This window comes from Myxocyprinus asiaticus, chromosome 22, assembly GCF_019703515.2.
Source record: "Myxocyprinus asiaticus isolate MX2 ecotype Aquarium Trade chromosome 22, UBuf_Myxa_2, whole genome shotgun sequence".
Classification (NCBI taxonomy): Eukaryota; Metazoa; Chordata; class Actinopteri; order Cypriniformes; family Catostomidae; genus Myxocyprinus; species Myxocyprinus asiaticus.
The window spans coordinates 36,732,656-36,795,155 of record NC_059365.1 but is presented as its reverse complement, the minus strand read 5'-3'; the positions used below and the strand labels follow the sequence as shown (position 1 = coordinate 36,795,155).

The window sequence follows — 62,500 nt, the reverse complement described above, 5'->3', positions numbered from 1 at the left end:
CAAAGTTTTGAAAATGCCAGTCAGTACTGTTCAATCACTTATTAAGAAGTGGAAAATTTGGGGATCTCTTGATACCAAGCCAAGGTCAAGTAGACCAAGGAAGATTTCAGTCACACCTGCCAGAAGAATTGTTTGGGACACAAAGAAAAACCCACAGGTAACCTCATCAAAAATACAGGCTGCTCTGGAAAAAGACAGTGTGGTTGTTTCAAGGAGCACAATACGATACTTGAACAAAAATAAGCTGCATAGTTGAGTTGCCAGAAAGAAGCCTTTACTGTGCCAATACCACAATATGCCCGACAACACCTTGACACGCCTCAAAGCTTCTGTCACACTGTAATTTGGAGTGACGAGACCAAAATAGAGCTTTATGGTCACAACCATAAGCGCTATGTTTGGAGAGGGGTCAACGAGGCCTATAGTGAAAAGAATACCATCCCCACTGTGAAGCATGGTGGTGGCTCACTGATGTTTTGGGGGTGTGTGAGCTCTTAAGGCACGGGGAATCTTGTGAAAATTGATGGCAAGATGAATGCAGCATGTTATCAGAAAATACTGGCAGACAATTTGCATTCTTCTGCACGAAAGCTGTGCATGGGACTCTCTTGGACTTTCCAGCACAACAATGACCCTAAGCACAAGGTCAAGTTGACCCTCCAGAGGTTACAGCAGAAAAAGGTGAAGGTTCTGGGTGGCCATCACAGTCTTCTGACCTTAATATCATCGAGCCACTCTGGGGAGATCTCAAACGTGCGGTTCATGCAAGACGACCAAAGACTTTGCATGACCTGGAGGCATTTTGCCAAGACGAATGGGCAGCTATACCACCTGCAAGAATTTGGGGCCTCATAGACAACTATTACAAAAGACTGCATGCTGACATTGATGCTAAAGGGGGCAATACACAGTATTAAGAACTAAGGGTATGCAGATTTTTGAACAGGGGTCATTTAATTTTTTTGTTTGTTGCCATGTTTTGTTTTATGATTGTGCCATTCTGTTATAACCTACAGTTGAATATGAACACCATAAGGAATAAAATAAATATGTTTTGCTTGCTCACTCATGTTTTCTTTAAAAATGGTGTATATATATATATTACCAGTTCTCCATGGGTATGCAAACTTTTGAGCACAACTGTATAATGCAACATGGTTTGAAATCAAATCAAGGATTTAAAGTTGCTCACTTGTGCACGTCCAGTGATCGTAGAAATCTCCTGACCGCAACTACTTCACATGGCTTGGATCCTTCACACGGACAGACCGTCACATAACATTCATAAGTCAGAGACACACAGAGTACACACGTTTTCATGCAGGCTGATACAATGCACACTTCATCAGATCTAATAGCTGGATTCGCCAAGTTTGCAAGGTTCGCAGAATTAAATGTTTATTAGATATTCAAAGACTTGTTTCAATGGTATAACTGTGTATTTGCTGAATGACGAAGCAATGCCGTTATTTGTATTTTCATGGGTAAAAATGTGCAGAAGCATGACAGAACAACCACATAATTCAGTGATGCAAAGAACAAAAAATTTTGTGCATGTTCCGCAAATCCTGAATCCTTGCTAAGAATCTCCTCACCCTTTAAACCGTGATTGCTAGATCGCTCATCGAAGGCACTTCGACTCTGCTACTGCTGTCTGCTGCCCTGTCCCACTGCTTACATCATCAGTCAAGACAGCCCAGGGGCGTTCTTAATTTGCATGTCCACTAAATGTTTAGCTCAAGATTTATATTTAACATTTATATTTAAGTTTTATATTTAAGATGTATATTAGATTTAACATTTGGATTTAGATTTAGGATTTGTTAATCCGTCAATCAGCAAACAAACAAAGACAATCCATCTTTGTGAACGTCTGCAGTTAATCCAGGATGAACTTCAAAGACATTAGTCATTAATCTTACAGTTCATACAAAATCTTTGTTTAAACACTGACCCTTAACACTTACTGTACTTAGTTTGCAAATTTTAAACCATGACCTGCACTGCACATAAATAACTAATATTGGCATTATATTCATGCTGGTTAGCCAGAGGTGGACTGGCCCCCACAGTGAGCCTGGTTTCTCCCAAGGTTATTTTTCTCCATTAACCAACATCTTATGGAGTTTTGTGTTCCTTGCCACAGTCGCCTTCGGCTTGCTCACTGGGGGTCAAAATACAATTATTATTTAATTATTTAACTGTTATACACAATTTACAATCATGTTTAATCAAACTACGCAATGATGACTGTAAGACTTTATATGTATTACAGTTTTATTTTTTGTTAATGCATGATTTTCTGTAAAGCTGTTTTGAAACTGTGTGTTGTGAAAAGCGCTATACAAATAAAAATGACCTGACTTGACTTAATCATTTACATTTAAGATTTATGTTTATATTTAACATTTATTTACAACATTTTTATTTGAGCTTTACATTTAGATTTAATATTTACATTTAGATTTCATTTCACATTTAGATTTAAATTGAAGATTTTATGTATTTGTTATACAATAAAGAAAAAAGAAAAAAAACATGAACGCTTATTTACATAAATCTGGCCAAAGCAGATTTTTATCTTAAATCTGACAAAATGTAACCAGTTTTTGTAACACGTTTTATTTTACAAACGGCACCCCATACTGTTTTCCTTTCCATTTAACAGTAAAATGTAATCAAGCCATTTGACAAAATATCAGTTCCAGACTGAGACTTAGCATTAGCTCATATACATGAAAGCAGAGATGATTTAGCAGAGATGGGCCACTTCTATTAAAATGAAAGGGAGAAACTGGAATGCTCAACCAAGGAGCTCTGAGCGCCCAATGGTCAAAGGCTGTAGAAGGAAGTCCCATCTTACAGTAAAAAGAGCCAATCACCTTTTAGATACAGACATAATCTGTCAATCAACTTTAGAACATGCATGCGTATTAGCTATACAAGCCTGGAAAATTGTGTTTTTTACCATAATTTGAGGTAAAGAATCACAATTTATGATTCCAGTATTGTCAGATTTTATTATTGATTTGAAACATGTTCAATATTTTAACGTAATCTTGACCAACTGTTTTTTGAGATTTTGATCTTTCTCCATTCAAGTAGATGGGAGCTGCACTGGCATGACTGGAAATAGCCTCCCGAGAGCGTTCCAAAGATGGCTGACAGTGGACTGTCTTGCTAGAAAGACTTGGACAAAGGTGAGCACACAGTACCATGGAGATCAAAACTGACAACCAGAAGACACTCTCAATTATTTTAATTAACAGTTTTTATCAAAACATGTAGTTGTAGTGCTTAGTATAAAGTATAAAAACAGTATTTGAATATCATTTGGTGTGAAATTTACAATGGATAATATATCTGCTCCTCAGATGCATAATATAGAATGTTACCACAGGAAAGGGCAACCAATTTACAGCTCTACATTGCATTTTCCTGTGACATTGATTCAGTTTAATCCTGTACTTGGCCAGCAAAACAGGTCAGACGTTGAAGATCAATCTAGTGGCTAGCTCCCCTGGCCTTGCGTTGCTGTGACGCCCGCCGTCGATTAATAAGTTTAGTGCTGGCACGCAGTTTGCGTATGCGCAGTTGGCGCAGTCGGAGCTGCAGGTCTTTGGGGATTTTGCCGCCCTTGGCCAGGATCTCTCGCAAACGCTGTTTTGGCGTCTTGGTGAGAGTGAAATCACAGATGGTGGGGTAATGCTCGTACTCGACCCTGCAGCTTCGAGTAACAGGGTAATATCCCTCCGCAGTCACTGTGACATCATAGTCACCTGGGTTTAACAGACGCCAATAGTCCCCATCAAAAGCTGAAATAAGACAATTTGCTTTAATGCATTTGGCAGATGCTTTCTGGGGGAATATTGGGAATATTAAAGTGATGAACAAATGGTAGCATAATGTATACCTCAAACAGACAAGAAGTTTCAGAAACTTTTTTATTTCAAAGTTATTTAGCATCTGCCTGTAAGCACTTGAATACTTCAGTAATTCTGAATGGCATTACCTGATCTGATATGGTGGTCGATATCGTCCACTTTAATGATGGCATCAGCAATGCCAGCTTCAGTGTCTTTGTCCCTAATCACTCCTTTGATTCCTCTGTGTACCTGTCATATGCACAGATTTGTATTGCATTTTTGACACATTCAAGTATGTTAAAACAGCCAACAAGTACACGTTCAGTGGTTGCTGCCATGTTGCACATTGTGTATTTGTTGTACCTGCTCCATGTAGATTAGGAGAGATTCTTTATTGTTCTCCCACTCTCTAGGCAGCTCAATAGCATGAGGGAACTTATCACAGGACAACTCCACTGTCACCTCGAAACAGTTGGTGTGCAAGTAGCTGAAGTCATTCATACCTACAGTACAGATGAAAAAACAGGCCACATGATGTAGCATTAAACACAGAATGATGGTAATGTTATGAAAATATGTAAGTAATGACAGAGTAGTTATGATAGAAATGTCTAACATTTGCCATAAAACTATATGGGAGTTTGCATAATTGGACAGATTTGTGGATTTCTACTATATTCTAAAACGTATACCTCCAAATTAAGAAATTACTGTCACTTGTGTTATGAAATTTGATTGTTTAGAGGTATGCCTTATGTAGCTCTCAAGCAGTTGTCGTTGTAACTCCTTAAAGGGATAGTACACCCAAAAATGAAAATTCTCTCATCAACCCAGATTTTTTCAGATGCGTCTCAGTCCAGACGCTCTGGCTGCTCAAATCAGATTTCAAATGTTCTTTTGCGTCACTCTTAAAGCGACACAAAACGATGAAGTCAAAAATCGGTGACGGAAATGCCGGAAGTATTCATAAGCCGGCCATGACTGCAGCACGGAACATCACAATATTTACCAGTCTGCTCCGTCGCTGAGTTTTTCATGTGCGACGGAGGAGTTCTGCACTGCGACTGGACAGAGCGCTTATTTGGAGAGCGAGATGATGCACCTCCATTTTTCCCGCATCCGTTTTGAAAAGCATCATCACGTGGGTACGCCTACGTCATTACCAAAGCAACCCATGCAGATAGATGGTTATGTCTGAAGGCGCAAATCTGATTTGATCACCTGCAATTAATAATGCGGACAGTTTGCCTGAAAAGATCTGATTTGAGAAAAATCAGATTTGCCTGCAGTCTGAACATAGCATAAGTCATTTTAACTATAAATCTCCACTTTCTTCTTTTGTTTTTGGTGATTCACATTCTTCGTGCATATTGTCACCCACTGAAAGGAGAATTTATAATAAAAAAGACTTAAATATTGATCTGTTTCTCTTCCACACCTAACATTTCGCTTCTGAAGATACGGATTTAACTATTGGAGTTGTATAGATTAATTTTTATGCTGTCTTTAGGTGTTTTTTGTAGCTCCAAAATTTTGGTACCAATTACCTTGCATTGTGAGCACCTACAAAGCTGAAATATTCTACTAAAATCATTGTTTGTGTACAGCAGAAGAAAGAAAGTCATACACATCTGGGATGGCATGAGGGTGAGTATATGAAGACAAAATTTTCATTTTTGGGTGAACTACCCCTTTAAAGACATAAATTATTTTAAATATTTCTTTATTTTGCCCTTTTGTAAAGTCCAAAGCAGCCAATGAATTATATTGAAATATCCAAGTTATTTAAAATAATATGTTTGATGTCAGAAGCCTCAAGAACAGTTGTATTTACTGCCTGGTACTGTGTGCCAGCTCGCTCCATTGATGATGTTATTGTAACGAAGGAAGTCCTCATTGTGACAGGGCCTTCGGTCTGGGTTGGACATCACGTGATTTGTGCTGGCATAAACAGTGGCCAGCCAACGGAAGAAGCTCTCATCTGGAGTGGGAGTGTGCTCTTTAGGGGCCCAGTCTTTAGTCATGTCAAATGGGTATGTGACCACCAGCTCTCCTCCATGGAGGTTAGCACTGAGAACAAACGGGAAGGTCTGCATCCAGCTGATGACTGCTCTTGTTTCTGAAGCCACCTTCAACATAAAGACAATAATTTAGGGCTATAAATCAATTAAATTTTTTAATCTAAATAATAACATGATGTGCCGATTAATCGAATTAATTGCAATAAATCGCATATAATCAGCCTTTTCTGACACGAATCATCAATGCGGCTTTACTATTGCTGTAACAAAGTCGATAGCCACAGTCTGTCAACTGATTAATATTGTGGAGGATGAGAGTTTAAGAGATTAAATGCCCATTGCAATGAATATGCAACCAATGGGGAGACTAGTTCTTTCAATTAGTCAAACTCCCACTTAGACTTTGGGAAGCGTTTAATGTTACTTGATTTGGTGCTATTTTACTGCATTTCTATCTTTATACTGTGGTATGCTTTGATTTGAAAATGTTAATAAAGTGTTATATTGTTACATATTGTTTTATTTTGTACTCATACTTCAGACACCTGCTTTGGAGCGTCTTACTAGTTTTCAGCATCTCTAGTCAAAAGTATTGTGTTTTTAGGACGCTGTGTCAAGTTAAACGTAGTTTGAAATGTAAAAAAAAAAAGTCTTGAGATTCCTGCATTCTGTTGTGTTCGGTCCATCTGTCTTTGAGCGTAAAAAAGCGTCCTCTGTGGAAAGCTGTGCTGCCTGTTCTTGTTGGTTTGATGCATGGAGCTATAAAATACCTGGAGAGCTATCCATTAGCGTCCCCATTCATCTCTATGCTGTGCTCAGCTAGCTCAGATTTCCCAGGAAGCTTGCGAAATGGAGGCTGCCATCTTGGCACTCAGTTCTGGGATTGGGTGTCACGCGACTGATCACTCGTTAATGGGAATAGATAGGGAAAAATATAAATCAATTTCACGATTTTAATAGCCATTCAAAAACAATCTGTCACAAGATGAAGATGTACTATAATGTAATGAAATAATTTAAATGAAATGGTTCTTGGAATGTTTTTTATTTCTTCATAAAACACGGCTACTTTTGAATGGCTTCCTGACCCCCTGGTTTGAAGAGGCATGTTGCCTGTACAGCTGGAGTTGAGCTGACTGCCCCCTACTGCCACAGATTTGCAAAAACATCAAGGTGGTACATAAAGCCAGAATTGTTTAGTTGGTAGGAACATTCCTTATTAAGGTACGATTATTATTAATTGTGTTATTTTACATATAATTAAATGCATCAAATTAACACGTCGAACTGACAGCCCTACAATAATTATATAACAGAATCAATAAAAATCATATCAAGATTACATTTCAAAGAATAAAAAAATCAAGATTACATTTTTGGTCATAGGAAATAAAAAAATAGGCTAAAATTACAGTAATTCGAAGACAGCTGGTACTTTTAAGGTACTTAACTACTGGTCAAACTGACTTTTTTTCTTCTCATGATCTCAAAAAGCTTTTGATCTAAAGTTTTATTCATAAATGCTTGAAATTAGTTTTGTAGACAAATTTAAGTTGAATTTTATGTATGTATGAAATTTTTATATAAGAAAAAATCTGAAATGTCTGAGTTGAACCAGAAGGTTAAGGACAAGCAGCCAACAAGTGTCCAGTATACATGGGAATGCCTTTGAGTGTGCAGAGCTGTAATCTAGGTAGGGTAGAGGGAAGCTATACTTTGAAGAAGCTAAAATATACAGTAAGTGATTTGTTTAAGATTTTTTGGTCACTGCATAATTCCCAAACTTCCATTTGTGTTATTAAGCTTTCATGACTTCACTATAATTCAAAAATTTGTAAAATGAAGTGTTTTCAATCGATTAATCACAGAATGTTTCGTAGTTAATCGCAGATTAATCACTGAAGTGCTGAAATTTGACTCTAAATATACTTCTTTTCCTGTTAAAATACATTTATTTCCTTCTTAGGAAATAACACAAAACAATATGCAACAATGCTTTATTAACATTTTCCAAACAAAGCCTTCCACAGTATAAAGATAGAAATGCACTAAAATAGCTCCAATTCAAGTAACATTAAACGTTTCCCAAAGTCTAAGTGGGAGTTCAACAAATTGAAAGAACTAGTCTCCACATAGGTTGCATACACATTGCAATGGGCATTAAATCTCTTAAACTCTCATCCTCCACAATATTAATCTGCCGGCAGAATGTGGCTTTCCGCTTTGTAACAGCAATCATGAATCCGCGTTCATGATTCGTGTCAGGGCATCAGCGTCAAATGGCGCTTTGAACTCCACATAACAAGCGCTTGCAAACAACATCTCATTCTGTGTTTTGGTAAAAAATACACAAGTCACAAGTTTCATTTAGGCTTGTATTGTACATCATATAGCGTTAAGACATCCTTCCCCATCACTTTATCACTGACACTAAATCACTACTGCGTGTGTGTTTGTGGTGTGTGTGTCAGTGTAATGACTCCGGGAGGACACATTACAAAGGTTCCGGCCTTCACACCAGTGTTTATGCTGTATTAATGGTAAATGCATTTATCATGACTGAGAAAAATTAACGTGTTAAACGGTAATAATGGTAATAATAAAATGGTAATAATAAAAAATGAGTGTGTCCACAACTTTGTATTTCAATCATTGAGACCATGTACAGTATACAATCTTTACTGTCCTTTATTACCCAAGCTTCTTCTGAAGTGTAGTGCTCTGGAATGGGAAAGTAATGGTTGATGAGTTTAGATTTGTCTGTCTCCAGCTCGATGGCATCCCACATCACTGTGTTCAGGTCTGCAAAGTTGTGATTCATGTCAATGCCTTCATAACTATAACGACCCAGTGCCCATCCGGATAGCTCTGAACCCTGTAAGTGAGATGAAGTATGCATCACTGTTTCTTCATTTCTGCACCTCTAGCAACACTATATGAATTTGCACAAATAATGATCAGTTTCCTGAACACTCCCCCCATCTGCCATTGGTTAAAAAACAGATTGGTTAAATCAATGTTGCTGTGTCAAGCCAATTGGGATGTTAAATCAAACAGAAGTTTTTTGATAGTCCCACAGTGTTCACACTTTTCGATAAACAATAAATAGGATTTAGATTGCTTAAATATAAACATTAAGATTTATGCATTTGGTAGATGATTTTATCCAAAGCGACATGCAGTCCAATTTAAGGTTTACAGTTTATCAGAATGTTAGAATAAAACATAAAAGATCAGGTATCTCATAGTTGTTCTGTACATGATGAAAGATGTTTCCAGTAATATGAACAATGACTCTCTGAATATGCATCACTTTCCTTTTCCCTACCTTCTTGTAAGCCATTTCATAGCCATCAGGGTTCATAGAGGGCAGTAGATGAATGCGTGTCTCTTTCACCAGGTGGACTATGCGCTGGTTCCCATTTTTGTACTCCTGGCATATATACTGCATAAGGTTCAGCAACAGTTCCCTCCCGAGCACCTCATTTCCATGCATACCAGCCACATAACGGAACTCTGGCTCACCTGAAGGGGGAGCCAACATGCCAACATGCTGTTAGATTAAATGCTCCACAGAAAACTGCTTTGGTCTGTGCAGCTAGTAGGTGCATTATGGTAGGTGGACAGATGTAGGGCTCTGTTTTGAAAAGTACCTCCATGCTTTGCCCAGATGCCTCTCCTCCACCTCCCCTATGGAGAGTATGCTAATAGAGTGATCTGAAATCTGGCACCCTCTCTCTAGCCACTCTTAGGGATAGATAATAATTCTTATCTGTTGAAATTTTGTTTCAAAGTCCAAATGTCCTTTTTATCAAAGTTTACTGGGCATGACTTGTTTTGAAATGCTAGGTTTTTAATTAGTGCTCTATGGTGGGGAAAACAAAATTGTAAGTGAACTCCAAAAGGGTGTTTTTTATGGAATGGTATACAGAAAATGTTTCTTCTTCCTGAAAGATATCACTGAAATATGTGTCCTGAGATATCTCATCGGTCTTTATGACAGCACTATACTGTGTTAACAGCAAACAAAAATGTAACCGCAGGCCACCAATGTGATCAACCAATCAGAAGACTTTTATGTGCTTTCTGCCTGACAATCATGCACGCTCTCATAGTGTTTTAGCTGAAGCGGATCATTCCGGTTTAATGTAATATTCAGATTCATATCAGTTGGCAGCTGAGGGCACTATTTTGCGACTGTTATGTTTGACAACCATAATAAGACACACTGCTGCTCTTCTGTTTGGTGACGCTCTCAACTCTTTGGAGGGCAGTGTTTTGGGAAAGAGGGGCGTGTCCAATTCAACGGCTCAATCTCGTGGAAGTTCCGAACGGCTAAAATCGCTTACAGCACAACATTTTCCTTTACATAAGTGATCACAATCTACGTATTTCATTTCACTGTGTTATCTTGTGTTAAAGGTGCACTAAGTATTTATTTATTTATTCATTTATTTTTGTTTCGCTGTGACCGATACAACAATGGTCTTGGACTTTATAGCTTCAGTTCCAAAATCTACCGACCACGTTTTCAATGGATAATGCACACTTTCAGTTTTATAATAATATTAATAATAAGCATTTATTTAAATTAAGCAAACCTGTTTCCTTATTTGCTATCACTACATTACATATATGGCAATCTATTGTCCATCAGCTACCCTTTGCACTAGGTCGGTATCGGTATAATAAAAAAATTTATATAATCATAAAATCTCTAAAGATCTCAACACATTCACCATGGAAAAAGTGCCACACTTTTACTTTTCATTGTATAGGGTCTCATCTGAAGTTTTACAAATTCTGCAGAATTTTCTATCAAAACAAGAAACATGCAACTGAGATGCATCTGTGCATATCTGACCATGCTTGGCTCATTTATTTCTACAAATATTGATTCGGCTTGAAACTTACACCCTCTTTGTCAGCCAAGGGGAGCAGAAGTTGCATCTGTTTTGATGCCAAACTAAATGTCTTAAGGTTCAGGTTCACTGCTTCATGGTTAATCTCCCCCCACCCCACCCCATCTGGCTAACAGATGAACCATTCAGTCTCAGCAATCTGGCTCTCGTTAGCACCACTGAGAATATATCATCCATTCCTTCCAAAGAGGAGGACTTTCCAGAGAATTGAAGGAACTAACTGAACTTTGACCCCTCCATTCAGACCACAGCAAAGATTTGACATTGATAAATGTAGACTGGAACAGTGTTGGGGAGTAACTAACAAAAATTTGTGATGCTACTAACTTAACTACATTTTTCAGTGGCATGACATCAGCTTAGCTCTTTTCAAAACAGTGTAGCTTTTCCTGAAAAAAGCTACTTTTTCCAATGGGCAGCTGTGTAGTGCGACAACAAATAATTTGTGACAAAATGCAAAAAAAAAAACACTGTATGTTGCATTCAGCTTTACAGACAAGCGAGTCAATCAAACTTAAACTGTACCAGTAATCTCTCTCAAATGAAGCGTTCACTATTTCAAGACCCTACGTTTTAAATGTATAAATATAAATTGTGTATTATGGTTTATGTTATATTTAGTGTAAATTTATCTGTTCAAGTTGAATGGTGAACCCAGTATAATTAGCGGCGGAAGTGCAGCATCATTCAAAAACAGAAGTTCTGTGTTACCGATGTCATTGCAAAAATGCACTATTCACAGTCAGCCATTATTAATTTATTCTCTGAGTGAAAGTGTCCAATTACAAGGGGATTACTGAGATAAAGCGAGTAACATTCAGGTGGTAAATTATAAATTATACTTATAAATGTGCATCCAGCACCATATGTAGAATACATTTCTGTAAAGACTGATATGAATTTAGAGTACATCTCATGTGAGTGTACATCATTTTATACATATTTTTCAAATGACTATTTCTTTGTTTCTACTCAGATGTAAAAGTGAAAGTGGACATTTATAATAAAAACCACTTAAATATTGATTTGTTTCTCACCCACACCTATCATATTGCTTTTGAAGATATGGATTTAGCCACTGGAGTCATATGGATTTTTTATGATTGTTTTATTGTGCTTTTTGGACCTTCGGATTTCTGGTCACCATTCACTTGCATTGAATGGAAATACAGAGGTGAAATATTCTTCTAAAAATCTTTGTTTGTGTTCAGTAGAAGAAAGAAAGTCAGACACATCTGGGATGATATGAGGGTGACTAAATGGTGAGAAAATTTTCATTTTTGGGTGAACTCATCAACTAATAGTGTAGCCTGAAGTTTAACAAGATCACACAGAAAATCAAATGTTGCTTAAGAAAGTTAATGTACCCTAAAATCGACACCATTCTGCTGAATAACTGACAAGCGACATCCCCCATCAGATATTTTTGCATCATTTAAAGGTGCTGTAAGCGATTTTTTTCATGGAAAGGTATGCAACAAATGTTCCTTCTTCCTGAAAGATATTAATGAAATAAGAGTCATGAGATATCTCACCGGTCTCTGTGACAGCTCTAGACTCTGTAAACAGCAAACAAAAATGTGTCTGCGGGCCGCAGACAATGACGCTTTCGACCTGTCAATCATTTTGCGCGTTTTCATAGTATTGTAGTTGCAGCAAATTTTTGAGGCATAATGCCATTTTTATGCCATTTTGTGTTCAGAATAGTTGAGGGCACTATTTTGCTGCTGTTGTTTTTAACAACCATTTCTGCTCTCAATAAAGCTTTTGGTATCTTTGGAGTTCAGGGTTTTGGAAAGAGGGGGCATGGCTAATCCAACGGCTCAGTCTCGTGGAATTAGAACGGATGAAATCGCTAACAGCACCTTTAAGCCATGATCATCTTTACCTTTGATACTTACAAAAATCGAGAGTTCATGGCAAATTTGTCACAAATTTGCATTTTCACATGCAAATGAGCTTTGCGGCAAACTGTCCATTGATGCCAAAGGTTTGCTGCAGGACAGGTTCACCACTACCAGTGAAGAGCTGCAAACTTCTGGCAAACATTTGCAGTGAATCACAAAATCATTTGCATGTGAAAGAAATGAGTGGCAAAGGTAGTGGGTTGCGCAAGCAACCTCTGAGACACGGGTTCTGGTCCCATGGAAACCATAAAGTAATCGCATTCACATAAACAATGGTAAGTGTGATTGTGAGGTTGCATTTTTCACTCGATTAGGTTTAGGGCTGGGTTTTGGGTAAGGGAGTAGTTCATAAAATATGCATTCCAGTTGACCGTATTTTGGACAACAAAATTGGTAAACTCCAAAAGGGGAGGTGCTTTTTTTTTATTTTTATGGAATGGTGCAGAAAATGTTCCATCTCCCTGAAAGATATCACTGAAATAAGTGTCCTGAGATATCTCACTAAGTATAATTAGTGGTGTAGGTGCAGCATCAGGCAAAAACAGAAATTCTGTGTAATCGATGTCATTGCAAAAATGCACTATTCACAGTCACCCATTATTAATTTATCAGATTTTCCTATGGGTTTTTATAATGGGGTTTTTGAACTTATGTGTAAAATAAGGTCTGAAGTAAACATAACTTGACGATTCATGAACTTTATTTTATTTACTTTTATGAGTTTATGTTACTCATAAATTTAAAAACCCCATTATAAAACCCATAGGAAAATCTCAAGGGAACCCATGGCAATTAGACTTCCCGGCTGCCTACAAATTGACATCATGGCTGAACAGCTCTTGAGCAAACTTTAAGAATATTAAAATAATAAAACTTCAATATATTTAATTTGTATTCATTTAATTTAGTTAAAGATTACTCAATTGCGTTTGATGGAAATTTGTTATACAAAATTTTTTTTTTTTTTAGTGTAGCTTGCCATGCTACAGTGCTACAAAGTAGCTTTTCCAACAAAAGTCTGATTTGCATGAAGCGTACAACCAAAAAAAATAAAATTATGCATTTATCAGACAGGCCAGTAAATACTGAGGATATCTCTTTTGCTTTCGCCTTTTGGTCAGTTTTGTAAATTATGTGTCTTGTAACACTAGAGCACATAAATGCATTATAATTCATTTGAAATGACTGTGTTCTCATTTAATAAACGCATGCAAGTGAGATTAAGTGATCTATTTCCTGAGAAGCCATTACTCGAGTGTTGTATATTGGCATTTTTCCACTGTGCCCGGAGATAAATTTTCTCTTAAAAAGATCCACCAAATGCTTTGATCCACTTGTGAAAAGCTTTGATTTTAAAACACCGGGTGAGGTTATTTCTTCCCACTTTCATTTCTCTAGACGTGTTTATCTGAGGTCTGCCGCCACAGTTTTCTGCGATGGCATCTCTGGCTCCAGCCTGCATTATGAGTGCTGGCAAGAGATAGCTGGCAACCTATCTCACTGCAAAACCAATACCTGCATCACTGGCCAATGCAAACACAAGAGGTGCCCAGTGTAAACAGACAGCACAAATGAGAGAGGGAGAGTAGATTTTTTGGTCTATATTCTAACTCACTATAAAACAAAACACCGATAACACCAGAGATTAATAGATCACCCTGGTGCTTATGTTGTAAAAGTATTGTTTGATGACATTAATCTCCTATAACTTTAGTGGATCAGTGCCATTGGCCTCAAATTCTCTTGCAAAACAAAAGTTTACTGTTACGTTGGTACCGAAAAGGGGGTATAATTTCAATGGATTTTGAAAGCAGGCTAAAGAAACAGACTCTGCTCAGACTCACCCAGCTCGTGTTTTCCTGGATTGTCTGAAATTTCCATCACATACAGTTTAAGGCCTATGTAACTTTTTCCAATGCTGTAAATGCGGGTGATATCTGGGCACATCTCATTCACAGACTTCATGAGCTGAAAGAAAGGAAGAAAAGGTTTGCATTCATCTCACGCATTCAACAAAGCATTCATTGCCCCATTGATATGTCTTCCAAAACAAATGATAATTCAGGGTTCCCACTCTTTTCAAAGCACAATTTTCCAGGACATTTTTTGTGCCCAATGGGTGTAATATTGAAGCAAAAACACACAGGAGGTCATGATGCTGTGGTTATTGGATGGTTATTTTTTTATTCCATATTCAACAGTTTACTTAAATTGTATTATCAAAATGATGTCTAATCAAATTCATTAATTAAAACTTTAATTAAACAAAAATAGTAAATTAATAATTATATATATATATATATATATATATATATATATATATATATATATATATATATTTTTTTTTTTTTTTACATAACATTGCATTCTTTTTTTTATCAAATGAAGTGCTTTTATACAAAATACAAAACACTGGAGATTGTTTTGGTCAAATGAAGTCCTGCACAACAGAACGTCACAGATGTGAGATATTGCTTTAACACAACATATTATTATTATTTAAATATAGTAAATATTGCTATACAGTAGTAATATATTTTTGTCTTTTTTCTTCTCCATTTCACGTGTCCGCTTACATTGAGATTTTGCTTTGGTGTTTATGTATTAAAAATTAATTTACATCCTGAGGTAAGCGGTAAAGGCTACATCACCACACTACCACATTGAGGTGTGAGTTTATTTTAAAACAAATCAGCGGTCCAACCATCTCCATTGTCTAAATTTTACAATTTAAATGTTTTTGTAGATAACAACAGCAGTGTTGGAATGAATTTAAAAACATAATTTGCATGATATCAATACTTAAGCTATTTTGTCGGAGCAAAGTTGAGGTAACAGCAGAAAAGCAGAGAATGTACATGATAGGGCTTCATTCATGACAGTCAACCATTGATGTTGTTTCACAATGCACAGTGACAAAACATTTTTGTATTTGACAACTATCCCAAGTCCCGATTATTACCATGTTTTTGTTTTTTTTACATTAAACAAAAACATTGTTAGCGACACATTCAAACAGTTTTATTATACTAAAATAATTTCCAGGTCAAATCATTTTCCAGGAAATTTAGTTCTTTTTCTCACTTTCCATGACTGGAAAAATTCATTGCAAAATTCCAGGTTTTCCAGGACACTCGGGAACCCTGTAATTCCTCTTTAAAACAGACCCAGGATGCAGGAATGAAGAATATACTGAAACATTCCTGCATTTATCTTTCTGTGTGGTTTTTGTTAACTGCCCGCAGGAGTGTGTTAATGTAGACACTGTTGCGTAACAGCGGTCAAACTGACCACAAGTGAAGTGCAAGGCAGTGCTCACATACTGGTGTGACAAAACCTGGAAAAGTGTTTATTTCCATGGCTTTCAGATCTGACTTTTTCTGTCAGTCTGCTGTGGATTGCACTGGCTAGTGAGCAGCCGCTCTCCTTAAAGAGCAATTATCAATAGAAAATACTTGGTTAACATGAAATCAAAATTGACCCCACGTTGTAAAAAGCGGATTTGTGCAGCTGTTACCTTATGGACAGGGTTCCCATTATTTTCAAGGCACAATTTTTCAGGACATTTCCAAGAAATTTTATGCACCCAACGGGTTTAATATTTAAACAAAAACACATGAGAGGTCATGATGTTTATTGTGATTATTGGATAGTTATTTTTTTCTGAATTCTAAATTTGACAATTAAATTTGATCAAAATGGTGTCTAATCAAATCAATTCATCAAACCTAAAAAAATAACTATTTCAATTAATTTCATTTTTCAACATAACTTTGCATTATATTTATCAAATCGAGTGCTTTTTTACAAAACTCTCACAGCACAATCCGAAACAACACTGAGGAGATTTTTGTCAAATAAAGAGATCACAGATGTGATATTGCTTTAAAACATTATTATTATTATATATAAATATAAAAAACATTACATTACTATACAGTAGCAGTATACAGTATTTCTGTCTTTTTTCCCCATTTCACGTGTACATTTAAATAAAGCTTTTATTTTGGCGTTTCTGTGCATTTTTGATTGTAGTTTCTCACCTCTGGATAAGCAGTTCACTACATGACCCAGTGTGATTATTAAATCCTAAAAAGCTGTGATTTAATCAAATAAATATCTAGTCCATGCACTTTAGAGTGATCTGCTCTCTGTCATGCACTACACAAACACAGAGCATGCGTGGTGATCATGATGAGGTTTTTTTCATTTTTAAGCTCGCAGCCCATGCAGATTATATATTTATTGAATTAAACTGCAGCTTTTTGCAGTTTAATAATCACAATTGGACATATCATGATTTTAATTTTATTAATTGTACTTTCAAACATTCATTTTCATCTTAAATATGTCAAATTTTGTCAAATTCTGTGTGTCATAGTTTGTGTCATTTTTATGACTGGATTCTGTGTTTCTGTCCATGTTTTTCACATTCTTCAATGAATAATTCATTATATACAGTACTGTGCAAAAGTTTTAGGCACTTGTGAAAAATGCTGCATAGTGAGGATGTTTTCAAAAATAATGACATAAATATTTTTCATTTATCAATTAACATCATCCAAAGTCCAGTAAACATAAAAAAGCTAAATCAATATTTGGTGTGACCACATTTGCCTTCAAAACAGCCCCAATTCTCCTAGGTACACCTGGATACAGTTTTTCTTGGTTGTTGGCAGATAGGATGTTCCAAGCTTCTTGGAGAATTCACCACAGTTCTTCTATATATTTAGGCTGTCTCAATTGCTTCTGTCTCTTTATGTAATCCCAGACTGACTCGATGTTCAGTGGGGGGCTCTGTGGGGCCATGACATCTGTTGCAGGGCTCCCTGTTCTTCTATTCTAATCTTTTCTTTTTGCAAAAGTAATGTTTGGGAGTCTAACATTTATATTTCCTATTGACACACTAAAGCTGAAGATATAAATAACCATCTTAAGACAAATGTTTTTGTGAAACATCTTAAGTGCCTAAAACATGTAACACAGTCAAATAGTTTTACAATGCTAAAATATTTTCCAGGACATGTGATCATTTTCCATGACTTTTCCATGACTGGAAAACTGCATTGAAAAACTCCAGTTTTTCCAGGACGTGTGGGATCCCTGAAGGAGAGTTTTCTAACGAGTTATTTTAGGTACATTTATGTTACCTGACAAAATGTTTTTTGCAGTGCATGTAAGGCGGTGCCAAGCTGTCTGGATTCAGTGAGCACTGCTGACTGAGACAACAAAGGACTTTCGAGAAAATGAACATATGAACCTTCTCACAATTAGCATCTCTTCCTGAGGCACCACACCCCACTGAGCAAAGACTGCAAATTCACTCCCCATAGTTGCTCTCCCCCCTCCTCCTCCTCCTCCTTTTCCCCTTCAGCTCAGAATCACCTCAAACTCACCTAAGAATTGTATGTAACAAAATATCATATCTTTCCCTCGCCCCTATTCCCTCCCCTTGTCTCCCTCCCAGGTCTCGAAAGGCAGTGAAAGGCAAGGCTGGAAGGGTAACGGAAGGTGGGGGGGATGTAGGGGTTCCCCGGCCTGAGGCAAAAGAGGGAGGAGTGTGACGAGGAGGAGGGCGGGGCCGGGCCATGAGTGCGCATGGCCGGCCCCCAATCGGGCTAATCAGCCAAGGAGAGGAATAAAGCGAGCCGGATGTGGCAGTTCGAGAGAGAGAGAAAGCCACACACAGCTGCCATGTGTGTTTATGTTTGTGTCTTTAAGTTTCATTAAACATTATTTTGATAGTTCAGCTGGTTCCCGCCTCCTCCTTGCCCATTTTAAACCCTGTTACAACCTGACTAATAAACTGTTAAACTTGATTCTATTCTGACTTATTCTGAAATTCTTGCCTTTAGTAGATTATGTTAAGTCCTTGTTGACACAAATCTGTGATCAGTGTTAGTATAAACTAACGGCTCAACACTGATAGAGCATCGGGCATGTCTTCTGAGAACTTAGCTTCCTGGCTAACTATGCAGCATTAACTAAGTGTACCTAGACTGTAGGGACCAGATTAATTCAGTGTATGCAGATCTATGGGGAATAAACAAAACTATTATTCAGATAAATGTATGCAGGGAGCAACTTGTCTGAATGGTATTAGTCACTTCTGGATAATTACCCAAAACTGACCAGTTTGTGGAATGATCACGTATAACCCGGCCGGTGCGTAGACTCTAATATCAGGAATCCAAATGAACGAGTGCAATGTAAAAGTATAGAATTAACTAGAATAATCAAGTATCCAAATCTAGAGAAGATCTCAATTGATGATCAATAATAATTGGAATCTCAAACTAAATTCCAATTAATCTAATATAATTGGAGTCAGATTACATTTTTAATGGAGTCAGATTCGGTCTTAACTACATTAAATAGTTATGATGCTATAGCCACATGTACACAAAAAAGACAAACGCGCAGATACCTTCATCACTTCGCTGGATTCCACCATTGGGCCAGCGAGGTGGCCTTTTTACAGTGCATTTACTTTCTTAATGCACATTCATGGTTGTTCAGAGTGCAACAGTGCCCATTTTACCCCAAAAAAATTTCATAGGGATTTCATAAAACCCATCATAAGAATTCTAAGCCATGAAGCAAACCATTCAGCTCTGAGGTGAATCACATTATTACAAACTTAATTTGAAGCAAAAAAGTATTTGAAAATCGGACAGACACTTTTCCCCTTTGTGTTACTCACAAGTGAATGAACTACAGTCCTATAGTGCACTGTGAATGACACAATCAAATTAAAAACGATGGGAAAATATAAAACTTGATTTTAAAATTGATTATAAGTATAGAAACTATCAATTTTAAGTTTAAAATATTATATATTAAAATAAGTAGTTTGAGAGTATAGGCATACCAACTCAATAGCCGTGTTTCCATTACTGGGCAAAATGAGGGTGTGTTAGTGTGTGCCAGGGCCAGTTGCATTTCCACTTTCACTTCCGGGGCTTCATCGTGCATCCTCTGGGCTTTCTTGGGGCCAACGGTAAAGTGCCTTTGGCCCGCCGATTACCCTTGGGCCAAAGAAGGCCAACTGGAGATTAAGGCGGGGTCAATGTCAAAGGCACAGTTTTGATGAATCAGGTCTCACTTTCAAACAAGCAAAGACCAAAATTAGCAAACGAGCGGCAGTTTCAGTCTCCACCATTTTCATTTTAATGGCTAGTTAGTCTCCAGAGTCTGATACCTCAGCTTGAGCTTCCATCTTGCTTGTGAAATGGCCGGGGTGTGTGACCTTTAAAGACAGACGTATCGTGAGTTCTGGGGTTATTCATCAATGGTATATGCTTCTGTTGAAGCCATCAGTCAACCTTATTTAAGCTTCATTGTTTAAAATCATGTTTTATAGCAGAATTCCTGGTAAACAACTACATTACCCGTGATCCAGCAGAGAAAGCTTCACAAATCAGAGAACTGGGTCCAATGACATGACATACTGTGAAGGACGCAACCAAATAGGTCTTCCTTCACCCTCAAACTACTTATATATTTATATAAGTAAATATTGGAATATTTGGCAATAAACATAAAATACATTGTTTCTATATTCATAATCAACAACCTAAAATCAATAGTTTTATATATTCCCTCGATTTTTTTAAATTACATAATTTGCAATGCTTCATGGGATTGTTCTTTGTGCCCTCGAAAAAACATTAAGTACATTCTCTGGTAACTTTTATATTTTTGTCTTTTGATTTTCAAATAGTTTTTACCTCAAAACCAAGTTTGTAATATTGTGATTCACCTCTGAGCTGGTTGCTTTGGTTCATGGCTTAGAATTCTTTTATGGAGGATTTTAGAAAAAGCCTATGCAAAAAATGAATGAGAAAAATACTTCCGGAACCCAGATGGCTGAAAAAGTGGGTGGGCACTGTTGTGCTCTGTTCCCCAGATGGTGGGAATGGGTTTTGGTCTCGCGACTTGAGGCATATGGAGAAAATGAATGGAATTTTGACTTCCAGAACGAGATTGTTGTGCTCTATTGTGCATGTGATTCCAAAGAAAAAAAGGGTTTGTCTTTGTTATCTTTCATTAAAATGTAATAACTTGTTCCACCTCAGAAATTACTTTCTTTTTTGACTGACATCACCACGGCAGTTTAAATTTTGACCATTCTGGTATGTAACACCACTTTGAATGATCCAATCAATTCACAAAGTCCCACTCCACATTTTTTGTATCACTCAAAAATACTGTTTCACTCAAAAATACTTCACATTACAGAAGTAAAATGGGTTGTGAACACAATTTCAGTTGGGTTCCTCAAGTCTAGACTCAGACGCGAGTATGATCTCAACTCCAACTATGTCCATAAATGGATAGTTGCAACCCTGATTTTGACACATTGTTTTTTTCAGGTTAAAAGCTTAAAATATGAATATAATTCTTTACCTGAATGACTTGATCTCAGGAAAATCCTTATGATAGCTATAATTGTAATTGTATTGTCAGTAAGGGTTTTTTAAACTTAAGGGGTTTCTTGGTTTTGAATCAGACTCGACTAAGGTGAACTCGAACCCAACATTACCATTTTATGTTGACTTTTAAGCATCAACAACAAAAACCACAGACTCCAACAAAAACACAGGCTCTATCTTCCTCACCTTCCTCATCTCTTTGTAGTTATGGTGTCTAAAGTCCAGTTTGTCCTTAGTGCCCTCCTCCATTTGCCATGGGTAGATATTGTTTGGATCTTAAATGAAACACAATGTACAGTTAATTAATATTCATTTCCTCATATTTGATGCACAAAAGCATAATGTTACCATTTAGTTATGATGTTCTGTAATTATGATTTGTATAACTTAAATTCAAATTGTGCTTAGTTTTCCTAATATATTTACCTTTGATTTCCATGTTATTAAAAATTTAGACAAGACTTCCAAATATAAGATCAACGTATGTTTTTTTTTTTATATACCTGGCAGCTCACAGCCCATAATCTCAGCTCGCAGGCAGATGGTCCCATTCTTAAACCAGCTCTGAGGGTTAATACGAATGTAGCGTGCCACTGCTGGCTCGGGTATAACCGCCAAGACTGGCGTTTCACTGTCCTGGCTCCCTTCAAACACCTGTTTGCATAAAAGATTACTTCTGGTGAGTGATTCTATTTATACAATCCAAATTACATCTGCCGATTGCAGCTGGCATGGTTGCTCATGCAAGTCTATGCCCAAGAAGGTGGATGCAACAGGCTGGCACAGTGGCGTCCACAGTGGGCAGGCTATTCTTTTCAAAAGAGCCGCTTAACCCTGCCAACTGCTGCCAGCGACTGCCTCCAACCTCTTTTAGTGCAAAGCAACCTGTGCCAGCTGAAAAAGTTGAATGGATTCAATATAATGATGTCACAAAGATACTGAGGCTAGAATCCAACAGTAGCAGTGAATGGTGGAACCAATTGTCTGGAAAATGGGACTTATTTTTGCTGTTTTCTGTTAAATAACAGGAAAACTGTAATTTAGCCTAACTTAAAATGGGTCATATCATGAAAAATAAAATGTTCACTGATTTTTTAAAATAAGAGATCAATGTACTATAAAAACATACTGTAATTTTCAGTAGGGCTGCCCCTAATAGTCAACCAAACGTTAGTTGATGAGAAGAGTCTTGGTAGACCAAGTTTTGATTGGTTGGTTGGTCGCAGAAAATAAAAAACTCCACAGGAAACCGACGAACCGGTATTCCCGCTGGTTGGACGCTAGGTGGTACTATGGGGTAATTTTCATTAAGCAGGGTTAGGGTTAAGCCTACACAGTAAAGCAAGACACCTTGATTTCAAACTTTGAACTTTTTATTTTTTAACTAAATATTCAGATGAAACTGGAAAAAAATTAAGTGCAATTAAAATGTGTGTTTTTCAACTTTTTGAAAAATGGCTTTACAACATTGTGAAGGGTAACATTTCTCTGGCAAAGAACCTACTTCAACTGTGCATTCTCTAAAGGTTGGGTATTTCGTTGTCATCATGAAATATAAATCATGGTTCGAGGTGAACGTGTTTGTATTATTTTATGTTTTAATCACAGATGTAGGCTGCAGAGTTGTGGTCACAATGAAGTGCTCTGTGGAAATAAAGTGAACTGAACTCAAAGCACCTCCTGAGCTGAGATGTCTGAGGTCATTTGCAGCATTCATAGATGATACTGGAGAAGCGATTTATCTACAGGAGTCTGCGGTTGCGTGTAAGTGTGTTTATTTCATTGTTTTACTTTGTTGTAGAGTGGTATTCAATGCTAGACTTGTGCTGTTTGTTTAGCGGCTTGAACTCGCTTTGCTTAAACGTGTGTTGGTGTGTGTGCTATTTTGTTTTGACTTGTCTCAAGGTATTCACTGCTAGATTTAGAGTTGTTTGTCCAGTGTGTGTAAAACCATCATTGTTCTTAGTGTCTATATACAGTGCTTCACTTGTTTTAGAGTATTATTTATTGCTAAAGTGTAGCATAATTGATTTGCGGTGTACTGAATTCGTGTTTTTTTCCCGCGCTGTTCACCCGTAGTTTTAGGTTGCTCACGTGACTTGCTCATTAAGGCGTGTCCTGCTTTTTCACTGTACGGCTCGTTAGCATCGTGTATATATTTGAATGCTGATGCAGAAGCGGAAGTGGTAGCCCTTGTGTAAAGCCCTCCTCGTGTAAAGACCTACTTGTCTAAAGACCAGCGAGTCTACCTGTGCGAGTCCAATGAGCAAGGACACCGACAAGGCGCCACTCACCATAGCACTTAATTATCTTTTAATATGATCTCTTTTCATATTTTCCTTGTACATACTAACATGTCTACTTCACGAAAAACATATGCCTTCAAGCACATCCCTGTTATCTGTTACAGAACGTTTACACGATATAGATGCAAGACAAAATGCAACCCACACAACCTACGGTCACTTTGCACTTCAACACCTGCTCTGCTCTCTTTCTCAGTGGGACTCTGGAACTGCCTGTCAGCTGTGAACAAAGCTGACTTCATTCCAGCCTTCGCCACACAGTCTACCCTCAGCATCCTTGCACTGACAGAAACATGGATACGTCTAGAGGATACAGCAACACCTACTGCTCTCTCCAACAACTTCTTCTCTCACAACCTTCGACACACCGGTAGGGGTGGGGGAACAGGCTTGCTCATTCATAACAACTGGACTTTTTCACCACACTCTTCTCTATGTAACAATACTACTTTTGAATTCCATGCTATTACTACAATGTAACCCACAAAAATACATGTTGTTGTAATTTATCGCCCTCCAGGTCAGAAGGCAAACTTTCTCGAGGAGTTGGATGTCCTGCTGTCCTCCTTCCCGGAGGATGGTAAGCCACTTGTGGTCCTTGGTGATTTCAACAAACACAAAAACAAGCCCCAGGCCACTGAACTGAATGCTCTTCTGGCCTCATGTGACTTGGAAAGACTAAGCACCACAGCAACTCACAGATCGGGCAACCAGCTGGACCTCATTTTTACACGTAACTGTACCAACTCAAATATTCTTGTTACTCCTTTACATGTCTCTGATCACTACTTTGTTCAATTCAACATGACTCTCCCATCTACATTAAAACAGACTCCACCTTTGGTTTCCTTTCACCGTAACCTCCGTTCTCTTTCACCCTCTCGCCTTTCCACTGCTGTCTCTACCTCTCTTCCCACACAAAATGTATTTTCCACCCTTGATGTAAACACTGCCACAGACACACTAAGCTCTACTTTAACAACTTGTCTAGACAACATCTGTCCTCTCTCCTCAAGGCCAGCACGTACTACACCACCCAGCCCCTGGCTCTCTGACGCCCTTCGTGAACATCAGACTGACCTCAGGGCAGCTGAGAGGAGATGGCAGAAATCTAAAGATCCAGTAGATCTAGGTAAGTATCAGTCTCTGCTTGCAACTTTTTCAGATAACGTTAAATCTGCAAAAACTGACCAGAACAAGAACAACAGCACCACAGACACTAGCAGCTTGTTTAGAACATTCAACAAACTTCTCTGCCCTCCTCCTCTACCACCTGACACATCACTGACAGCAGATGATTTCGACACATTTTTTACTAATAAGGTTACAACCATCAGCAATACATTCTCAGCACCTCACCCTGTCAAACACCCGTCTCCTGTATGCAACTCCTCTGTCTCTATGTTCTCTCCTCTGACTGACACTGAGGTCTCTAAACTCCTCCTCTCCAACCACCCCACCACCTGTTCCCTTGACCCCATTCCTTCTCACCTTCTCCAGGCCATCTCTCCATCCATCTTACCTGCACTCACTGACATAATTAACACATCTCTAATTACAGGCACTTTTCCCACTACATTTAAGAGTCACTGAGACAGGCGAAATCTGAATTCAGATCATCCGTCCTGATTCTGCTGGACCTTTCTGCAGCCTTCGACACAGTCAACCATCACATCTTACTCTCCACCCTCTCTTCGATGGGTATCACAGGAACTGTGCTTGACTGGTTTAATTCCTATCTCTCAGGTAGGTCCTTCAAGGTAGCCTGGAGATGTGAGGTGTCCAAGCCACATCAGCTACTTACTGGGGTACCTCAGGGTTCAGTGCTTGGGCCACTTCTCTTCTCTATATACACAACATCACTGGGACCCATCATTCAGGCACATGGTTTCTCTTACCATTGCTACGCTGATGACACGCAACTCTACTTGTCTTTCCAGCCCAACGACACCACAGTGACTGCTCGAATCTCTGCCTGCCTGGCAGACATCTCGGCCTGGATGAAGGAACACCACCTGCAACTTAACCCAGCCAAGACCTAACTCCTTGTCTTTCTAGCCAACCCTGCTGTTGAACACAACATCACCGTGCAGCTGGGCGCAACTACAGTAACGCTTTCCAAAACGGTCAGAAATCTAGGGGTAACCATCGATAACAAACAAAACAGTCACTGGGTGTGTTCCAGCATACCTCAAATCATTTCTGCAGAGCTACGCGCCCACTAGAAGCCTGCGGTAGGCTAAGGAACGTCGCCTTGTTGTACCAACACAAAGAGGCACCAAAACACTTTCCCGGACTTTCGGCTTCATCATACCACATTAGTGGAATGACCTTCCCAACTCCACCCGTGAAGCTGATTCACTTTCTGTCTTCAAAAAAAAAAAAAAAAAAAAACGGCTAAAAACACATCTTTTCCATGAGCACTTAACCAGTCACTAAAAAAAAAAAAAAGAAAAAATCTTTGTTGCACTTTGTTGCATTCTGTTTTGAATGCTATTCTGATGCAAGTGAAACTTTGTAATATGGCACTTTTCGTACCACTGTCCTTAAGATGATTCGCATATGTTTTTCCTCTTTTGTAAGTCGCTTTGGATAAAAGTGTCTGCCAAATGAATAAATGTAAATGTAAATACTGTTCTTGCAAAAAACTTCAGAAGACAGCAACATAGAAAGAGTGAGAACCTTTTACATAAGTGTGTTCCATGAGACTGCATGCCTCCGTACAAACAGCGTGTCATACATGCGCATAGACGGCTTTTCTGTCATCTGTTCTTGAAAATATAATAAAGTGTGTTTCTTCAAGCGTGTGTCTGTGTGTCTATGGGCAAATTATTTGTAATATTAATTTGATAATAATAATAGCCTAATAATAATAATAATAATAATAAATGTATACATTAATGGGAAAACGAGCTAAATATCATCTCGACATGGTCAAAGGCATCAGCTATTTGCGATCACTCTGACCATCGTCGATCCCCGAGATCATCGTCTGTCGGCACAACCCCAATGTGCATTTCTCTCTATAAATTAACAAAATGTTCAGACAGTTTCCTTGCTGGTTTTTCTGACACATTCAGAATCATTACCGCTTCTGCCACTGTCGCTGTGGCTCGCTTCGTGCGTGCGCTTGAAAAATTGATATTTTACAGGCTCATTATTACGGTTTAGTATTTCTCTGTAATGTAGAACAGTGTTAGCAATGTTACATATAACATTCTTTCTCAGCCCTAAAACTCTCTGATGCCCCCCAAAATATATATATATTTATGTAAGTAAATTAATATCATAAACGTGCGACAACTAGTCGACTAATGGCTTAAACTAACGACTACTAGTCGACTAGGAAAATCTTTGGTCGAGGGCTGCCCTAACTTTCAGCAATCAAAACCTCCCCAGTCCAAAAAGACCTTTCACTACTTATTGACATCAGATTAATACGTTACTACACAACTGTTTAATTCTAAGGGTCAGAGAGAGCACAGAAAATGGTAAGAAAAAATGAAATTATGACAGTTGTTGGTGCAAACTTTAACATTATACGTTATGAAAACATTAAATGATTATAAAAATGTATCATATAGCACCTTAAAAGGAATTTTCCGAGTTTAACTGATGGCTTTTGTGGCATAAATGTGGTTTCAGTGTGAGACACTTATAATGGGAGTGAATGACGCCAGTTCATAAACATTAAAATACACACTTTTTCAAAAGTATAGCCATAAGACGTAAACCTTATATGTGTTAACATGATTTAAGTGTGATTAAATTGCTTACTAAACTTATCAGTGTAAAGTTATATGCAATATTACAACTTCGTTGCCATGACAACATAATGTTGGTAAACCATATAAGCAATTTTATCACAATAAAATCGTGTAGTATAGATATTTTATTACACGTAAATCATGTTAACATGTGTAATTTTTACATGTTGTGGCAATAATTTTGAAACAGTGCGTATTTTAATGTTTATTAATTGGCCCCATTCACTTCCATTGTAAGTGCCTTACTGTAATTGCGATTTTTGCTTTTTTTATTCTTTTATGCTCTGAGGGTGTTTTTACAGATTACAATTACGGTATATGTACAATGAAAAACTATTAATAAATGATCAAAAATGGAACCCTTCTGATTTGTATGCAAATTTCAAAACACTTGTTCAGTTTTGGTCATAATGCCTACATGCATTGTAAAGTCCAGCTTCTAAAAACGATACCTATTTTGTGTTGGTCAAGACTGTAATTATTAATATTTTGATAAATAAAGGAGGGACGAGTCTAATTATTTTCTTGTTGGTAATCAACATTATGCCACAAATACTGTCGACTGAGCTTAACATGTACTGAACCCAAAGAGAAAATAGGAGTCCATGTCAGATAAAAGCAGTCAGCAGTATTTATAATACACACACATAAGGAGATTTTTTACATTTAGTGATAAACATTTCAACGTACCGCCTCCTCTGTCCCGTTCATGCATGACTTCCATTTAATGGTGTCATTGCTCACCTGCACCTTGAAGGTTTCTACATAATCCAAGCTACAGAAAAAGAGTGACATTACTTTATTCTGTTAATTTACTGCATTCTCATTATGGTATTATGATATTGCATATTATACAATAAATATTACATATTACCTCCATATGGAACTGCGACCCTGCAGTATGACTGCTGTGAACCGTGTGAGCTTCATAGCATCTATCTGTAGCCACTGGTTCTTGTCTTTGTACTGGGCACACCAAGCTCCATCATAGATATCTCCATCTTCAACACCAGACTTCAAAACCAAACAGCACAAAACAGAGATTCACTTTGGAATGACAAGAACCAAACTTAAATACTCAAAGATACTGTTAATGGACACTTTATATTTATAATGATGCAGAGAGAGGAAGCACAATTCAGAGTAAAACTACAGAAGTTTTAGGCTGTAGTGAGGCCCACCTGTATATTGAGTCGGCCCCTGTGTGGCCCCAGGCCCATGCGCTTGTGAGAAGAAGCCTGAAGCTGCGAGTCTTTAACTTTCAGAGACTCCATACCCAAAGGAGGACATTCTGAGACAGCAAAGACACATGATTTAATCCATCTTAAATCCAACTGAATAAATCTTAATGCAATGGACAGCAGGTGGCAACCCAACACAGTACCACCATTTTTTATCGTACAAAAATTAATTACAATGGTTTCATGCTCGAAGCAGCCAATACTTCAATGAACAAAACAACTGTAACTGTGGTCAGCAATTTGTCCTTTTTCCTGCATTTGACCCTATCAGAACATAGCTGCGACCCATTTTTGGGTCACGACCCACCAGTTAAGTACCATAAAAAAAGGTCTGTTAGTAACCAGTGCATTGAGATGCATCAGTGCCAGATACACATGGAGAGAAAAAGCAAAGAAGAGGGACAGAAAATGAGAGAGAGAGAAAAAAAAAACAGAAACTCACTGACATACAGTACACAAGATTTTAAAGGTAGTGCAGCTGCAGGACAGACAGGAAGCAATTGTATTCAGGAATTCACTTTGGCCTCTTCCTCCTCTACCAGGGTCAACTTTTTGAAGAGCTGTACATACAACACTAACATGTAGTATTGAAAATAGAACTGGGTGTAATATGAACATGGTCTCCTCAGATGCCTTTTGGACCCTCACTAAAACAATGTATGCATGCTTGTCTCCTCTGTTAATTCCCCCTAAATATAATACTCCCAGACCCAGAGTATTAAACCCCCTTCAGGCACAGTCTCAAGGCGATTGAGGGAAATTAGAACTGAGAGAGAAAAACAAACAATAATAATTTCTAACGGAAATTAGAGGAACTCAGTTCAAAAGGACATTTAGCTCATGTTTGAAGTAATATATAGGCAAAGAACACAATCAGTTCTAAGCCAACACAGGAAAAATGGTTTCACTGCTCACAGATTTTGTTGGGCATACATTACTAACATTTATATAATTTTCCAGCAAAAATGTATTATCCTCTCTAAAAAGTGAATTATACTGCCCTCACAAATAGAACTGTCATCCATTTTTTTTTTCAGACTAAGTTTAAGCTAAAGCTTTACGATGCTGGTGATAATTCACCATAACTTTGTCTACAAAACAAAACTGCATATTCAGAAGCAACATTGTTAAATATTTCCATATCTATAATTTACAATTCCATTTTCTTTGTAATGACTGGTGAATACAGTTGATAGAGATAAAGTATAGTATTTAGAGCTGTCAAAATTAACGTGTTAAACATATGCAATTAATTTAAAAATGCGCTCATTTTTCTTAATCACTATTATCACATTTACCAATTTTCACATTAGATTCTGACATTTTATTCAGCTCTGTGTGAGCTCTGAACACTGGTTGGAATACAGCAGAACCTTTGCCCTGTTTTCGGTGGGGTCATTACACTGATGCGCACACCAAAACACACACACAACAGCGATTCTATGTCAATGAGCAAATGATGAAGAAAGAACCTCTTAACCGTAATTTTTTGTACAAAACAAACCCAGATGATACTTGTGATAAGCAACATTCACACGACCCACTGGAGGGGGAAAAATTTGCATTTCCACGGCGTCACGTTCTAAGTAATTCGGATGAAGTATCATTATGTGGACAGTGCCAGCGCTAAAAGCAAAAGTTTTATTGTGGAGATTTAATACCCATTGCAATGAAACCGCAAACTATAGGGACTAGATATTTAAATTAGTTAACATCCCTCTTAGACTTTGGGAAATGTTTAATGTTACCTGAATTGGTGCTATTTTAGTGCATTTCTATCTTTATACTGTGTAGCATTACACATTTTCCTTTGTTTGGAAAATGTTAATAAAGCATTATTGTTACATATTGTTTATTTTCTTTCTAAGAAGGAACTATGCATTTTGACAGGAAAATAAGTATACAGAATCAAATTTGAACACTTTTGAACACTTTTCCAACTGAAAAATAATGTGATTATTCACAATTCAGTGTTTTAATTGACTGACAGCACTCGTTTAAACTTGTGTATTTTTACATCATGTAAAAGTGATCTGACTCTCTTTAAGAGAAAAGCACATCTGGCTCTTGACGGTGAGTCAGTGCGATGGTTTGTTGAGTCAGCAATCCTCCCCAATTCATGTGAAACTGAAAAGATTTCCTGGCACTGGTGATGTTAAGATGACCCAATTACTTTGACCTGGACAACTGTACTACTGCCCTTTAAAAATGTTATCCTTCAAATGAATAAATTGACAGCAAGGTTTTAGAACCAGGTTTTGTCTTGTGTCCTGTGTACCTCACATGAAACACATCCACACTGTTTAAGTTTGAAGTACCTCTGAGCTTGTCTTTAAGAGGTGTTTAGAGAGGTCTAGATGTAATTAGGCTTCTTATACAATCTCCCCCCTACAAACCAGCTATAACACCCTAATACGGTACATGAAAGACCAACTGAGAAATTATAAATAAAATGAGCTGTCTCTTGTGGTGTTAAAACAACTAGATTGCTTAAAGTGTGTTGCTGAGAAAAACACTTTCATTTGAGTTGAATGATAACTTCTCTCTTTCTCTCTCTCTCTCTGTGTGTGACTGAACAGAATGTTCTCTTCCTTACATACATCAGCAATAATTCTAGCTGATGTGTTGTACAAGTCTGTATTTTTTCATTATTCTAAAGCTAAGATTACAAGGCCAACTGTAATACAACATGATGGAAACTGAGATCTTCCTATAATTCTGACCATATTATTCCTTCATTTGAATATAATATGTGAACGATACTATTCAGCTCGGTGGTTTGTTCGCTTTACTGTAAGTCAGAGTGGGGAGAATTCGTTCACTGAATGAATGACCCAATTGGCTTTGGAAACAGGAAGAGGACCATTAGTAAAGCATTTGAATACAGCCAGAATTATGTAACAGCACTCCTGCAAAAATATATTGGAGAATCCATGCATGGATATTTAATAACTGATGAACTGCCTTTTTATTTTTCAAAAACAGGATGGCAAAACATTTCACAAATCCAAATCCACCACAGATAGATATATAGATGAATATCCATTCATCTATTAATTTAACTTTGCGCATATATATTTACTGAATATATATGTTTATTACAGTTTTGGCAATGCTTTTTTGTTTTTTTTACAATTTAGATGGATGGATGGATGGATGAAAAGATGAATGGAAAACAAATGAAACAACAGACTGATGGATGGATGGAAGGATGGAAAACAGATGGATGGATGGAAAAACAGATGGAATGACGGATGGATGGATGGACGGATGATAGATGGAAAAACAGATGGAACGACAGATGGATGGGTGGACAGACAGATGGAAAGACAGACAGATGGATGGATGGATGGGTGGAAAGATAGATGGATGGGATGATAGATAAAAGGATAGATGGAAAGATGGATAGATAGATAGATAGATAGATAGAAGGTTATATTGATGGATAATAGATGGAAAGATAGATAGATTGATGGGTGAGTGGGTGGAAAGATAGATGGATGGATGATAGATGAAAGATAGATGGATGGATGATAGATGGAAAGATAGATAGATAGATGGATGGATGGGTAGGTGGGTGGGTGGGTGGGTGCAAAGATGGATGGATGGATGATAAATGGAAAGATAGATAGATGGATGATGGATGGGTGGGTGGAAAGATAGATGATGGATAGATGGAAAGAAAGATGGGCGGATGGTTGGGTGGATGATAGATGGAAAGAGATAGATGTATGGATGGATGAGTGGAAAGATAGATGGAAAGATAGATAGATGGATGGATGGATGGGTGGGTGGGTGGAAAAATAGATGGATGATAGATGGAAAGATAGATAGATGAATGATGGATGGGTGGGTGGGTGGAAAGATAGATGGATGGATGAGTGGAAAGATAGCTAGATGTATGATGTATGATAGATGGAAAGATAGATAGATGGGACGATAGATGGAAGGATAGATGGAAAGAAAGATGGACGGATTGTTGGATGGATGATAGATGGAAAGAGATAAATGGATGGATGGATGAGTGGAAAGATAGTTGGCACAATGTAAACATACTCAATATACAGACAAAAACTGAATAATATAGTCCCAATATACACAAGATTAAAATGTATCATTATTTGTTTCTCACAAAACCATGTATATTGTTCTTAACTGACATTTCCTTACCAAGTACTGGAGGTTCTTCACATTCTTTGGTGTTCCACACTCTCCTTTGCACGTTTTTATCAATGTTTTCATTCAGGTCTTCTGTGTTGAAGCTCGCTGCAGTGGTCTTTGCAGTGGTTTTTGCGGTTCCCGCTGTTGGCTTTACTGTCGTCGGTCTCAAAGCTCTAGTGATCACCTCAGTGGGCTTCACAGTTGTAGTTTTCAAAGGTTTCGTGCTCACCTGAGAGGGTTTTAATGTAGTGGGCTTCAGAACTTTCCTGGTTCCTTCTATTGTCTTGAATGGCTTCACTGTCGTGTGATTCGGAGCTTTGATGGTCGCCTCGGTGGGTTTTACTGTCTTCAATAATTTACTTACCTTTGTAGGTGCGATTTTTCCATAAGTGCCGGTGGTCCTATTTTTAATACTGCCCCTCACTCTTGCATTTGCAGCTGATGTCTGACTGTAAGTTAAATTATATGACACTGTTGTTGTCGTTGATTTTTTGAGAGAAGGCAAACTACTTACCCCTCCAACTAAAAAGGTTAATAAAGATAAAAGTATGACGGGTTGTGTCATGGTTTCCTATTTAGACCGTACCGTTAAGTCTAATCCCAGAGATGCTGCTCTTTCTGAACTCAAATGCATAAACTCCCGTAATACAGCAAAATTACGTGCCACTCCTGTTGCGAATTAAAGTGAGGGTAAAAGATCATACAAGAAATGCTCGCTTTTATTTTCATAGACCCTCTCTTCAGGATCACAGCAAACTTTAGATAAAAAGCATGACATACTGTAATATTGTTCTAAGGTTTTAAACAGTGTATCACTACTCTTTTATCAAACGCGTTGATCCATTGGTCATTTCGTACCATATTTTTCTCTTAAATATAGTTGAATCATCCACTCCCGATTAATTGGAGCAGTTCGCCATCTGGTGGCGATTCCAGACTTGGCTCATTCCTACAATTCGGTGCCTTTTACTGTAAGTACCGTATATACAGGGTTGGGAGGGTTACTTTTGAAATGTATTCCACTACAGATTACAGAATACATGCTGTAAAATTTAATTTGTAACGTATTCCGTTAGATTACTCAAGGTCAGTAATGTATTCTAAATACTTTGGATTACTTCTTCAGCACTGGTAGATTTTTTCACTTGTTTTGACTATAAAAACTCTGCCAGTACAGTAAGACAAAATACACATGTTAAAAATACATTCTCTGAAAAACCTCAATATCTTATGCAGTGTTGTTTCTAAAACAAGATAAATCAAACTGATCTTGTTTTAAGGATTTTTTTATATTTTTACAGGAAAACAATACAAAAAATATTATCAAGAATATGATTTTTGCCCTAATATCAAAGGTCTTACTAGAAAAATGAAATTATGATCCAACGTGAATTTTCTTGATAAAAAATATGATTGTGCCTGGTAACATGTGCATGTAAAATGACTAGAAATAGCATTTTAGCTTAGCGTAAAGCTGACAATTTACACAAGGTTTATTTCTATTTCTTCTGCTCCAGACTTATTTCAAACTTACTTCAAACTTACTTCAAACGTACTTCTCTGTCTGCTCGTTTGAATGTAACACATCATAAGAAAGTGTTTCACTGCTGTTCAAATGCACTTTGGATCGCATCATTTATATGTATAAATGTTTTCCATCTGAAAGGACTAAATATTAAATGAAAAAAATGACAATAAAATGCAAAGTAATCTCTTCAGTAATCAAAATCCTTTTTTAAATGTAACTGTATTCTGAATACCAATGATTTAAATTGTAACTGTAGTGGAATACAGTTACTTATATTTTGTATTTTAAATACTTAATCCCGTTACATGTATTCTGTTACTCCCCAACCCTGCATATAAATGATAGTATTTATAATGTTTAATTTCAACCAAATACAATTTTAATAGGCTTTCTTTTTTTTCTTTTTTTTAAATAATTGAATTTCATTTATTGCACTTGTGTATTTCCTCATGTTGCTTGGACTGCACATTAAATATAAGTACTACATTATCGTTTTTTAATTTTTTTTATCTCCATACAATTAAAGGAATATTCCAGGTTCAATACAAGTTAAGCTCAATCGACAGCATTTGTGGCATAATATTGATTACCACAGAAATTAGTTTAGGCTCGCCCCTGCTTTTCTTTAAAAAAAGCAAAAATCTAGTTTACCGTGAGGCACTTAAAATGAAAGTGAATGGGGCCAATTTTTGGCGAGTTTAAAGGCAGAAATGTGAAGCTTATAATTTTATAAAAGCACTTACATTAGTTCTCCTGTTAAAAACTGTGTATTATTTGAGCTGCAAAGATCGTAATTTTTACAGTCGTTTTAGGGTTTAGGGTTTGTTGACATTAAATCATCATGGAAACTAAGTTGTAAAATTGGCTATAACTTTACACAGACAAGGTTTGTAAGTGATTTTATCACACTAAAATCATGTTTACATGCATATCCTATATGTCTTGTGGTTATACTTTTGAAAAAGTGAGTATTTTAACGTTAAAAATGGGCCCCCATTCACTTCCACTGTAAGTGCCTCACTGGAACCTCGATCTTTGCTTTTTTTAAAGAAAAGGAGGAGCGAGTCGAAATTAATTTTTGTGGAAATCACACATGCCACAAATGCTTTTGATTGAGATGAACTTGTATTGAACCTGGAACATTCCTTTAAGTGTTAATATTGCATTCTCTCACTAATATGTAGGCCTTCATTTGTGGCAATTGTAAATGTGACATTTTTACACTGAGACTAGAGGTTTTTGGTGTGTCTCTTGACTTATTGTACATCCTGTTATGTGATAATACTGTGAGTGTGACCTTAATTGAAGATCTATGTTATGAAATAACGTCTCACACACTAGAGGTGACATCAGCCATTCAACTAAATAATGTTGGAGTTATTTAAATAAAACTTATTTGAATAAAACTCTGTTTTATTTATGTTTTGTGATGTTATCTACCTACGTGCTCGAGAACAACATGCCCACTCTGTTATGAAATATATAAGAAAAAAGTGTGTGATTTTAAAATTTCTATATATTTATGTTAACAGAAATTAAATCATCAGTATATGTTTACAAATTTGTTAGCTAAATGATATTCACAGTCCATGTGGCTAATTTTACCCACTGAGTGTCCACTCTGTTATTGTCCAGCCTGATCCAGCCCTTATTAAATCTTTAAATGGTTAGCTGACGAAAAAATCTAAATTCTCTCATCATTTACTCACCCTCATGCCATCCCAGATGTGTATGACTTTCTTTCTTCTGCTGAACACAAACAAAGATTTTTAGAAGAATATCTTGGCTCTGTAGGTCCATTCAATGCAATTGAATGGTGACCAAAACTTTGAAAGTTCAAAAAGTAGATATAATCAACATAAAAGTAATCCATCATTTAATCAATGTCTTCTGAAGCGATCCAGATTGTTTTGGTGAGGACAGACCAAAATGTAACTCTTTTTCACTGTACATCTTGAAAGCAGTCTCCTTGCCGATCATGATTTCCAGCTCCATTACACTTCCTATAGCGCCATCTAGTGCTCTGCACATGCGTCCAGCACTAGGAAGTATAATCGAGCTTGAAACACCTGATCATGCATAGAGACTGCAATGTACATTGAAAAAGGAGTTACATTTTGGTCTGTTCTCAGACCAATTGGATCACTTCAGAAGACATTGATTAAACCACTGGGGTCGTATGGATTAATTTTATGCTGACTTTATCTCCTTTTTGGAGCTTTAAAGTTTTGGTCACCATTTACTTGAATTATGTGGACCTACAGAGCTGAAATATTCTTCTAAAAATCTTCATTTGTGTTCAGCAGAAGAAAGAAAGTCATACACATCTGGGATGGCATGAGGGTGAGTAAATAACGAGAGAATTTTCATTTTTGGGTGAACTATCCCTTTAACAGTCACTTTAATGATGAAACAAAAATGCTTGTAAAAGGATGTTTCATTTTTCAAAAGTCATTTTCATAAAAATAAATAAATAAATAAATAAAAAATAAAACAAATATTAAAAGGCATTGAATTGTATTGATCCAGTTAATGGTGGAAAACCATTGGGAAAAGTATGACTAAGTGACTGGGAGCAAAAATCAGTTAGTTATTTTATTTATTTATTAATTTATGTATTTATTTAAATCAGTGATTAATTTAATTTGTACGATTACATACAGTCTAGCTAAAGACAAAGACCTTTTCTTTTTTTTTTATTATCTAAAACCATCTTAATATATATATATATATATATATATATATATATATATATATATATATATATATATATATATATATATATATATATTAATCTAAAACCATCTTAATATATAAGATGGTTTTAGATAAAAAAAATATATATATATATTATTATATATTTATTATATAATTATATATATATAATTTTTTTTTTTTTCCTAGAGAAATAATGTGCTGAGAATATAAAGTAAAAATAGTCTCAAATCTGACTGACCCAACAGCGCATTTACATCAAAGCTGTCCACTAGAATTTACACTAGATGGCGACAAAACACTATTTTTCAACGTCACACATCGAAGTTCGAGAGTGTAAATTTAGCGAATGAGAACAAGTGCTGTGGAGGGCTTTTGGATATACAGGACAAAGAAAAACAAAATTAAAAACGACCAGGCAGTCCTGATAAATGAAATCAAATGACAGACGTGTATGTGTGTGTGTGTGTGTGTTTTAATTCCAGAGATTTTAAGTAAAATCGTGGGGTTATTTGTAACGCTGTCTGTCTCTCATGTGAAGTTTGAGCTCCTGCTGAGCTTTTCTATAGTAACGAGGTTAGAGACCACTTCAACATCAATTATTGATGCATAACGCGCTTCAATAAACTTCTTACAACCATTTCAGAAATGCCCTGCTTTTGTAAAAAAACAGACAAACAATTCAGTTTATCTTTTTATGTTTTATCAATTATTAAATGAATGGTGTTTTCTTCTGCTTTGTCTTAAGTAATGCCTTGACTAGTTTCCTTTTCTCATATAAAATTTTCAGGATGAATTTTGACATTAGATATTAATGTTGTCACATCATGCACTGAAGGTTAATACAGGAAAACCGCAGATGATAGATATTTATATAGGGCTATTTGATTTATACACATAAATTATAGGCATGTTAGTGTTTATATAACACTCATTTTCATTTTAAAATACAAATTAATTTTAAATTCTTTCATTGGTGCCTGAGCAAAGCTATCCGAAGCAAACTTAACCTATTTGAGGTTGAGGGTGTAGTTTCCTTAAGAATTCAATTTACCCCCTCTTTCTCCCTCTCTTTAACACATGAACACATACCGGATGTGTGAAAAAAAAAACATGCCTGGAGTTTGCATGGAAATTCCTTTCCTCAACCTGTCAGTTTGAGCCATTACCACCCACTGTGAAGAGTGAAATGTCAACTCTTAATAGGAAACTTAACACTGCAAAATATTCATAACCTGCTCCGCTCTTTAAACTGATGCTATGTATAGACTGATGTGCTGTTATGTTGTCTGGATAGGTGTTAACATGACTTTATTGAGCATACACCATCTCAGGTCATCTTCTTGCAATCTGAACATTTCTAAAGCATATAATTCTACACAGACTACAGTATGCATGTCAAGCCAGAAGTACACATACTGTCAAACAGTAGTATCAACAAAACATGCGGTTGTTTGTGCAACCTTAATAGTTTGTGCATGAAATAAGCAAGTTTAGTAGTACAAATGCAATGAAACAAAGAAAACTGTATTATTGCTCCCAATGGTCTGGTTGGACATGATACAGTAGTTGTTGTAAATATAGCACCATAAATTGAGTTACTGATAAAAATATGATCTTGCAGATAAATTAAATACAACCTCATGGTTTTTAATATTAGATTGTATAATGTAAATACAAGTTTAAAGGCTCTGAGCAATCCAGGCCATGTGTAACTTGTATGTTTTTCCTATATTTTGAAGGGGGCAAAAAGATAGATAGATAGATAGATAGATAGATAGTCAATATACACACATATACATTATACATTCAAATGATGTCTGGTTTCCTCCACTTTTCAGCTGGTCTGTTTTGTTTTGCAAGTTCGGAAGTCATGGGATTCTTTTTCCTTCATTAGAGGCAAGTCTGAGTAGAACTGCTAGCATGTGTGTGTGTGTGTGTGTGTGTGTGTCCTGTCCTGTACAGTGACCCAGCATTGGTGGTGTGAGAGCTAGCAGCATGCCGCTCCTTTAATGACCTATGAGAGCTGTGGACCCTGGCCATACACAGGGAACCTGAGAACCTGCTGAGCAACTTCTGTTGATCTAAGCCAGGTGAGGGGCCCACACTCCAGCCAGCAAGAGCCAGAAAGAGGGTTATAGACAAGGCTTTGAGAGTGTGTGTGGGAGTGTGTGTATAAGGGGAGTTTTATGACACAATTGTTTGAATTATTGATAGCTTTGTATGCTCTGATCAGTTCTTGTACAATTTATGATTTGTTATGTATGGGTTTGCTTGCCAAAGATGTCAGATTAATTTCTGCTTTTGTAAAAATGTTTTATAGTCTCTGTGTTTGTGTGTTCCGATTTGATTCAACTGTAAAATCAATATTCTGTCTAATAAAACCACACAGAACCACAAAGTTCCTATTTCACAACACCTTGTTTGACACAAGTGCTTTGTTCACATGAAGTGGAGAGACATTTTTAAGTAACACAAGTCTGCCTGGCTCATTCTCATTTTTAAGCCTGTAACACTCAAATAACCACAAAACTCTAATACAGCAGGTGAGCAACATCATTTCACAGGAGACTCACATAGACTCTGGAAGAGCGTGAGAAATTTAACCTTACAATGAAAACCACGGAGCTCTGACCTTAAACCAGAGATGTGATCAACAGCAAATAAAACACAGGACGGGCATCGTGAGGGGAAACATTTGGGGCTTGAGCCCCAAATGATTTTAGTCTAACCCCAAAGATTATTATTTTATTTTTTTTGGTGGATTTGTTTCCCCTTTTTCACCCAATTTGGAATGCCCAATTCCCAGTGCACTTTTGAGTCCTCATGGTCTTGTAGTGATTTGCCTCAATCTGGTTGGCAGAGGATGAATCCCAGTTGCCTCCGTGTCTGAAACCATCAACCTGCATATCTTATCACGTGGCTTGTTGAGCGCATTGCCACGGAGACATAGCGCGTGTGGAGGCTTCATGCCATCCACCAAGGCATCCGTGCTCAACTCACCATGCACCCCACTGAGAACGAACCACATTATAGCGACCACGAGGAGGTTACCCCATGTGACTCTACCCTCCCTAGCAACCAGGCCAATTTGGTTGCTTAGGAGACCTGGCTGGAGTCACTCAGCACACCCTGGGATTCGAACTAGCGAACTAGCAAACTCCAGGGGTGGTAGCCAGTGTCTTTTACCACTGAGCTAACTTTTTTGAGTGGAGCTAAAGTGAGACTTGTTAAAAGAATATTCTGGGTTCAATACAAGTTAAGCTCAATCGACAGCATTTGTGCCATAATGTTGATTACCACAAAAATTCATTTCGACTTGTCAATCATTTTCTTTAAAAAAAAACACTCACAATGGAGCCAATTTTTGGAGGGTTTAAAGTCAGAAATGTGAAGCTTATAATTTTATAAAAGCACTTACATTCTTCTGTTAAAACTTGTGTATTATTTGAGCTGTGAAGTTGTTTAAATTGATGTTTTTACGCTCATTTAAGGTTTACAGCATTACGTTGTCATGGCAACGAAGTTGTAAAATTGGATAAAATTTACACAGAAAAGGATGTTAATTTCTTTGTCACACTAAAATCATGTTAACTTGCATATCGTTTATGCATTGTGGATATAATTTTGAAACAGTGAGTATTTGAATGTTTATAGACTGTCCTCATTCACTTCCATTGTAAGTTACCCAGATTTTTGCTTTTTATTTTTAAATAAAATGAGGGACCAGTCAAAATATTTTGTTAGTGTGTGTGTTAATCAACATTATTCCACAAATGCTGTTGATTTAGCTTAACTTAAACCCGGAATATTTTTTTCATTAAATGTTGGTATTAGTTACATAGTAAGTCGTTATTTCATAAAGACGAATTGACTGCCTTTTAAAAATTATGTTGCCTGTTTAGAATCAGAACTAGTGATGCCCGATTTACAAATGAATTACTCATTTGAGTTGGTTCTTTACAATGAATTGCTCAAACGGGATGGCAATAAGGTTTGAATCGACTTGCGATTAACTCTTGACAATCTTGGCTTTCGAATGGCCTGAATCGTTTAGAGCGGTTTCTCACACAGTAAAAGTGTAACTTACTGGGATAGTTAATAGTTCAGAATATTAAATAACCATACACATAACCTCATGTCCTGATGACTTCAAATCCTAGAAACACCCCTGACACAGGACATGAAAAAAGACAAATATTTGGTGAGTAAAGTGGCTTCAGATGTTTTTTCTTTTCATCTGGTAGGTGAGGTTATATTGAAATGCTAGCTAGCTTGATCATTTTTTTTCTTTAGTTTTGCGCTGTGTGTCCTCTCATTACCACAGTGTACTATCTCTACGCTACAGGACTTCAGAATTATAAATATTCATTCTTTGCCCCCACCTGAAAATCTCACAGCATGCTATACCTCACTGCTCAATTATTGATTTCTGGCAGCCTTATAAATTTATCCTTATAAGTGTTGAGAAGAATTTGTAGAACATGTAGTAAGTAAATGTAGTGTTGTTTAAAGTGGAAGTATGTCATTTCTGCAACACTAGTGCCATGGAATGGAACTGCAAAAACAAACAATGTCTTTAAAACAGCTTTCTGAATATGTCCCTCATCTGCTGTTGTGCAAACAGTCAGATAGTCCCACCCCCAACTCATGCCATTGGTTGAGAAACGTTGTTGGGGCGGGTCTAAGCGAGTCACTAAAAAAAAAACAGGAATTTTTACAGTGCCACAGAGACACAGTGTTTACAGTTTTCAAGAAAATTAACCTATGCATGGATTACTTTAAGTTGTCTCTGCATATTAAGCTGGGATAGAAGAAAGTATTTTAACACTGAAAAAGTTACATACTTCAGCTTTAATTGAAATTAAGTTGCAAACGTAGATTCGGGAGGAGCTTGTTCTAAGCATGCCAGTCATATCCCAAGGATGTATAAGCAACTGATTTCCTCCTACTGGTGGCGATTCTTCCATCATCCCACTGCCTGCCAGTCTCCACATTTATTTTCACAATGCCTATACCAATTATACTTTTAACAAATAGAACCTTATTGCAATTACAGTAGTAATTACAATTACTACTGTAATTACTTTAATTTCTAAAACCCTTAACAGAAAAGGTTTGTTTTTCTTCTCAAAAAATTCAAAATAATGTCTATGTCTCCTCGTTCACTGTCGTATACAAATCATACACTTTTTTCTTACAATGAGCGGCGCACGCCCTTCAACTCTATCAAACTTATATACATGTTAACATAATTCATGTTTAAAATGCACTCTACATAACTTAATTGAAAGGCAGTTACTGTATTCTGATTACAATAATTTAAAATGTAGTGTGTTTCACTACTTTTGACTTTAAAAGTAATTTGATTACTGTAATTAATTACTTTATAATCAAAAGATATTTTGTTGTTCTTTACAATGCATTTCTTGATATGTCTCAGATAGAGTGATTTGACCTGTTGTATTGTACTGTGGATTTATGATAATTTGGCATTTGTATAATTTATAACTCCTGTGTAAGCCATTTGAAATAATAGCTTGCTACATTTACAGTGCATAATTTTCTCAAAGATTAATAGGGGAATACATCTGGAGTGTTTCAGTGAAATGGAAACTGTGATCAGCAGGTGGCAAAAGCTTCCGATTCCCTAGACATCACTTTATATTATCAACATACTGAAGTTTAGAGTTAGAGAGTTAAAACCTTGTAATCTTGTATCTAGCAGAGCTTTTCTGCTATCTGTTAAATGTCAGGTTTACCAGTCACATATAAAATCCACCAGAAAAAATGTAATCCCATCATAAAACTTTCCTTTCGCAACTTCCACTGATTCATCCAAAAAGAATACACGGAGAACCCCCCCCAAGACATTCCCCTTCCATGAACAATACATGTGGAAGTGTCATGTAATATTGATGGGCTCAGCTGATGATCTCCTGACAACCCCAGTTTGGTCCCTCTCATGTTTTATAAAATATTCACGATTCATGTCCCCTTCCTGCCCCCACCCTTCAGCATCCCATAATGCATGTGTAATGTTCTGCTGGGCCTACTGCACAAAAGCACACACCTGGCACCTGGCTTTATTTATTACTATTCTTACTAGTTGTAATAAAGTTACCATTACTCTCTAAAGTTGTCATTTATAAAAGCAATTATTTTGTTCCTAATTAAACAGTTACCTCAAGTGAACTTGGGGAGCAAATTACATATAAGTCAATCTTCTCTAGTCAATTGTACTTTACAAATGTGCAGATTTATGTGCACTATAAAGGACTGAAGAGAATTCAATGTACCATATGGCTAACCTAGATTCCAGTCATAATTTCCCTTATACTGTATAAGACATGCTACAACTATAACTATAATAATTAAATAAAAACAACAATAGTTTGATCACAGATGAGTTAAGTGTACTGTATTTAAAAAATTAAGTTCACTTTAATTGAGCCAGATAAGTATGTTTACTTTTTTACTTAGAAAAAGCATGCAAACCGATTGCCTTAAACAAATACAAGTAAGGTCAACTAATGAGATTTTACAGTGATAGTAAATACAATTTTCAGTCTCAAAAAACATAGCCAAAGAGTAATCTCACAGCTATCATTAGTGACATTCAACCATTCCTCTTTCTCTCCTCCCTCTCTCTCAAATCTCTCTATACCTGTTCACCTACATCTGTTCTTTGTCATTTTTTATCAATGTGTCTTCCCTTCTTCTGCTGTTCTCCTCCTCCCATGATTCTCTCTGTGCATCTTTCTCATTAACACCCAGCCCTGATAGATGTAGAGAGGTAGCCTACTGCTCTTTGAGAGATTCTCTAGGGTATCCCGTGCAGCCCTGGCACCCTGTGTTCCTCTCCTTAGACCAGAGACTGTGCCATCTGCCTCTGTCAGTGCCACCACTGGGCACAGGGAGTCAGTGTGTATGAGGCAACCCTCTTCTGCTGAAAGAAACCAGCATGCACCGTGACTGCTGCAGCTCTTCAGGTAGAAGGTACTAGTGTACTCAAAAGTTTAACTTTTTCTGAGTAAACTTGCTTTTTGGAGGGTTACATTGGGTTTAAATAGGGGAGTCATCAAAACATTTGCAATTGATTTGTCATGAAAGTTAGTTAAAAAATAGATTGCATGTCTGTTCTAACAGGATTTGTGGGGGGGAAATGAATCTGTTACTTAGTAGAAACTACCCAAATTAGGCAGATGCCAATGGATAATTTGAAAGACATGCCTTCATCCTCGAAAACTATGAATACAGCTAAACAAGGTAAAAGACAATATGCTGAAAATACAAAAAGGAAATATGGTTTACTTGTAACATGGATAAACCTGGTTTGTTCCGCCACAATGCGTTTTGTAAAAGGAATTTTTGCCTGTCGAGAGCATGAAACTTTCTAAATTAAAGAGATATTTAGCAACCAAATACTCTGTAGATAATACTAGAAAGATAAGCCTTTGAGTTTTTCAATATAAAGGAACGGGATCTGAACACATCACAACAAATCAAAATAATATAATTCACTGTAATAAAGTCAAGTAAAATTTTTAGATTTTTAAGGATTTTTTCATTTACATCAGTGTACAATAAACAATTTTGGCACTGTCTTGGATCACCACGTGATGTCCAATGTAAAATCTGGGTCTTGAAGCAAACCCAGTTGAGAACTGCAGCTTTACAGTGTGCCTTTTTGTCCAGTTTAGCACTATGCTTTATACAGTATTTGCCAGTGTTAGTGTTCTTTCTCAAATGTAAACAAGAACAACTTAAATTATTAAAGGACTCTTAAATTTGCTGTTGTAAAACAAGAATATTTGTTTTTGTTCACAAAACTTACAAAAAAGAGAGCCTATGAATGTTTGTCTGGCATGGAAAATGTAATTAACAAACCGTGTTTGTGCCAACTTGAGCAGGCAATATGCTGTTTACCTAAACCACTATCTGAGCAGAGAAAACAAATATTTCTAGTTGAGAGAGGCGCTGAGAGTCCCGTGGGGGCAGACTGGAGCCGCATTCTCTCTATCACTATGGTTCTGCACCTACCACTGTTCGAGAGTGTTGGCACATGCAATCACCCAAGAAGGCGGGATACTTTTCCATGTGGACAACAGAAGAATGTATGTTACCTGCCAGGGACTGTCACACAGCCAAAAGAGGAAAACAGGAGAGAAGTCTGAGACACTGCTGCAATAGGGCAAAACACACACAAATAAACACTAATGAGGAAGACCGGAGCTAGTTGTCACACTTTTTTAGGTAGGTTTAGTTTTGAAAACAAATTTCTGTATAGGCACATACCTTAAAGTCTGCGGGCATGCTGTCACACTATGTGGGGTAAGTTGTCACAGAACCTTGTTCTGTAAATTTCATGTGAACATAAGTGGGGATACGTCACCCTCCCATCACAACCATCAAAACAAAATCTGTGCCTCTTCAAATCTACACCTGCATTTAACAGCCTATTAAAATCTTTTTAAGACAAGTAAAACAACAATTATGAAACAGCATTAATGGAAAAGAAAACTTACAAAAATATCCAAACATTGTTTTGGCAAACAAATATTGTAATTGATAAATTCTATAAATGTATGCCATTTAAAACACATGTGACAAACATCCCCAATAAAAAGATGGTAACACTTTCTATAAAGCCCATATTTATAATGCATTGTAAAGACATTCTACATTCTGCATTCTACATAATTATAACTACAGTTATAATACATTATAAGACTTCCCCTATTCATTGTTATACTTAAGAGTATAATGCATTATAACACAAGCAACATTCAATTTTAACTCAGCAGAAGCTAATAAAGTTAATCGTATAAGTGCTGTATAGTGTAAACAGTCAAAAGGTTTTATGACCTGATCATATTATAAGTGGTCTTTGCCTGCTTTAAGTAAAGTTACAAAAGCAATATCTTCTTATAAACAGCCATAACATAAAGCTGTAACTTACACTACATAACAAGTCAAACTTATACAATGGAAGTTATTTATAAAACAAGTCTTCAAATAAGATGCACAAACTTTAAAGTTTATTGAATAGAGTTCAATATAGAATCAGTTTGATTTTTTATTTTTTATTTTGGGTATGTTTACACCCAAGAAGACTGGTTACATGTGTGATAAACATACATATTTTTTCTCAAGAGAGAGAGTTTCTGATATATTTTAAACTTGTAGCTTCACAAGTGTTTTTCGTAATATCTCAATATTTACATTGAATGTGTGCTATTTTGTATTTTGTGCATGTGTACCTTATATAGCTTCCGGCATGACTTGTAATGTCTTATATCCACTTAAAAATATCTTATCGATTTTTATATAAAGACATTGCTTTTATCACTTTACGTATAGCATACCATCTATTACAAATATATAATACGTTATAACTTCTGCAGATAGAACTGGATGTTGCTTGTGTTATAATGCATTATACTCTAACTGCGGGGAAGCCCAGATTGTGAACTAGCTCCTTCCCCGTGTGTTATTTATTGGGTGGGCAGTGAGTTGCTGTCTCCTTATTTACACCAGATTGCTTCTCCAGATGTTTTTTTTTTTTTGGAAAGAAATCCCCCACCCCTCCCAATACCTCCCTCCCACCACCCCCACCTCTCTTTGTCCAGATGGAAATGATTTTTTTTGTGAGGGTCTCTAATCCCTTTCTTCCAGGGCTATTTTCCACCACATTGTGATAGTAAAGTTACGATGAGTCGAAGAGAAAAGCACAGGGTTAGGCCAAGTCTTGTCAACGGGAAACAATCTCTTCCTCGGGTTGTTAAATAAAACCTACATGCATCGTTTTTTTCTTTGCTTGGTGTGTGACCCAGCAAAAGCTGCTGTGCCTGGTGTAGATGTATAATGAGCTTTTGTGCTCAATGGTTCTCCCTCACTTTCACATTAGTTCCTCTCAGCCAGTGTTGTGGAGAGCGCAGCACGGTGAAATGGACTGTGAGAACGCTAACCAGATGGCTTAGATCCCAAAACCCCAGGGGAGAGAGGCATATAGTTCCGGACTAAGCTAAATCAGTGTACCTAGACTTCAACTGCAGATACACATAATAAGGAAACTGCTGTAGCAAAATAACAAGGGCTTTTAGAGGTTTAAGGGAATGTGTTTGGATTAGTCGAATTTCCAGACCCTCACCTGCCTCGTGGTCTGATTACCTGCTTTGCCTTTTCTTTCCATGTGCCACCTGAGATAATTGCAGAACCAGCCTACACCAACTTCAGTAGAACTAAAATGAAAACGGTGGGGGTTTTTGACGGAAACATCAATCAAACTTATTCCTAAAGCCTAAAAAAGCCTTTTTGAATTTGTGAAATATTCTTCTTTCCTTTTCAAGGGTAGTCAATTGATGCTAAAACTTTCCAATTTTATCCTGTAGATGAAAGATCATTTACTTCCCCTGAAATCAAATAGGACATTTCTCTGGTGAGCAGTAAGCCGCATTGTTCTAAAATGATAAGGCACAGATTCGTCTCCGTGGGGGTGGGAGGAAGATGGGGGGAACGGCAGATTGATGAAGAGCTGAAGTGGGTCCCAGGGTGACACACGCTCCACTCCACAATATTAAAAACTCCCACACATTTTTGGGGGTAGCAAAATTGCCCTTGCTGGAACAGTGGTGTATTTTTTCCCAGTAATGAGCAGCATTTGTTTTATCTTGATAGATGGGATGTTGAGGAGAATTCATATCATCACAAAACTCTCAAACTGACTTACATTTATGCCTGGGTGCCCCATTGATCGCTGCTGAAGGACATCTTGACAATTACGCAAGGGATGCCTCGAAGAGAATGGTTCAGAGCCTGCTGTGATGCCTCGACACAATGAGGGTTCTATGGTTTTGGGGGGCACGGCAAAACCAAAAACATTTTGGAACATGAGTTTAGTCTAGCAACCTGTTACTTTTGCCATTGTTTCTGGTTGGCTTACACTCCCAAAATCAGAATATTGGGCTTGAAATACTCCAGTTTATATTCTCAATGCACAACAACAAATTAGATCTCTTTAATGTCTCAATTGTTTCTCCTAGTTTCAGAGTTTCAGAAGAAATCTCAGTGATATCACAAACTGTGATCAGGTTTGCATTAATACCAAAGATGTCACTGTCACTCTGTCAGTCTGTGTTTTTGTCTGACAGGACCATGGTATTATCGTCCCTTGTCTGTCTTGTGTTTCATTGTCCGTCTTTGTGTGAGCACATGGTTTCGGTTGTATTCCCTGCCGTGTGCTCTTCGGTCTGTCTTGTTTCATGTTGGGAGCACGGTGTCTGGATCCTGACTTCCTGTCTGGTTCAGTTTTGGTCTGTGTCAGAATCCAGACACTCGTGCTCCATGTCTGTTGTTATTGACGTGGGTGCATCACGCTTATGTCATTTTGGCAGCATGCACTCTCATCAATAGTTTGTCTGTCTCTCGCGAACACGGGTGCGCCTCGCATCACGCTTGCGTTGCATGCCCGGGTCGCGAGCTGTCTTCATGTTGTGCTGAGTTTCGGTCACTTCGGTCTAAGGTGTAGGGTGTGCGTGTAGCTGAACTCTCACACAGGTGTCCTGTCTTGTTTTTGTCAACTGTTGCGTGCATTGCGTGGTGTTTACCTCGCAATGTACGCTCAGGTTTCGTTTAGTGTGAGAATGCGTGGCATCACTTTGTTATGGCATTGCTAAACATTCTCTCGTCTTGTTTGTTGGTTGGCATGGGCATATATTGCCTCATTGTCTTGGCGATGTGCGCTCATGCCATTCAGGTAATTTGTTGTCTTGTGAGAGCATGTGGATTTGTTTTGTTTCTGTATCGCCACGTGTCTCTCTGCCTTACGTCATACCCTGCCTCCTTGTTTGCCCATTATTAGTTTATTAGTCACACCTGCCCTATCTTGGTAACCTGTTGATTTCTCTCCCTGTTTTAGTCTCCTCATGTTTGCTGTCCAGTGCCAGTTCGTCTTGTTTCCAGTCGGTCTTGTCTGAAGGTTGGTGGTGTTTAATCGGTCCTGTTTCATCCCTGTTCCTGTTCTTGTTCCTGTTCTCGGTCTGGTCAGTCCTGGTCCCTGTTTTGTCTGCCCCAGCCCCGTTTCAGTTAGCTCTGCCCTGGACTTAGCGTTTTTTCCCCTACGGGGTAGCTTGAGTTTTTTCTTTATTTTTGTGTGAATAAATTCCCTTGTTTTTTTCAACTCTGCTTTGGGTCTTGAGCCTCTGTTCTTCTCTGCTGATTCATGACAAAAGATTGCAATTAAACGTCAGATTTCAATTTGAACCCATCTTTCCAACATTTTTCACCATTTTTCTTCAAGACTAAATTATCCTAGCTATGCTATGCTTTTACCTAGTGTTATAGAAACACCCTACTATACCTACATTTTTGTAAAATTATTTTTACGTGGCTCATTGTATATTTCGCGACAGTTTTCTGGTGAAATGAACACCAGAGGTGCTACAACAACGAGGACCTTGATTCTCTTTCACACAAATCACGAGCAAAACAAATATAAACACTTACTTTTCGCCCTGTTCCACATGCAACGTCATCTTATGGCTTCTAAAGGCTTTTACTATAACACATTACCAGGCTTGGGGAGTAACAGAATACTTGTATCAGTGTTACGTAATTAGAATACAAAAATGTGTAACTGTAATCAGATTACAGTTATTTTTTTTAGACTTGGAATTACTAGCAGGATTACAATTTTTAATTTATAAGAAAAGAAACAAAAGATACTCCTGATATAAAATTATATAGACCGCTGCTTGCTTTAGATTGGTACAGATATGATCAGATGTGCTCAACATCTCTTCTGGTTCTCTCTTGTGACTCATGTGTCTGGAGCGCCACTTACTGTCGCATGCGCAAATTACACCTGTCTCACATCACCACTTGGCTCTGGAGACAAACAATGTCAAACCATTAAAGGGGTCATGAAATACAATTTTTTTTCTTTTTTTGGGGGGGGGGGGGTTCTTTTTTGTAATTAATATTTTTTATTGATTCCTACAATAAATAAAGAAAAGCAAAACATGTATACATAGAATCAACATTTAAAGCCACAAACACCCCTCCTCGATCTCAACACACCACCAAAATACATGGGCCGTCTCTCCATCCTCCGATTGGCATTGCCAGCATGGGGGTGTGTCTTTAAGACCAAGCCTATACAATCTAGAGGGGGTCCAATAAAATCTATGTAAAATCTTGAATAGCATAAGGCTCACCCTTGCATCTCTAGATGCAGACTTGACGTTTTTTTAGAATCCTAGCCCACACTCCCTCCTCCAATACCAAATTTAAATCTTTCTCCCATAATCTCTTGATAGAAGTTAAAGCTCTGTCCCCCAGACTCTGAATTAGAGTAATACATTGATGCTTCATGGCCTTTTCCAAAAGCAGTAATCACCATTCCCAGAGTATCTGCCGCTTTAGGGGGGTGTATGCTACTCCCAAAAATAGTACAGAGCAGGTGGCGCAGCTGTAAATACCTATTAAACTGAGATCTGGGAATCCCAAAATGTTGAACCAAATTTTCAGAAGATCTCAACACTCTCATATAGGGCACCAAGTGTAGTAACCTCACTCACAATCCACTCTAACCAGCAGAAAGGGGACTTATTGATACATAATTTTGGGTTCTGCCATATGCTTGAGGCAACATTTAAATAAATGTCCGAATTAAACACTCTGGACACTTTTGTCCATACCGAGTGCAAATGCGAGGTAAAGGGGTGTAACTTAACTTTTCCGATTAGTTTGATAGAAAGGCTTTGCAATGGCGAAACAGGGGCAAGAACTTCCTGTTCAATACAAAACCAGGGAGGGGCTCTCTCAGGTGGAAGCAATCAATGAGCCAAATGTCTGAGACCGAATGGATAATAATAAAACAAAATCTTGGGTAGGCCTAGCCCATCTTTGTCAATCGGCCTATGTAACTTATTGAAATGTAATCTGGGATGCTTACCATTCCAAATGAAGGACTTCGCTATGCTATCAAATTGCTTGAAATAAGAGAGGGGGACATCTACAGGGAGAGACTGTAGCAGTTAGTTACATTTTGGAATACAATTCATTTTAATAACATTATCCTTCCCAATCATAGATAAATGTAATGAAGTCCACCTGCCCACATCGCTCGAAAACCTTTTTATTAAGGGTCAAAATTAACTCTAACTAAATCAGACAAATTTGCTGTGAATAAAATGCCCAAATACTTAATGAACTGTTTGGGCCACTGGAAGGCGCCCGGCTGAAAAGCCGTTACTGGGCAGTATGCTGTCAGAGCCACAGCTTAAAATTTAGACCAACTGACTTTTGGAACTTTTACACAGAAATAAGAATTCTGTTGAGGCAAGGCATAGATCTAACTGGGTTGGAGATGAATAATATAATATCATAAGCGTAAAGCAAAAGCTTGTGCGCCATACCTTCCACCACCACCCCTGGAAAATCATCTTCCTTATCGTGGCTGCTAATGGTTCCAGGACAAGACAGAAACAATAATGGGGAAAGAGGGCAACCATGCCGGATGCCCCTATCCAGTGTAAAATAATCTGAAATTAATCCATTTATTTGTACCGCCACTAGCGGGTGTCTATAAAGTAACTTAATCCATCCAATAAAAGTATTCCCAAACCTGTATATTTCCAAAATCTTAAAAAGATCACATTCTGCCATATCAAACACCTTCTCAGCATCAAGTGAGATTGCGGTGACTGGAGTCTGATCATTTGCTTCTGACCACATGATACTGATGAAATGCCTGATGTTATCAAATACTATTTTTTAAAATAATTTTATCTTCCCTGAGGTCCACTGATAATGTTTGTAAAGTTTGTTTTTGCACCAAAATAGTAATTTAGTAATATTGTGGTGATAGGGGCATGGCCGAACAACGTCTGTGGAGAGCGAGGCCGGGAGAGGAAGAGCGGTAAGGATTGACACCTGGGGGGAATTATCACTAACAGATGTTTTGTGTTAAAGTGAAGAGCTGGAGAGAGATAAAGAGCAGCCAGAGCCGCAGTTGTGGAGAGAGAGATCTGAGTCCTAGAATGGCATGGACTGCAGTGACAGAGAGTGCTTTTCGCTTATGTTTTGAGCTACTGAGTTTTTGTTGTGTGTGCGCTGAAAAGTGGCACGAAAAATAAATAACCTGAATGTGTGTAAGCTGGTTCCCGCTTCCTCGTTACCCTGAACTGACCTTGAAAGTGTTACAGTGGTGTCAAAACCCGGCAAGAGGAAGGAGTCCTCGCCGCTGACCGAGGTGATAAAGACCCTCGCTGGTATCCACCAAACCCAGCACCAGGCCCTCCTGGACCTATGCACAGAGCAAGAACAGTGGTTCCAGGTGCTCCTTCAGGCCCAAGCTGAGGACCAGAAGGTGTTATGGAGCTTAGTACCCCAGGGGGAACTTCAGCCACGACCCCGGCCACATCTTCAGCCATTCCCCATGTCACACTCATGAAGATGGGCCCGGAGGGCGACCCAGAGGCCTTTATCGAGTTCGAGCAGAAGGCCGAATCCTGGGGATGACCCAACAACCAGTGGATGGTCCGCCTCTTGCCGCTGTTGACTGGGGAGGCTCAACTCGTGTGCCCAACAGCTTCCAGTGTGACTTGCAGCTGGTCGGCTGCAGCCCAGAAAAGCATCGGCAGCACTTCCGCTCGCTGACACTTGACGAGCTCGGCCGCCCGTTTGCATTTGTGCAACATCTCCATTATTTCTGCCGGCAGTGGCTGCTGGCAGCAGGATGTGATGCCATGGCAGTGATCAATCTGGTGGTACTGGAGCAATTCACCTCTTGACTGCCGAAAGGGATGGCAGAATGGGTCCAGTGCCACTGCCCGTCATCTAAGGGCCACTTAGCGGCATATCAGGGGGCCAGCGAGCCCTCTTCTCTCTCTCTCTCTCTCTCTCTCTCTCCCCTTCTCCCTCCTCCCCCTCTTGTTTTCCCCGTCCTGTCCCTACTTCCCGGAAACAGGAAGTTGTTCCCCCAAACCCGGCTCCCTGGTCCCAGGGACCTTTTAACCAGCCGGTTCCCCCATCTCTCTCCGCTCTCCTCCCCAGGTTGAGTATTAAGGGTGGTACATACCAAGCCTTGGTGGATCCAGGTTGTAATCAAACCTCTATTCACCAAAGCTTGGTTCAATCGGAGGATTTGGATACAGGCCGGCGGGTGAAGGTAAGGTGTGTGCTCGAGGGTATTAAGATTACCCTTTAGTGATGGTCATTATTCAATTTCAGGGACAAAGCATAGTGTCGAGGCTGTGGTTAGTCCCCGCCTCTCCCATCCACTAATCTTGGGTACGAATTGGCCGGCATTTACTACTTTATTCAGGGAAAATGAGGAAGTGGGAACCAGCTTACACACTTTCAGGTTATTTATTTTTTGTGCCGCTTTTCAACACACACACAACAAAAACTCAGTAGCTCAAAACTTAAACGAAAAGCACTCTCTGTCAGTGCAGTCCATGCCGTTCTAGGACTCAGGTCTCTCTCTCCACAACTGCAGCTCTGGCTGCCTTTTTATCTCTCTCCAGCTCTTCACTGTAACACAAAACAGCTGTTAGAGTTAATTCCCCCCAGGTGTCAATCCTTACCGCTTTTCCTCTCCCGGCCTCGCTCTCCAGAGACGTCGCTCGGCCACGCGCCATCACCACAAATATATTATAATTTTCCACCCTGACTCTGGCCCTCAGACTGAAACGTTTGGTTTTGGCCTAAGTGTCTCCTTAAAACTTCAACGTAAAGGCCCACTGTTATGATTGGCTAAGTTTGTGCAGCCCCTCATATATCGTACAGCAATATTTGACACTCAATCAGAAGATAAGGAACAAAGCTCCACAACATTATAAAACTACATTTCAGGGTTTATACATAACACACATCCAACACATTGCATCCGAAAATATTAAACTGTTCATCTCAAGCATAACTGTTAACACTCAGCACAATAAACTATCAAAGAGTCACAACATTTGAAATATTCATGAACGGAACTATTACTTACTGTTTTGCGATCAGGTCCAATAGTGTTTTTAACTGCCCCATCCTTCAATATCAGTTCCTTTGCAAAGCTTGAATCATATGACTAGTTCCCAAACAAGCCACACTGATATAAGCCAAAAAAAAACAAACATCCTGGTTACTTTCGTAACCTCCGTTCCCTGATGGAGGGAACGAGACTTTGTGTCAATGTAGTGACACTAGGGGTCGCCCTTGGGAGCCCCAAACACCTCTGATCTTTGAGAAAAGGCCAATGGGAATTGGAAGTGGAATTTGCATGCCACTCCCCCGGGTATAAATGGAGCTGGCTTGCAACCACTCATTCAGGTTTTGTGCTGAGGAGCTGAGACAAGGTCCCGGCCATTTCAGCGGGTAGTTCAGTGTTGTGGCAGGAGGGACACAATGTCTTGTTCCCTCCATCAGGGAATGGAGGTTACGAAAGTAACCAAGACATTCCCTATCTGTCACTCACTCGACGTTGTGTCGATGTAGTGACACTAGGGGTCCCTATAAAAAATGCCACAACTAGCTGAACTGTGTTACATGAACTGGCGGTGTGAGACGGGCAGACCATTGTGTGCCTTGTAGCCAGCGCACCCGGCTGTCACGTAACCTCCCCCAACACTCTTACGAGCATCGTACGGTCCCCTGCACCTCGGGGACAAGTCGACTGCCCAAAAAATGGGGACCGGCTGCCCCAGCCGCGGCCTCTTCTCTTTCTTCTTCCCAAAAGGAAAAATCATTCAGCTGGGGGTCACCACTTAGGTCTTCTGCGTCCTGTCCAAGGGCCAGACGTGGAGATTCCAGAGGTCTGGTCGTGGGTGCCAGATGGTGCCCCGTCCCTGAGTAAGGAGGACTTCCTCAGGGGAATTCACCAGGGGTGTGGCTGTTGCGAGGAGCGTGAGGTCTGAGAACCATGTCTGGGTGGGCCAGTAAGGTGCTACTAGGATGACCTGCTCCTCGTCCTCCCTGACCTTGCACAGCGTCTGCGGCTTTAGTGAAGGCGCGAGGTGTCAGGGACAGACCGAAGGGGAGGACCTTGTACTGGTACACCCGGCCCTCGAAAGCAAACCGCAGGAAGGGCCTGTGTCGAGGTAAAACCGAGATGTGGAAGTACGTGTCCTTCAGGTCTACCGCCGCGAACCAATCTTGATGCCGGACGCTTGCAAAAATGTGTTTTTGCATCAGCATCTTGAACGGGAGTCTGTGCAAGGCCTGGTTCAGTCTCGCAGGTCCAAGATTGGCCGCAACCCACACCTTTCTTTGGTACGATGAAGTAGGGGCTGTAAAACCCCTTCTTCATCTCGGCAGGAGGGACAGGCTCTATCGCATCCATCTGTATCCGTCCCTCCGATGCTGTGATTGAGAGCTCATCCTCTTCGTGAGCCCCGAATGAGATCACGAATTCGCCTTGAGATGAGCCGGCAGTCTCATCCCAGAACTCGACCAGGGCACACAAGCGTACTAGGGAATGGGAGGTCTGTGGGGGGTTTCCCAGCAGAGAAGCTCCCATTGAGGTCCCCTAATCGCCCCCAGTGCTAACCACCCCAAGTACCCGTAGGTAGAAGGACCGAGGCGGGGAGCTGCTGGGGTGGCTTTCCCTCTGAAGTTGCCAAGGTCATGTTCTTGCATTGAGGACATGACCCATCCATGAATGATGTCTCCGCATGGGCAGCACCCAAGCACGTGAGACAGCGATCATGGCCATCAGAAGCGGAGAGATAGTGACCGCAACCAAGAATTATACACAGATGGAAAGGCATCTTTAAAAAGACGCTCCGTCTGTGCCACTCTTTTAGTAGGAAAACGTCATGGTTACTGGTGTAACCTCCTGATGGAGGGAACGAAACGTTGGTGTCGATGTAGTGACACTAGGGGTCACTCTTGGGAGCCCGAGACACCTCTGGTCTTTGATAAAAGGCCAATGAAAACTGGCGAGTGGTATTTGCATGCCACTCCCCCGGACATACAGGTATAAAAGGAGCTGGTATGCAACCACTCATTCAGGTTTTACGCTGAGGAGCCGATATAAGGTCCGGCCATTTCAGCGGGTAGTTCAGCATTGTGGCAGGAGGGACCAACGTCTCGTTCTCTCCATCAAGGAATGGAGGTTACACCAGTAACCATGACGTTCCCTATCTGTCACTCACTCGACGTTGGTGTCGATGTAGTGACACTAGGGGTCCCTTTACAAAATGCCACAAGGCTGAACTGTGTTATGTGAACTGGCGGTGTGTGGTGGGCAGACTTGCTGTGTGCTTCATAGCTAGCACACCAGGTCGACACGTAACCTCCCCCAACACAGTTATGAGTGTCGAATGGCCCTTTTTGGGGACAAGTCGACTACCCAATGATAGAGACAGGCTTAGCCCAGTCGTGGCCTCTTTTCCCCTTCTCTTTTTCCACTCCCTAAAAAAGAAGGGGGATTATCCGACTGGGCCGCCAGGTCTAGTTGGGGGGTGTCCCTCCCAAGGGGAGGACACCGCGGAGACCACACCTCGCCCCAAGAGAGGGGGGGATATTTTTAAGTGGAAAAATACGTCACATGGTCTTTCCAACCATGTGGAGAGCCTTCAAGGTAGATCCTTCCCAATGGGGGAGGAGTTAATACAAACATGGCTCTGCCCAAGGAAGACGCAGTTTGCCAGCAGGGAAACGAACTAGCGGAAGATATAGATCGCATGGGGTTTAGCCTTACAGGGAACCACCACATGCGAAGCACCTACCCCAGAACAGGGCTCTTAGTTAGCGCGTGTACTGGGCCGGCAGTGAGTCTCTCCGAAAACTCGACTGCCACAGGGCTCGGAGGAAGTCAACCAGGGAACATATTTTTTGAACACTACTGGGAATTAATGGCGCACATCTTCAGCTCAAAAGGAGGTGGAAGGCGCTATGTGCAAGCGATACACCCGGCCGGCTATCCCGGGCTTATCCGCTTGTGTTGCGTGCCACTACCTGGAACGAATCCGGTTCCACCCAGAGGTTGTAGAACCTTGCAAAGGTGTTGGGTGTTGCCCAGCCCGCTGCTCTGCAAATGTCTGTTAGAGAGGCACCTCTGGCCAGGGCCCAAGAAGCCGCTACACCACGGGTAGAATGGGCTCGTAGCCCTACCGGGGGTGGCATGTTTTGGGCGAGATATGCATGGTTATGGCATCAACGAGCCAGTGGGCGATCCTCTGCTTGGAGACAGCGCTTCCTTTCCGCTGTGCACCAAAGCAGACAAAGAGCTGCTCAGAGACTCTAAAGCTCTGCGTGCGATCCAAATAGATGCGTAAAGCGCGCACCGGACACAGCAACGACAGGGCTGGGTCTTCCTCCTCTTGAGGCAGCGCTTGCAGGTTCACCACCTGGTCCCTAAAAGGAGTGGTGGGAACCTTGGGCACATAGCCCGGTCGGGGTCTCAGGATCACGTGAGAATAGCCCGGACCGAACTCCAGGCACATTTCGCTGACAGAGAACGCTTGCAGTTCACCTACCCTCTTGATGGAAGTGAGTGCAGTCAGGAGGGCAGTCTTCAAGGAGAGTGCCTTAAGCTCAGCTGACTGCAAAGGCTCAAAGGGGGCTCTCTGTAGACCCTGAAGAACTACGGAGAGATTCCATGAGGGAACGAGGGGCGGTCTGGAGGGATTCAGCCTCCTGGCGCCTCTTAGGAACCTGATGATCAGGTCGTGCTTCCCTAAGGACTTACCGTCAACTGCGTTGTGGTGTGCTGCTATGGCAGCAACGTACACCTTCAAGGTGGAAGGGGACAGCCTCCCTTCCAGCCTCTTCTGCAGGAAGGAAAGCACTGATCCGACTGCGCATCTCTGGGGGTCTTCGTGTCGAGAAGAACACCACTTAGCGAATAGATGGCACTTAAAGGCATACAGGCGCCTCGTAGAGGGGGCCCTAGCCTGAGTGATCATGTCTACCACCGCGGGTGGTAGGCCACTTAGGTCTTCCGCATCCCGTCCAGGGACCAGACATGGAGATTCCAGAGGTCTGGGTGCGGGTGCCAGAGGGTGCCCCATCCCTGAGAAAGAAGGTCCTTCCTCAGGGGAATTTGCCAGGGGGGAGCTGTCGCAAGGAGCGTGAGGCCCGAGAACCACATCTGGGTGGGCCAGTAGGGTGCTACCAGGACGACCTGCTCCTCGTCCTCCCTGACCTTGCACAGGGTCTGTGCAAGCAGGCTCACTGGGGGAAACGCATATTTGCGAATGCCAGGGGGCCAGCTGTGTACCAGCACGTCTATGCCGAGGGGAGCCTCGGTGAGGGCGTACCAGAGCGGGCAGTGGGAGGATTATTGGGAGGCGAACAGGTCCACCTGTACCCGACCGAATCAACTCCAAATCAGCTGAACCACCTGAGGGTGGAGTCTCCACTCTTCCCTGAGGGAAACCTGCCGTGACAGCGCGTCCACTGTAGTGTTGAGGTTGCCCGGGATGTGAGTGGCTCGCAGTGACTTGAAGTGCTGCCGACTCCGGAGAAGGAGACGGCGGGCGAGTTGTGACATACAGCGAGAGTGCAGACCGCCTTGGCGGTTGACATATGCTACCGCTGCCGTGCTGTCCGTCCGAACTAGCATGTGCTTGCCCTGGATCAACGACGGAACCTCCGCAGGGCGAGCAGAATTGCCAGTAACTCGAGGCAGTTGATGTGCCAACGCAGTTGCGGATCCATCCAGTGACTGGCGGCTGCGTGCCCGTTGCAAACAGCGCCCCAGCCCATTTTGGAGGCTTCTGTCATGACCACGACACGCCTGGAGACCAGTTCTAGGGGAACACCTGCTCGTAGAAACGAGAGGTCGGTCCAAGGGCTGAAAAGACGGTGACAGACTGACGTAATGGCCACGCGGTGTGTCCCGTGGCGTCATGCCCGTCTCGGGACTCGAGTCTGGAGCCAGTGCTGAAGCGGCCTCCTATGCATCAACCCGAGCAGGGTGGCCACCGCTGAGGATGCCATATGCCCCAGGAGCCTCTGAAAAAGTTTCAGTGGAACCGCTATTTTCTGTTTGAACACCTTCAAACAGGCCAGCACTGACTGGGCGCGCTCATTCATAAGGCGCGCCGTCAAGGAGACTGAGTCCAACTCCAAACCGAGAAAAGAGATGCTCTGAACCGGGAGGAGCTTGCTCTTTTCCCAGTTGACCCGAAGCCCTAGTCGGCTGAGGTGTGAGAGCACCAGGTCCCTGTGTGCACATAACCCGTCTCGAGAGTGAGCTAAGATTAGCCAGTCGTCGAGATAGTTGAGAATGCGAATGGGGCCTGAGCACAGGTGCCACAGCACGTCGTGGCCGTGCTGAGTCTAGGGACATCGAAGCACTTACCTGGCTCCTTGTGACCACCCCCGGAATAGCCTGAGATGGGGAGGAAGAGGCCTGTCCTCGTAACCCGTGGAGGCTGCCACATCGGGGGCGGCTGTGTGCCACAGCTGGGCGCTCAGGGGTGGAAAGGGCACTGCTGGAGCGCCAATCCTGCAAGAAAAAGCCCGTGGATGGTAGTCGTGGTGACGACCGTACACACCGGGTATGTGACCCAGGAAGGAAGGAAGCCGCTCTTTTGCTGAACTGTTGGGTACCGCAGCCATTTGGGCGTACGGCGAAATCAAACAAAAAGGCAACAAAAGATTTTCCACCCGGCCCTCCACTGGGGGATGGAGTGGTCTTTCTACCAGCTCCACGTGAGTGGGTTCCCTCGTCCCTGGGTTTCCCGTCTCAGGGGCGCTTCGAGGACCTCCGTGGGTTCTTCGGCACTGGCTGTGAGACGGGTGGCGTCGGCTTCCTGCAGTGGGCTCCACGCCGGGGCCGGGCCGGAGGGGTAGGCTGCAGCGGAGCCGGTGCAGTCACTGCAGGGGGACGCCCTTGGCGATGAGCAGATGGGGTGCAGGATCTTGAGGCGCGTCGGGGCAGGATGTGCCGGATTGCTTCCATCTGCTGCTTTACCGTTGAGAACTGCTGGGCAAAGTCCTCAACGGTGTCGCCGAATAGGCCCGCCTGGGAAATGGGGGCAGCAAGGAACCGTGTCTTGTCGGCCTCGCCCATCTCGACCAGGTTGAGCCACAGGTGGCGCTCCTGGACCACTAGTGTGGCCATCGTCCGCCAGAGAGACCGCGCCGTGACCTTCGTCACCCGGAGGGCGAGGTCGGTCGCTGAGCGCAGTTCCTGCATCAAATCTGTGGTGGAACTACCCTCGTGCAGTTCTTTCAGCGCCTTGGCTTGGTGGACTTGCAGGAGAGCCATGGTGTGCAGGGCAGAGGCGGCTTGTCCAGCAGTGCTGTAGGCCTTAGCTGTCAGGGACGACGTGAGCCTACAGGTCTTGGACAGGAGCTTAGGGCGTCCACGCCAGGTGGCGGCGCTCTGCAGGCATAAGTGCACCGCGAGCACCTTATCCACCGGGGGAATCGTCATATAGCCCCTGGCCGCCCCGCCATCGAGGGTAGTGAGAGCGGGGGAACTGCGGAGTCGGGGTCAGGCAGTAAAAGGTGCCTCCACGACTTCGTCATCTCCTCATGCACCTCCGGGAAGAATGGCACTGGAGCGGGGCACGGCTGTTTTGAGCGGCGCTGCAAGCCCAGAATCCAATCATCAAGCCACGAGGGTTCAGGGGAGAGCGGAGGGTTCCACTGTAGCCTGACGCTCGCGGCCGCCTGGGAAAGCATGTCCATCATTTCGGCATCGGCCTGTAACTGGGCGACCGTCCCCGAAGGGGGAAGCCCAGCTGAGGCTTCTGCCTCCGACTGGACAAGCCCGCTCTCCGATGCTGCGCTCGAGAGCTCATCATCTTCGCAGGCCCCGAACAAGAAGCCAGACTCGCCGTGCAACGAGCCGGCGAACTCATCCGGAAGCCCGACTGGGGCAGACGAGCGTGCTGGGGAATGGGAGGTCCGCGGGGGGATACCCGGCGGAGGCAATCCCATTGAGGTCCCCAAATCGCCCCTAGTGCTAGCCGCGCTGACCTCATACCCGTAGGTAGGGGGGCCGAGGCGGGGAGCCGCTGGGGTGACCGCAACGTTGCCATGGTCATGTTCTCGCAGTGAGAACATGAACCATTCATAAACGCTGCCTCCGTGTGGGTTGCGCCCAGACATGAAAGACAGTGATCATGACCATCCAAAGTTCAGAGAAAATGACCGCAACCAGGAATAACACACGATCGGAAAGGTATCTTTAGAAAGACGCGTCTTTAAAAAGACATTCTGTGTGTGCGCTCTTTTAGAGAAATATACTCTTTTAGAGGGGAAAAACGCTCTTTCAGAAGATATACTCTCTAGTTTTTCTGCCGAAGCACCCAGGGGCGTTCTCTGCAGTGCACCAGTGCAGAGGAGGGAGAAGCCGCTGAAATGCGCCATCAGATCCAGCAGAGGTGAATGAACAGTGCTATTCAGCTCAATGAGCATGAACGTTTGGCTCTGAAGAGAAAATCTGAATGAGTGGTTGCATACCAGCTCCTTTTATACACGTATGTCCGGGGGAGTGGCATGCAAATACCACTCGCCAGTTTTCATTGGCCTTTTATCAAAGACCAGAGGTGTCTCGGGCTCCCAAAAGTGACCCCTAGTGTCACTACATCGACACCAACGTTGAGTGAGTGACAGATAGGGAATATACTCTTTCATTAGGAAGAATATACTCTTTTAGCTGCTGAAGCACCCAAGGGCGTTCTCTGCACACCACCGGTGCAAGAGGGGGAGAAACCACTGTAATACGCCGTAAATCCAACAGCTTTCAAGGTGAATGGATCGACGGAGGAATTCAGCTCGCTGGAACACAACCGCTTGGCTCCGAAGAAAAAATTTGAATGAGTGGTTGCAAGCCAGTTCCTTTTATACCCATATATCCGGGGGAGTGGCATGGAAATTCCACTTGCCAATTCCCACTGGCCTTTTCTCAAAGATCAGAGGTGTTTATGGCTCCTAAGGGCGACCCCTAGTGTCACTACATCGACACAATTTCAAGTGAGTGACAGATAGGGAAATGCAGTGAATTGACGCACACACATAGGTGCACTGAGGCGCATATTGCCGGAAACACACAGAAACGGTCAAAGACGTCCATCTAGTCTGTTTACATACACCCACAATTAAAAATAGCGAAAGAAAACGAGTTTGTGCTCAAAACAGCAAGACCCAGAGCAGCTGAATGAGAGAGGCTTCTCCTCTTCAGAGTTGTAACTTGACACCACATCTTTTAAATGCGGTGAGATACATGACAATGACCACTGGAAAAAAATAATGATTTTTGTGTAAATTTCAACATTATTGTCTCTTCAAAGGAGAAAATGGAAACAACATTACAGTTCAGTGCAATTTATGCCTTCCATCTGTGAAGATTATGTCTTTTTCCAAGGATCTAATTAAAAAAAAGCATTTAAAGGTAAGACTTGCACATAAATCACATTAGCTACTTTGGCTTAAATGAGATATTAGGGCCCCCCTGAGTTTAGCCATTCGACTGTCCATCGATTGTTTTGCAGAACAGAAATAGCTGCCAGTGTGATACAAATTGTACATCATTGGCCGTGTTTCCACTATCCAAATGAGAGCGTGCTAGTGCATGCCACAGCCAGTTGCGTTCCCACTGTCACTTCCAGGGCTTCATTGTGCCTCCTCTGGGCTTTCTCGGGTCCAACAACCAATGACCACTGGCCCACCGATTA

The 62,500-nt window shown here is 40.2% G+C and overlaps 1 protein-coding gene across 1 annotated transcript; it reads right to left on the bottom strand.

Annotated features, from left to right (window-relative positions):
* Positions 1-2,373: 2,373 nt before the first annotated feature.
* cpxm1b (carboxypeptidase X (M14 family), member 1b) lies at positions 2,374-33,394 on the bottom strand. The gene is made up of 13 exons (XM_051649173.1): positions 32,636-33,394; positions 28,406-28,515; positions 28,099-28,238; positions 27,915-27,999; positions 21,655-21,805; positions 21,338-21,426; positions 14,561-14,684; positions 9,216-9,412; positions 8,583-8,762; positions 5,701-5,995; positions 4,230-4,369; positions 4,013-4,115; positions 2,374-3,815 (listed from the first exon to the last, which is right to left on the bottom strand). The coding sequence occupies exons 1-13, from the start codon at positions 33,189-33,191 to the stop codon at positions 3,505-3,507; spliced, it is 2,481 nt and encodes an 826-aa protein (XP_051505133.1). The 5' UTR covers positions 33,192-33,394; the 3' UTR covers positions 2,374-3,504.
* Positions 33,395-62,500: the final 29,106 nt, after the last annotated feature.

Excerpts from the sequence above, each read along its gene's own strand:
- cpxm1b (XM_051649173.1), bottom strand. The coding sequence starts at position 33,191 with ATGACACAACCCGTCATACTTTTATCTTTATTAACCTTTTTAGTTGGA. Across the intron at positions 28,000-28,098 it reads GGTCGCAGTTCCATATGGAG|CTTGGATTATGTAGAAACCT; the intron begins GTAATATGTAAT and ends CTTTTTCTGTAG. Across the intron at positions 4,370-5,700 it reads CTGGCACACAGTACCAGGCA|GTATGAATGACTTCAGCTAC; the intron begins GTAAATACAACT and ends TCTGTACTGTAG.